General features: G+C 35.6%; 2 protein-coding genes, 1 non-coding gene and 1 pseudogene across 3 annotated transcripts; 1 reads left to right on the top strand and 3 right to left on the bottom strand.

Moving 5' to 3' along the window:
- Positions 1 to 12,182: 12,182 nt before the first annotated feature.
- LOC150032938 (uncharacterized) lies at positions 12,183 to 13,318 on the bottom strand (annotated as a pseudogene).
- Positions 13,319 to 26,831: 13,513 nt separating this feature from the next.
- On the bottom strand, positions 26,832 to 26,938 carry LOC120092293 (small nucleolar RNA R71). The gene has a single exon (XR_005486000.1). It is a non-coding gene; the product is annotated as a small nucleolar RNA R71 (small nucleolar RNA).
- Positions 26,939 to 38,395: 11,457 nt separating this feature from the next.
- On the top strand, positions 38,396 to 42,254 carry LOC120090133 (E3 ubiquitin-protein ligase At4g11680-like). The gene is made up of 4 exons (XM_039047652.2): positions 38,396 to 39,055; positions 40,385 to 40,504; positions 41,227 to 41,524; positions 41,761 to 42,254. Exons 1-4 carry the CDS (start codon positions 38,601 to 38,603, stop codon positions 41,920 to 41,922), a joined length of 1,035 nt encoding a protein of 344 aa, XP_038903580.1. The 5' UTR covers positions 38,396 to 38,600; the 3' UTR covers positions 41,923 to 42,254.
- Positions 42,255 to 43,860: 1,606 nt separating this feature from the next.
- ASD1 (alpha-L-arabinofuranosidase 1) lies at positions 43,861 to 56,083 on the bottom strand. Its single transcript, XM_039048748.2, has 18 exons — positions 55,433 to 56,083; positions 54,768 to 54,955; positions 53,886 to 53,940; positions 53,342 to 53,553; positions 52,345 to 52,466; positions 52,123 to 52,270; positions 50,985 to 51,054; positions 50,097 to 50,242; positions 48,954 to 48,999; positions 48,814 to 48,866; positions 47,705 to 47,849; positions 47,174 to 47,292; positions 46,952 to 47,023; positions 46,747 to 46,850; positions 45,666 to 45,722; positions 45,381 to 45,579; positions 44,576 to 44,722; positions 43,861 to 44,261 (listed from the first exon to the last, which is right to left on the bottom strand). Exons 2-18 carry the CDS (start codon positions 54,945 to 54,947, stop codon positions 44,112 to 44,114), a joined length of 2,025 nt encoding a protein of 674 aa, XP_038904676.1. The 5' UTR covers positions 54,948 to 54,955; positions 55,433 to 56,083; the 3' UTR covers positions 43,861 to 44,111.
- Between the last annotated feature and the right edge of the window lie 14,293 nt (positions 56,084 to 70,376).

Raw genomic sequence — 70,376 nt, 5'->3', positions numbered from 1 at the left:
CCAACCGGGGTGCTGTGGAGTGCGGGGACAGGCTAGTGGTGCAAAGGGCCCCACGCTAACCTTTAAACACCTCACATGCAAGCAACAGACATGCACGACTGAACAGGCGCGTATGGGTCACGCAGGGCCTCGCGCACACGCGGACGACATGGAGGACGTGCGCAGGTGTGCGTGTAGTTAATGCTCACATTGAGTGATGATGGTGCAGGCACGCACACCGACAGCGCCCATGCCCAAGTAGACTTGGCAGGACGACTTCAACACTCAAGTCCACTAGCAGCGACTCATGGGAGGATACGTGACATGATTGAGCTAGTCAACAGAGGGACATGTGGCAACGAAATCCATGAGCAAGGTGGCAAGTTTGAAGGTCAAAAGGGCGTGGAGATCTTTTAGGACATTAAGGGCCATGTTCTAGCAACTCCCCTAAATAATAGGGGAAGTTGTTAGTCGTGGGGGAAGGGAGTGGCTGAGAGTTAAAGTAGTGGCCACTCGACCCCTTTTCCTTGCCTACAATTTCTCATGTCCCACGAATATAAATAGTAGAAGGTTGGGACTTGTCCAACAACTATTAAAACTTACTTGAGACTTCAATCTAGGAAGCAAGTAATCCCTCCATACTCTCTAGAGTTCGGTCTTGTAATTAGAGTGCCCATTGAGTGTTGTATTGTGGTTTTCATAGGCTTTGATAATGAAGTATTATTTCCACAATCAAGTTTGTCTGTCTCTTCTTCCTCTCAAACTAAACAACTCACTCTAGGGTTCGTGAGCATTGGTAGGTGCCTTTGGGAAAAATTGGGTCCGACTTATAGGCTGGTCAAGGAGAGTTACTTGGCGTCGCACGGGAAAACTTTTATCAGGTACGCATACTACACTTCCACCCTATGACAAGTGGTATCAGAGTCTGCTTTTTGCCTTACCCAACCGACCTTTCCAATCCTAGACCATGGGCCACATTCTTGACCTAGCCACAAAAAGGGCATTTAGGGCCAGGATCAATGTGATTGAAGGGAGGATGGGCGCTTAAGGCGCTTAGGGCACTTAGAGCACTTAGGGTTAAGATCAATGTGCTTGAAGGGAGGATGGGCGCCCCCTGAGGGCTCTTTACTGTTGAATCATTTCTGTTTGGGGGCCGTCCACTCGATGACGGTGCTTACATGCACCATGTAATCAAAGGTCTTGATGAAGGGACCTCGAATATGGAGGCTTCTGGTGAGAGAATGAGTAATAGTACCTAGAGGGAACTGAAATGAGGGGAGCTCGCAGAACGTACAAGACATCATTTAGTTAGCCATTGAGTTGTTACATAACCGTTTGCTCCATGGAGAGATGAGCCGGCTGAGGGTTGCATTAGAAGAACATTCCTCGGCGATGGCAGACAAGATCTGGACCAGTCCATCAATGTGTTGGAGGAGTTAATGCATCAGGGAACACAACCACAAGGTATGCCACACGGAGTTGAGGTGATCCAGATGGATAGTGATAATGATGACGACGACCCAAACATGTGCTCAAGTGACGACGATATCATGGAGTGCTCACTATGTCACATCGATCATCTCCTTGAAGATTGCCCAGACACAACAATCCAGGCGCAAATGGACTTGGAAGGTTCACTATTCTAAATTCGACATGGAGATCGAAGGAGCTATGCAATAAGCTCCTGGAATAAGGCATCCAAGGAGTGATGCCCATTGCACCTAACAATTTTGCACCAATAAGGCCATGTCGAGCACGGAGCTGGAGGCCAGATGGATCCAAGAAGAATTATTGTCTCCTTGCTTACCCAGTTTTTATTCCTTCTTTATGACAATGGAATTGGAGAAGGGGAGCAACCTCCAACAAAGACGTTGGAGATCAGCCACGGGAGATTTGTCAGACCTCTAGAACTCAACCTGAGCACCAATAGAGGTCAGTGTGGCTATGAGTGCCATAGGGGTAGACTGACGGTTGATGGCCATTGACACATGCAGACTTGAGTCAAAGGACTTGGCGGAGACCAAGTCAATGCACAAGAGACCCACATGATTGTCGACAGGTTGAGGGTTAGGTGGTGCACACCTCAGCCGAAGGAAACGGTTGAACAGGAAGCGAAAGCCTAGAGGGGTGCTGTAAGGCACGGGATAGGCTTGCAGTGTAAAGGGCCTTGCGCTAACCTCTAAACACTTTGCATGCAGGTGGCAGGCACGAACGACTGGACAAGCACGCGTGGGCCATAGAGGGCCTCGTGTACACGAGCATGACACGGAGGACATGTGTAGGCGTGCGCGCAGGTCGCACGCCAGAGGGGCGAGCGCACGCGACCAACGCTTGTGGTGGGCGATGGCATGGCAGACATGCACACCGACAGCACCCATGCCCAAGCAGACTTGGCAGTCCAGATGGCTTCAACACTTGAGTCCAATAGCGACGACTCATGGGAGGACATGTGGCATGATCGAGTCGGTCTACAGAGGGACGTGACAATGAAATCCATGAGCAAGGTGGCAAGTTTGAAGGTCAAATGGGTGTGGGGATCTTTTAGGACATTAAGGGCCATGTTTTAGCAACTCCCCTAAATAATAGTGGAGGTTGCTAGTCATGGGGGAAGGGAGTGGTCGAGAGCCCCCCCCCCCCCCCCCCCCCCCCCCCCCCCCCCCCCCCTTCTTAACCTATAATTCCTCACGTCTCACTAATATAAATGATAGAAGGTTGGGACTTGTCTAACAACTACTAGAACTTACTTGAGACTTCAATCTAGGAAGCAAGTAATCTCTCCATATGCTCTAGAGTTCGGTCTTGTAATTAGAGTGCCTCTTGAGTGTTGTATTGTGGTTTTCATAAATTTGATAATAAAGTATTATTTTCACAATCAAGTGTGTCATCTTCTCCCTCTTAAACGCGAGTCAAGTAAAACAACCCACCCACTCTAGGGTTCGTGAGCTTTGGTAGGTGCCTTTGGGGAAAATTGAGTCCAACTTATAGGTTGGTCAAGGAGAGTTCTTTGGCGTCACACGATTTTTTTTTTTTTTTTTTTTTTTTTTTTTTTTATCATATATGCATACCGAGCTTCCGTCTCGTGACACCTACCCTAACCAAAAGTTTAGCCGAAAATGGAGTGTTTAAGATCTCGTTGGACAATCATTTGATTTTTTTTTTCTTCATATTTATAATGGTTTTCATATTTTTAACTAAACATTTGGGTTCTTTTGGCCATTTTTTTTCCAAAAAGAAAACAAAACTTAAATCTAGATCATAAAACAAATAATCTTATAAGTAGAAATAATGTTCATAAACTTACTTATAAAAAACTAAGATCACATTTGATAATTATTTGATTTTTTATTTTTGAATTTTAAAAATTAAGTTTCCAAGTATTACTTCTACATTCTACCCATTGATTTCTTTGTTTTGTTATCTATTTTTTTATGAGTGTTTTTAAAAATTGAGTCAAGTTTTGAAAATTAAAATAAGTAATTTCTTGAAACTTGTTCTTTGTTTTTAAATTTGGTTATGAATACAAATGGTTTAGTTAGGGAAATAAATTGAAAAAAAATTAGTAAAGAAGTTAGTAAGAAAACCATCATATTCTTCAAAAACCTAAAATATAAAATATAGCTTGTGTACTATATGATCAAACTTTTAGTCTATTGGCACTAAATTAATAGTAGAGATGTAAACAGAACTTTGAAATAGAATAAGACCAAAATGAGATTATTATTCCCACCATCCCCCCCCCCCCCCCCCCCCCAAAAAAAGTCTCTGTTTGCAACCATTTTTATCATATTCTTAATAGCATGGTAGGAGAAGTATAAAAAGATATTCTCAATGAACTATGAGGACTTGTTTGGATTGATTTTGAGAAAAAAAATATTTTTGAAAATAACTCATTTTTATTTAAATATTTTTTTTATAAAAATGGATTAAAATACACTTGAAAAACAATTTTGAGTGGTAGTCAAACATTCATTTTTTTTAAATGACTTATTTTTTAAATTAAATACTTAAAAATGTATTTCAAACACACTCTAAATTAAAAATTGAAAATTTTGGAATACAACTAATTTTAAAATTTTGTAATTGTCGTTATTGGGTACCACTAATTTAAGTAAGGGTTAAATAAAATAAATGTTAAACCTTGATTTTCTTTTTTCTTTAAGAAAAAGAAAGAATTTGGTTTACGTAATTAAAAATAATTAGTCTTCGAAGTTAATCAACATTTTAGCAACTTCTTTAGACCGCAGGTTTGAGTTTTTAATATAATATTTTCATAGAAAATTCGACTACAAGTTTTAAAAAACAATGTGGAATTTTGATTTAATGTTAGCAAAGGGAGGTGGATTTGAAACATTATTGAGCATATGTTTTAGTAATTTTTTAAAGTTTATTTTAGTTTATTATTATTGATGACTCTTTTTTTTGGGTAATACCTTCACTTCAAGGCCAATGGTTTCTGAGTACTTTGAAAAGTTAAATTACAAACCTATATAGCTCTTAAATAACATTGAAAAACAAGATTGTGTGGATATTCATAACTCATAAGGATGCCCTAAAAATCATGCGAAAATGAGATTTTACATTTTTTTCCCTTCAAAATAAAACCTTTTAGTCTCTCGTTAACGTCAATAAACAATTGCTTATTTTTTTCCTTTTCTTCTTCTTTAGCATTTTTTCTTCTTACAACCCCTATTGCCACTAATGTCCTCTCGCCGGCACATTGTCTAAAATTCGTACAATAGACTTATTTTAAGTCAAGTACAATTCACGCTAGATCACAACGTTATCAAATATTATTATCAAAAAAGTCAAGTATAAATGAAAGTATATCTTTATAATTGTATTTGTAGATATTACAATTCACACTTAATTATTCTATTAAAAATGTTGGAAAATTATTTATTCACGTACTTTTTTAGTATATAAAGACAAAAGATTACAAACAATTAAGAAGTTGGACTTTATTCCAAATTTTTTTAGGGTGTTTTTCCCCTTTCTTTTTTCCCTTTTATGTTTAGCAAGTGAGACGGGATTCAAACATCGTCTTGACTTCTTGATTAAGAACATTTGATTTAACTATTTGAATTACACTCATGTTGGAACTACGATACTTCTTGATATGCATAAAAAAATACAATTTTTTAAAATATGATTGAAGATTCAAATTTGCTTCGCTATGAATACTACACTTTCCTTAAAATCTTCCCCTATATAGAAAATCTAAATTACCTCCTCAATATATAGAATGTTTGAAAAGTTCAACAACTGACAATGTATATAGTACTTATTATTGGAGTGACTTTTGTTTGGTTGTTTAATTATGGCAAGATGAAGACAAAATTCAATAAGGCTAATTAATGCATGAAGAATTCATCCCTCTGGAGTCAAGTATATTGTGTTACATTAATCTTAAGTTAAACAAGAACTAATTGCACTTTAAAATATATAAGACAAATAGAGAGTAAGAGAATATATTAAATGCAAGGCCCAAATTGGGCAAAAAAAAAAAAAAAAACTTTGAATTTACCTACATTTTCAATTGATAAATTTCATCTTATAAGGATCCAACTTTTGAGTACTCTAACATGCGCCGCTACGACTAAATACTCATTTTTATTCGAAACATTTTGACCGTCATAACGTAAATATAGTGAAAACATGAATGACCATTTTAAACTGAAATGTAAATGCAATAACAAATTTAATGATCAACACATTTAGTTGGGATTCCAGAAAAACGTTTACAAACAAAAACAAAATTTCGAAACAAGACAATAAAACCTACCATCTGTCAACAAACTCAAATAAAACTCAAATAAAACCTCTAAATAAGTAAATGAAAACAAAACATGACTTGCGTGGAAGTGATTTCCATTGTCCACGTATGGCTCTATCATGGGTCCCTCTTGTCCCTGTCGGTCTATTCTGTTGTTGCCTGAAAAAACATATAGAAAGAAAGGGTGAGTGTAACAATACTTAGTAAGTGGCCCTCTACTGGGTCCTCTAGGTTATCTGTTAGCTAATTTATCTAGGCACCAGTGTACACTCATATCATTTCAGTCGTAGTGATCCTAAAGGGTCACCTATCGGTCATAACGTAATCTCAAAGGAACACGCATTAGTCATAGTGTAACGACCCGACCCCCTAGGACTTAAGTTAGGTCGTCACTAAATACATGCATGCATGGAACTCAAAACGACACTCGGTTATGGCGAAATAAATGCTAATTAAATAAGGTAAGTTCAAAAGACTTTTATTAAATTCAAATACTAAAACAATAGTAGGGTACCCATAAATCATAAAGGATAGTAAATGAGTCTGAAAAACGATTCTTAAAGTAAGTTTTAAACATCAAAACTAAAAATTAAGAGAAACATGAAAAGAACTCTAAATTTCATGATGCAGAAGCGTAAAAACTAGTCCCAGTGGCTCGATCACGAATTCCGCTCGTCCATCGCCAGTGCATCTCTACCCTTACCTGAAACAATAACATGAGAAAGAATGAGTATAAAATACTTAGTAAGTAACCCCACTACTGGGGTTAGGCTGGGCATTTATGTCCTCTAGATACCCACCTCTGATGAAACATATAAACTGCTCTAGTCCTCATGGGACACATACACATGAAACAAGAGGAGACTGAGTACTACCCTATTGTAGTTAAGTATGCCCACTACCTCTGGTGAATCCCGAAGGAGACACAAACTGGTGAATCCCGAAGGAGACACAAAATCTAATGGGCATCTAACTAATCAGTAAGGATATTTGCACAATCTTAACATCATAATCATCATTGTACGAATCTATGACATACATATAATCTCAACATCATGGCTCTACAACATACACATATACCTCAACATCATGGTTTTACAACATACATGTATACCTCAACATCATCAGATCAAATACAACCATGGAAGCACATACCATTTCATACTAGCATTCAAGTGTTTATGTGCATAAATAAATAATTCGGATCTTGTAACAGAACATACTTTAATCATGTTATACTATCAATCTTTCATACTGTCATTCTGCCATAACCTTCATTTAACATGCTAGCATACATCTATGCCTGGCCCGTGGGCAGTTCCAGTAGTAAGATTACTTACCTTGATATTAGGTCGAACTAAAAAGCAATTGAATCTTTGTGAAATTCTTGAATCCTTAATCAAGCCTAAACATAAACCAAGCTTTAAAATTAATAGTTAAGACCAAAATCCAAACACCCAAATATTACAAAATATTTCCAGATAACCTTACCTAAGGTGTGGTCCAATTCGAATTCACCTTCCAAACCTCCAATTTTAAGCCCAAATAATTAGCAAACCAAACATTTCTTCATCTTGAATGAAATTCTTGAATCAACCCCCTAATCATAATTTGAAATTAGGCTTACATGATTAAAGCTTGAATCAAATACATATTTCACTACCAATGTCTCAAATAAATTATCCATATGTAGCTTCGTCAAAAAATCACTTCCAAATGACTTTACCAAAATTTCTCAACAACCAAAATTAATCCACAAGAGGGTAATCAAAGCATAAAACTTACCAAAACTCGCTAAAACAAACTCTAACTTCACTGAACAACACCTCAATACCTTCACAAACTTGAATCCAAAGTTGTAACACAATGAGTATCAACCAATGGATGCCAAAAGTAAATGAGTATTCAAGAATCAACCGAAAACAAACCCAAACGACGAAAATCTTACCCAAATCGATAGATCCAGTGACGGCAAAAGCGAACAACGCTTGAGTAGTGGTGGACGGAGGTCATGAAGAAGAAACTAACGTGACGACTTTGGGCGGCATCGGACGGGCTCACGAACGTGAGGAAGAAAGGGGGGGGGGGATTTGACTTTTTATAAAAAAAAAAACAATAATAATAATAAAACAAAAAAGGAAATAAATATAATTACATTTAATTCCTTTCCGTTTTATACTAATAAATTCCTTTCCGTTTCAAAAGAAAATTAATTCCTGCCATTAATTTCAAATTTGAATTTCAAATTGAATAATTTCACGTCAACAATTAAATTCCCGCACTTACACTTGAATTCCAAAAATGCCCTCAAACTAATAACAATTACTGAAATTCCAAATAATAAAGTTACTGAAATTACATTATTACTCAAAAAATGTGCGGGGTGTTATATTCTTCCCTCCTCAAAGAATTTTCGTCCTCGAAAGTTCATTCTTGAAAAAAAAACTCTGGGGGTGTTACACATAGTGTGTAACCCGAAGGTTCACATATTAGTTGTAAACATGAACCCTAAGGAACATGCATCAGTCATAGTGTGTAACTAAAGGTTCACAAATCAGTCATAAACATGAACCGTTAGGAGCATGCATCGGTCATAATGTGCACATATACAGTCAAAAGTGTACACCTGCCCAAATAAGAAAAGCTAACAAGAACTCTATAACTTAACATGCATCAGTTTTCATATAACTCTTTTGTTATATTTGCAGTCGTTTATCTTTAGGGATAAAATTATCAGTATATCCTCAATCATTTTTTCGTAACATCATGGCCAAACAATCCATTCAATCAGTATCATTAAATCATGCAATAAGTAACATTCCAAATAGTCTAGAGTAATCAGTCGAATTAGTCTTATCAGTCTCAAGAAAATAGTCTAAGCAGTCTAAAGTATACAATCCAAGTGGCAGGGACGACTGATTCGCCTTCGTTAAACCCAATAATAAGCGAAATAATATTTCTTTTGGCCTAGCTTGAATCCTGGATTAAGTCCCTAGCAAAAGTTATAATCAAATTAAATTCCAAACTTTAGAACCTAGTTCCAAAATATAGATTAACCAAAACTTCATTACCCAAATGCGTGACAACCCCAACAATCTTCTAAATAAAAAGAACTTGCTCCAACAATTACCTTAGCACAAGGACACCCATCTACACAACCTAAAATTAGATTTTACCAACGAAACATATTGGGTATTAATAAGTTGAAACCTAAACTCTCTAGGCATTCAAGAGAATCCTCCCATATTCACCAAATTTTAACAAAAACAATTATGAATCCATTGGACAACAACCCTGATGTCCTTTAGACATTGATTTCAACTTCAAAAAGAAAAATTATGGGTAAAATCAGTCTTGAGACAAAACTTAATTCAATATTAACGAGCATTCCAAAACAACCCAAGACAAGAATTTGATGAAAACAGTAGCGAAGGAAAACTACGAGACAGACCAGTGGCGGCGACTTGACGAAGACAATGAACCACGGTGGTCGGATGGACAAAGCGGTGCTAGGGTTGGCAAAATTCCTCGCGGGGTTGGGTCCTCGTGGGGACCTGCCCCGATTGGAGCGGGGAATCCTCGGTTTAACTGGGAGATGAGGTCAAACCGGGGACCTCTTTAGGATTCCCGAACCGGGGACGGGGCAGGGATGGGGAGGGTGTCCCTGCCCCGACCCCGACCCCGCCCCGATTAGGTTTTTAAATATTTTTTCTATATATATAATTAGATTTTTAAATATTTTCTCTCTCTTTATATATATATATATATTAGGTATTTAACTTTTTACATTTAGCTTGGTTTTTTATTTAGCCCAATCTAAGCTCAACTAAAGTGTCCAAGCCCAAATCAAAGATAATTTTACAAAAAAAAAATAAAAAAAAAAATAAAAAAATTACTAGAGGGAAATAAAAAGGAAAACGGGGAATGGGTCTCCGTTGAGACCCGTTTTCCCGATGAAGAATCCTTGTTCCTAACGGTGGCTTGAACCAAATTTGACGGCTTTCAGATGGGAACTCCGACGAGACCTGGCAGTGCGCAAATGACTGTGCGGCGTGGTGGTCTGGGCGAAGGAGAAAAACAACGACTTCGATTGTTATTGTAGACCTTCGTCGGAGGGATCACTATTTCTAGCTGACATGCTTTTATCTTTTTATTTGCTATCATAATTTCTCTAGACGGAGTAGAAACCGATAAAACATAATTCAAAGGCTCTAGAGCTAACATAACATGCTTTACAAACAATGATGATATGAAAAATGGGATGATCCAAATTCAAATAATACTAAGGCGTAATGTGATGGAAAAATTGACATGCGCAGTGGAAATAAGAATCGATTTTACTCTAATTGCCCAAATTAAACATGCAACCCAAAAGAATTAATTAGGGTTATTTTGAAATAATACCTTTGAAGCTCCCAAAACTCGTCTATCTATGTTCGAACATGAACCAGACAACCACTAGAGCTGACCTACTATCCTTTGGACTCAGAATCGGGTTGTGGGACCCAATGGATGAAGAAGTCGAGAGAGAGAAAAAAGATGGAAATAGTATAGTGAAATTGGGTTGGGTTTGGTTTTTTTTTTTCAGTCCAATTTTAAAAATTAATTTTGCAAAATTTTCAAAAGTCTTTAATCAAAAAACGCAAGCCCATATTTATAGAAAAGGACCATGCAAAATTGCATGAAAAAACTTCACAAAATCTCAACACCTAGAATCTACTATCTAAGTGGGCTTAATGTCTCCACTATAAGCCAACACCTAGCCCACTATTTTGTTAGTGGAATTATCTAATAAAAGTTTGGATTTTCCCACTAACTTTAGTCAAAGGGCAAAATAGTCATTTGGTCAAAGTCAAACTTTGACCAAAAAGTCAACATTTTGACTTTTTATGATTTTTTCGTGTTGACTAATTTTGACCTCCCGAGCATGAATCCGCATTCAAATTCAAATCACATTTGAATATAAGGTCGGTCAAAGTTTGACTTTTCAAAGTCAAAAGTCAACTCTTTGACTTTTTACATCTTTGACCATTTCCATTATTTCCGAGCTTCCGAATATGAACGTATTCATATTCTTGATATTTAAATCACATTTAAATATTAAAGCTGTATCTCTAAACTAAAAAACCGACTACTATATCACATATACTTGTCGGTTTCTCTCTCTTCACCTAATTCGAACAATTCGAATTATTCTATCATACTGTTCTAAGTTTATTCCATATGAGCTAGCAGGGGAATCTAATGGACCTATAGATCATGGGCTCCAACGATCCGAGATTAGCTGGCTAAATTCTTTAGACGGAGCTAATTAACATTCGTTAACTAACGAGTCATTCCACTATAGTCCCGTAGTTGCATTCCCCTCTCTATAGATATATTTGTGTCCATTTGATATAACCATGATTAGTAAGCTAATCCTTCACAAGTTGTTCGTAATCTCGGCTGGGTCATAAAAACCGTTTTACCCCCGAGACTACATCTTATTCCTTAAGTTCCACTGATTCTCTAATGAACGATTAGTTTAAGGTCCAACCTATAAACCGAACTTCTCTCAGGCCAACGAGAGGGTGGGGCCCTTGTTCAAGACCTGAATTCAGTACTAAAGGGAACAATCTATCTACTATCCCTATAACGGGTAGGAGTGGATTTCGTCTTGCACCCTATGTTCCCAGCTATCCACCTGATCTTACCCCTAAAATGGGAGGCTTATTGGGCCAGCGATAATGAGCTGCCCTCACCTATGCAGATCTAAGGATAATTCCAAGTGAACAGGAGTTCATAGTTAGCTCAGGATTAAAATTAAGTTACCTAGGTCATCAATTAACGAAATAGTCAGTTTTATACATTAAACGACATTTAGAACGTAAAAGTGACTATTTCATGGTTCAGTCTTATGTAAACTCTTTACATAGGATGCCCCTATTTTCATGTCTCCACATGAACGGTTTAGTATCATATCGTTAGTACTAACTACAAAATGGGCCGCATCCATAGTGTCCCCAGAATAAGGCGCCAAACCTTATTTATATACTATAGACCATTTTGGCTATATATATTTGAACTTGATCCACATTTATGTCACTACATAAAGTTCAAACTTAAACTTAATAGCCTCGGATCCTTAGTTTATTGGATTTATGAATATAGAATTTAAATTTACTAAAGATTTTTGATAACAACTTTATTGAACAAGAATGTGATATTACAAACTACGAGTTAGTTTTAGGACATAAAATCCAACATAATGTCCCAAGATTGGGAGCGCACCTGTCACTACTATTCTAGACTGCTCAGTCTCTTGACGGTTAGTGACATAGACTTGACTGTGTTGTTGTTGTTATCTGTCCATATTATGCTGGGCATTTTGTGGATGGTTCTGACCACCTTCAACTGGAATACCAGGGCATCTGTCTACCATACACCCTTCCTACTTGCACTTAAAACATACTCTCGTGCTGACCAGACAACGTCCCACATGGGACTTCCTGCACGATCTACATATAGGCTTATGTTTCCAAGCTCCTCTCATCTCAGGATTCCACTGCTGATACGATCGTAATGATCCAAACGTTCCTAAGCGTTTTTGTAGGGGCTTAGGAGCCTTCTGTTTTACTTTTCTCTTATGTCTTGATGAAGGTCCCGATCTTTGGGGTCTTAGGCATTCCCCTTCCTCTAGGGAATCCATCTCTACCGCCAAACAAGGTGCCTCCGCATGAGTAGCCGGCTTGAAGACTCACACAAAACCACGTATCTCACTTTTTAGGCCTTGGAAAAACCTTTCAACCCTCTTAAACTTTGTGGCAACCAATTTCAGAGCAAAATGAGACAACCTGTCAAACTCTTGATCATACTCTTCGACCGACATTTGGCCTTGCTTCAGATCGAAGAACTTCTGCTCTTTAGCATTCCTTAGACTGACGAAGAAGTACTTTAGATAAAACCCTTCTTTGAACTGCTCCCAAGTTATTACTCTAGTTTCGACACCAATCATCCTTTTAGCAGACTACCACCAGATGGCAGCATTATCAGTATGCAAGAAAATCGCATATTGCACCTTCTGGTCGTATGGACACTTCATATACCGAAAGTTTGTCTCTATGGAAGATAGCCACAACTCTGCTTTGGTAGGGTCCTTCAGTGACCCATTAAATGTGCAAGGAATATACTTATGGAAATCTCTCAGATGCTTAGCCTTAACGGAAAGATCCTGCAAATTTTACTGTGGACCAAGGTCTTGAGGAGCAGGAACCTCTTGAGGCGGTTCTCATTAAGCTAACGCCTCCCCTAGTATCTTTTTAAATCTTTCCTCTAGCTGAACTGACATTGCAACAAGGTCAATCTGGGTGATGGGTGCATCAGTAGTGGGTGTACTGATGTCTGTTCCTCATTTTCTGCAACGTTTTCAATGGGTGGGTTATGTCCACCCCTTCTACCACCTGTCCTTCCTCCTCGACCTGTATTTCGACGTGGCGAAATTTCCTATCATTCACAATCAATCTTCAATTATTTTCTTAGACAAAGTAAATAGTCTAAACCAACCTCAGAGAAAACAGGAAAAGTCATGCATATACAAGTTCTAGAGCACCTTAATTAGAAACATACATGGTGAAGACGAAGGATCCATAGTTAGCCATAAGGGACACAGAACCAAGACTAACATTGTAAGTCAGTCTACAGAACCTAAAATAGGCTCTGAAACCAACTGTAACGATTAAACCGTACTCTGACATGGGCCATTATGACTAAATACTCATTTTTATTCAAAATATTTTACCGTCATAACGTAAATACAGTGAGAACATGAATGACCATTTTAAACTGAAATGTAAATTCAATAACGAATTCAATCAACACATTTAGTTGGGATCCTAGAAAAACATTTATAAACAAAAACAAAATTCCAAAACAAGACAATAAAACCTGTCATCTGTCAACAAACTCAAATAAACCGAAAAATAAAACATCTAAATAAATAAATGAAAACAAAACATGACCTGTGCGGAAGCGATTTCCATTGTCCCTGTATGGCTCTATCACAGGTCCCTCATGACCCTCGCTGGTTCATTCATGTTGTTGTCTGAAAAACATAAAGGAAAAATTGGTGAGTATAACAATACTCAGTAAGTGGCCCACTACTGGGCCTTTTAGGTTACCTGTTAGCCAATTTATCTAGGCCCTGGTGTACATTCATATCATTTCAATCGTAGTGATCTCGAAGGGTCACTTATCAGTCATAATCATGATCCTGAAGGAACACGCATAAGTCATAGTGTGTAACTCGAAGGTCCACAAATCATTCGTAAACATGAATCCGAAGGTACATGCATCAGTCATAGTGTGTAACTTAAAGGTTCACAAATCAGTCGTAAACATGAATCTGAAGGAACATGCATCAATCATAGTGTGTAACTTGAAGGTTCACAAATTAGTCTAAACATGAACCCGTAGGAACATGCAGTAGTCATAATGTGCACATTTACAGTCAAAAGTATACACCTGCCCAGATAAGAAAAGCTAACAAGAACCCTAAACTTAGCATGCATCAGTTTTCATATAACTCCGTTGTTATATTTATAGTCGTTTATCTTAAGGGTAAAATTACTAGTATATCCTCAATTATCTTTTCGTAACATCATAGTCAAACAGTTCATTCATTCAATATTATTAAATCATGCAATTCAATCAGTCAGAAATTAAAAGTCCAAATAATCAAGAGTGATCAGTAAAGTCAGCTTATCAGTCTCAAGAAAATAGTCCAAACAGTCTAAAATATACAGTCCAAGTGGTAGGGATGATTGGTTTGAAGGCGAACCAGTAGAAAGTCACTTACCTCAGCTAAGCTCAATAATAAGCAAATTAATATTTCTTTTGGCCTAGCTTGAATCCTGGATTAGGTCCCTAACAAAGTTATAAACAAATTAAATTTCAAACTTTAGGGACCAATTCCAAATATAGATTAACCCAAAGTTCATTGCCTAAATGCGTGAAGACCCCAACAATCTTCTAAGTAAAAAAAAATTTGCTCCAACAATTGCCTTAGCACAAGAACACCAATCTACACAACCTAAAATCAAATCTTACCAACGAACATATTGGGTATCAACAAGTTGAAACAAAAACTCCCTAGGCATTCAAGAGAAACCTCCCATACTCACCAAATTTTAACAAAAACAATTATGAATCTGTTGGACAGCAACCTCAATGTCCTTCAAACCTCGATTTCAACTTCAAAAAAATTATGGGTAAAATCAATCATTAGCCAAAACTTAATCCAATATCAACGAGCATTCCAAAACAACCCAAAACTTACTAAAAACAAGAATCTGGCAAAAACAGTGGCAAAGGAAAACTGTGTCGTCACACCCCCTCCCGGTTTACCCTCTAAATTCGAAAGAGGATATGACGGCAACAGTTACTGACCTAGGTGCTAGCACTTACTGCCTAACTTAAGTGAACCTACTTAAACTTGAATATGCAACGACTTGACATAAAACACATCAATGAAATTAAACAGTGCAAGTCTTAATTATAGTTCCAAAGACAGACATATGTCCAATGAAATAGGATGACCAAAATAATGTATGTCCCAAAAGAAAAAATAAGTTTCACAAGTCTCCGACTCATTTCCAAATGTGTGTACATCAAAACAAGTTTAACCTAAGCTCCTTCCTAAGGTCACCAAACTTTGGGTGGTAAGTTGTTGTGGATTTAACCGCGAGGGAACTGATCGCTATCTGGGAAAAAAGAAAACATTCGAAAACTGTGAGCTGGTTGCCCAGTGAGTGACACATAGAAGTACATTTCTTCTCAAACCTTACATATGCTTAAATGTAAAACAAATAACATGCTGGAAAATAACCTTAAGAAACTTGCATAATATCATACATTAATCATAGCGTCATAATCAATCATGCTATCAAACCTTAGTCGAGAACGAGCATTCATAGCTCAAGCTCCCAACGTCCATCCAAGGCCGTGAGACCCATACTTCGGTCCCCCCATAAAGATTGTAGCCAGGAGACCCATACTTTGACCTTTCATAAAAACTACCCTACGTGCACGTGGAGTATACTAAGTACCGTCAACACCTTAGGTACTTCCTCAGGTACATTCTATACCTTTGGTACCCAGTATATTAGTAACATAACATCCATGGAAAATTCGAGCATCATTATTAGTCAACATGCATGCTTCACCATTACTAACATGTAGTTGTCTTACTTTTCATACATTTTTAACATATGCTAGGATTAACAAAACTCATTTAAAACGCAAGTATAAACTTTAGTTGCTTGGAAAACCCATGAACGTTAGCATGAAATTCATTTGAAATGCATGTCCCTTTTTATGAACATATTTGAAAATATTTAATCACTCACAAATCCTTGGGCTTGGTTCTTCCTAAGCTTTGTAGGCCTCCCAAATGGACGTAGCTCCTACACATACAAGAATAAGAGTTTAGTTGCTACTTGGCCTCCCTTTTGAGACTACTCTTTTAACTAAGTTCATATTTGGCAAGGGGTTGTCCAATCGTCTAACATTTTCCAGATTCAATTTCTAACATAAATAACTTGAAAACTAGAACCTATTTTATAGAAGTTCCTCCTCCAAACATGTTTGGAATTTTGTTACCAATGTTACCTCCAAGTTTCAATGTGAAACTCCTTGTGGTCTAACCTGGGCCCTCGAATCTTTTCCGACAGCCCTAACTGCAACCTCCTGCTTGAGTAAAGATTCTAGGGTTAACTTCCCAAAATATATAACTCAAACCATAGACCTTTTCTTGCCAAGGTTCCTTCTACAAACTTACTTGAAAGGGTGTCTACGAGAATACCTTAAAGTCTCAGCTTGAAAATCCAAGTGGTTCGATCTAGATCTATGTTTATTCTTTGAGTGCCCGGAAACGCCTGAAAATACCTTCTAATCTTCCTTCCTTCTTCGGCCTTCTTTTCGGTGAGAACTCCCTTCAAGGCGCTTGGTTGATCTCTCTGGTTGAGGCAGCATTCATTTAAAAAACTTTACACGTGAGAAGGGCTTACTCTCATCGGCTTGGTCTCGTTCCCCTTCTTCATGAATAGTTCCTTGATCATGTGATCGAATCTAGTCGATCAGATTTGAATCGGAGGTCTTGAACTCGAGTTTGTGAAAGACTCTTGCCGCCCCTTTCATTTAAGCCAACATTGTATTTATTTCCCATTTATAAAAAAAATCCCATTATTTGCTTATTCATCATAAAATGGATCGATCTAGCAATGATGGAATTTATATTATATTTACTGAATCACATAAAATTTTACCTAACTTCATAGGTGTCTCGATCGATTCCATAACATCGTCTTTTGTAACGATCAAGACTGGTAAGCCCATCGGTTCACACAGTTGTCCATGTACCAGTAGAAGATTCAGCTCGGGTACTCAACAGCTTCCTAAAGTACACTGACTTGTCCCTCAGTTGAAACACTAACGCACTCCTCGAGATATGAATGAGGCCCTGGAGAGTAGCCCGCCCAACTCCACTTACTCTCATAACCTCGGTTCCTTTTTCTGAAACCTACATTTCACATTCACTGGGGACCTCCCTCTATTTTTTTTTTTCTTTATTTGAATTTTTCATTTTTAGAACTTATATTGCATTTTAATGTATCTCACGATTCGAAAGAATTAGGGGAGGGTCGTTTCATTTTTGTATCGAGAACGAAGAGGTTCAAGAGATCAAATACCGAATAGAAGCAAACAAATTCCCCCAGTGAGGGCACTCTGGTTCGAAAGGGGCCGCTCTCTAGTTAGGATCTTATTTGCATACAATACAGGCTCTTTGTGGATCGGTTCGGGAGCAAGTAAAATGAACTACATTGGGATTGATTCCGAGGTTGAATCGGTAGGTAAGTCAAACACAAGAAAGAAGTTCGACCCCAGCCCATCGAAGACTGTTGAAGTGACTAATTCCTGGAAATTTAGAGGCGTTGAAGACAAAGAAATTGATAACAATAATATATTTCTATCGATCAGATATCACAAACCCTTTAATATTTAATATATTAATATTAAAATCAAATTTGAAAATTCATTGAATTTGTTCACTACTTATGTAATAAATCGAAAAAAAAGGCTTTCTGCGTTCAGTCAATCTACGCAGAGTGAATCGGTCCCTAAGGAACCCCCGAAAGGGTTGCCGTCCGATGGGTATAACAAGGGATTTGCTTTCTCTAACCCACTTGAGGAGAGTGACAACTATCACTAGATTGTGAACCTGAAGTCTTGAGCGAGGACCTTCTTTCTCTTACGGCAGGGCACGAGCCTTCCAGCAGTTGAACACTTTCTTTGGCAGATGAGTTCCTCTCGATTCCAGCCCATGGGGTAGTCTCTTTTGTTGCCCTTCCAATCAAAATAGTAGGAGGGCCCTCACACCCCGTTCCAACAAGCTAGGGGAAATTCTTCGATCAGTTATTTGAAAAAAAAGAAATCAATTTTTTTGAAGTACTAAGACTATTCAAATTACTATACTCGTGAAAAAAGGACCGTAATAAATGAAAAGAAGAGGCATCTTTCACCCAGACTCGGTTTCAAACACTAGACTTAAAGAGCTTTCCAATAGTACCAAGTTCGCCTGGTTTGCTCAAATAAAACGTCCAAAACGAGCCCTTAAAGTTCTCTTTTTCTTTATACTACTGTGTAGTCCTTCATCTGAAATCTCCTTAAGTCACGTCACCCACTAATGGAGATCAAGAGTCGAGATTAAGCCATCTGTCCAGGTAACTAAAAGAGAAGTCTAAAACTGAGCATTTAAATCTGAGTGTTTCGAGCAACTCATTCCTTGCTAGGGTAACTCGATGGAGAGAGGTCCTTACTCGATAGAAATTTCTAGGTCTCTCTATTAAATACTCGATGGGAGGACTCACTACTCGATGGGGAAACTCGACGTTGGGAGCTCGCTCGACACGCGTTCCTCACTCGACACTCGAACTCGACACGCGAGTCTTCCTCGCTGACCCTCGACACTCGCCTCCTTCCTCGCTGACTTATACTCGGCACTCGACAGCCTTTACTCGGTGCTCAACCCTTCTCGATTACTTATACTCGACACTTGCCTCCTTCCTCGCTCACTTATACTCGACGCTCGAAAACATTTACTCGATGTTCAAGCATACTTCAGTACGATCAACACTTAGGTAAATTTCTCTTGTAAAGCCAGAATGATATGTAATGAGAGCTAAGCTTCCTTACCTAATCATTTTTCCTGCTTTAAACTCAACTTTTACTTCAGGATGCACAAATCCAACCAACGTAGATATTTAACCCAACATTTTGCTTAAGTTAAAAAATAAACATAATTAAAAGGGAAAAGTAAGGTGCGAGTCTTACAAGCAGACCAATGGCAGCCGGATGGACAGAGTGGTGTGAGAGAGAGAGAGTCGGCAGCTTGAACCAGATTTGACAGTGCACAACTGGGAACTCCGACGAGACCTGGTGATGCGTGAGCAACTAGAGGAGATAGCTACGAGGTGCAGCAGTTTGGGCGAAAGAGAAGAATGACGGCTTCAGTTTGTTGACGCAGACCTTCGTTGGAGGGACTGAAGGTGGCGGCGACGATTTTTTCTTTTTTCTTTCATTTGGGTTTACTGGGGGAGAGAGAAAGAATCTAAGATTCCCCCCCCCCCCCCTTTTTTTTTTCCTTTTACTCTCCCTCGATAAAAATCCTACTCCCTTTATATAGCTTTTCCTTATCCCTTTTTTCTCACTTAATTCCCAATTCCTAAACTAAAAACCCAAATAAAATAAAATTTAATAAGATCCTATTCTTAATCTCAATATCCCAAATCCTTTCCGAAAATTTCTCCTAAATTAATTTAAATCTTCCATCCTCACAAACAAATTGAATTATCTTAATAAAATAATTCAAATCTCCATTTGCAGGCCAAACTAAATCCCAATTAATCCAAAATAATTAAATTGAATTTAACTTAGCCAAATACATAAATCTCGAATTTCAATTTATCCAAATAGTTCGACATAAATAAATGCTTAATTACAAGATAAATCAAGGTGTTACAGATCTAGAGCGAATATACACTTTGTTGGATCAGTTCTATCTTACTCAATTAGGATGAAGTTTGGTGGCTTAGTTTCATAATGTAGATAGGCACTTGAAAATACTTTTTAAATGTCTTATCTATTATTTGAGATCTATTAGTTGCTGTTAAAGATTAATGAGGCTAATAGAGAGAGTTTATGACACTCATCCATAATTATAATACTTTTGTTTCTAAACATAACTTAGTGAATAAAATATAAAATACTATTTCAAAGGTCGATAGTTCAATCTTCCAACTTGCGTCTTCAGGAAAAAAAAAAAAAAAAACCTCCCAACTTGCGATTATTAAACTAAAGCAAACCTATAACGACCAACTCATACATAATTACCTAAGAAATGTTTTCAAATAGTAGCTAAAAGACCTCAATATTATTGCACTCTTGATCTAACTTTACCCAATATTCACCTAACTGTTTAACTTTACAATATTTAATTTGACATTTTATTTATTTTATTTTATTATTATTTAATTTTGTAAAGGTGGCACCACAAAATTGCTACCTAACTCTTAAAATCTTCTGTGACATAAATCAAAATCAACAATAGGGACTTTCAACCTCTACAATCATAACTTTTGTTTCTCATTTATATATATATATAAATATCTTCCAGAAAGAGGAAAAAAAAGTGAAGGTATTATAATAATAATTGCATGGGCTATAATATTATTATTGTTATTTTACAAAATAGCATGGGCTCTATTATGAATTTGTACCTTCCAACACATTGACATGCCTCATTAATTTGTTGTCACAAACACAATAATAAATTATTGATTTAAATCTTATTTTGATCCAAAAATTTTGAATTTCGTTTCATATCGATTCTTAAATTTTTAAAAACATTCATTTTAGTCTCTAAATTTTTAAAAAGTGTTTATTTTGGTCATGCTATCAAGATTATGTTAACTATTTAAGGATAAAATTACATCTAGTAGCTCAGCTAGAGCAAGATGAAAGTGAAGTAAATATCAACTAACGCCCCAAAATAGTGAATGATCAAAATCTTGGATGCAAAATGAATTTTGAAAGCTCCCATAAAAAATCGCTTTACCACATAATTTAAAATTGAAACCCTAAAATTTTTAGTTTGACTAACTTATTTGACAGCTTAGTTATTAAAAAATACAAATTATCTCATCATTATGTTTAAAGAGTTAACAAAATCTAAATTATTTAACTGGAATCAGGGTGATTGGTTTTTCTTTTTTTATCACTTATTTTTGGCCAAGTTATTATGATCACTAGAAAGTCACAATCATAACAATAAAAGATATATATTCCTAAATTAGGAATATCCAAAAACAGATCAACACACTTTCCCTTTTGTTTTCTTCTTAATTAGCTAAATGTTAAATTTTAAATTTAGTCCCCAACTCTTTTTTCTTTAGCCTTTTATTTTTTTTATTAATTTTAAATTTAGTCCCCAACTCTTTTTTCTTTAGCCTTTTATTTTTTATTTTATGTATAGGTAAGTTATACACTATATATACACAACAACAATAATAATAATAATAATAAATAAATAAATAAATAAATAAATAAATAAAAATTAATTATGTTTATTTAGGTCCCGTTTGGTAATCATTTGATTTTTTGTTTTTGTTTTTGAAAATTAAGTCTATATCATCCACATTTCCTACAATGACTTGCATCTTTATTAAAAAAAATCGTCGAATTTTTAGTCAAATTTAAAAAACAAAAACAACTTTTTTTATATCTCAAAATCTGACTTAGTTTTTTAAACAAAAAAGTAGATAACAAAGAAAGGGGATGAAAATAGTATCGATAAACTTAATTTTTAAAAACAAAACAGAAAACAAAATGATTACCAAATGAGACCTTAGTTTTATGCTTCTAATTTTTTTGTCCATTAGGCCATCCTTGATAACACATGTTATTTGTCACACAAATATTATAATAACATGATTTTGAGGTAAAATATTAAGTTAAACTTTATCATATTATAATTTTATATTAATACATTAAGATTAAAAGTCTATGTTTGTGATTTTTTTTTTCTTTTTAGTTCAATGTGTGTGGAGAAGATCTGATCTCGTGATTATTCGAAGATATATACCTTAACTAATAAACTAAGATCCCGTTGACTACTGTTTATTTTCTTTTCATTGTTCTATTCAACATCTAAAAATAATTAATTGCTTTCTTAAATCCCTCTCATTCTAAGCACAAATGGAGGGTTACAAGTTTAAATACCTCTGCAAAACTAAGTACAACCTTAAAGGATCATCCTTATAATTTAATCTTTTATAAATTCAAAATTTTTAATGAAGTAAATAAATCTAAAATGTCCAAAGCTTTAGTTAAATCATTAGTAGTCATAACTTTTTAAGGTTGTATCTATTTGGTTATTGAACTTTAAAAAATATATAATATATTAATGAACTTTCAATTTTGTGTTCAATACGTTTATGAATTTTTTAAAAAATATCAAATAAGTAAAGAATTTATTATACATAAAATTGAGAATTTATAAACCTGACTCATTTGACTTAGACACTTTTTAAAATTCGAAAACTTATTGGACATTAAATTGAAAGTTCAAGAACCTATGAGACACTCTTAAAATTCAAGACCCAAATAAATACAAAGTTTAAAATTAGGTCATCTTTGACAATGATTTCATTTTTTTAAAAAAAATTGTGCTCGTTTCTCTTTGTGAAATAATCACTTGAATTCTTAATTAAATTCTAAAAACAAAATAGTTTTCAAAACTTGGCTTAGAAAGTGGCTAAAAAGACATAAAAACTTATATGTAAAATTAGTGTTTATAAGGTTAATTTTAAAAAATTGAAAACTTAAAACCAAAAGTTGATTTGGTAATGTTTAAAAAGAAAAGAAAAAGAAAAAGATCTCGCCTAATGACCATGTTTGGTTTTTGATTATTGAGAATTATGTATTTTTCCTCATAATTTCTTAATAATGGTGTATACATTTGAATTCCTAATTAAATTTCAAATAAAACAAGTTTTTAAAAACTATTTTTTCCCCAAACTTTGGCTTGAGCTTTGAAAATATTTCTAAAATATAGATAAAAAAAACATAGAATTCAATAGATAAAAGTGATATTTATAAATTAGTACAAGTTTATGTTAGTTGAGTTATTGTCATGTTAACGTTATTAAAGACCAAATAAATTAAAGGGTAATTATTTTAAATTGTGAACTGCTGAAAATATTTTTAGGTATGATAAATATCGATTTTTATTAGTGATAGACCATGATAAACGACGATAGACCACGATAAACATCTATCAGACTCGGATAGATTTCTATTGCAATCTATCGGTGATAGATAATGATATTTTGCTATATTTGTAAATAGTTTACCCATATTTCTAAATTTTAAAACACCCTTATATTATTTTTTTTAAAAAAAAAGAAGTCAAATAAATTAGATTTATATTTGTTGGAACTATTACCCAACGAAAAGTGTCAGGAACAAAAGCTCAGTAATCAGCAACAATGAACAAAACCTGCAAAACAGAAACTTGTGAAAGACTGAGTCACAGATCATGCTCACTTTAAGATGTTTTGCGACCCTGCCCTTGTGCAAGCAGTTCGGAGAAAATGTTATGTCGTCCCCAGGATAAAACAACTTAGATTAAATTTGTCTCGATCAGAACTATACTGAAAACCGATCGAAAATGCTCACACCCTTCTAGATTGTGCTTGGATAACGTAGGAAAAAAACATGTGGTTGAGAAAGAAAACACAAAAGAAATGGGATTATTTTCCAATGCCCATTTTGAATAACCGAAACACAATTTATTTATAGGCTTTGAAGGTCAGCAGTGTAGGTGAACGCACAAAGCGGAGTAACGTGCACGTGTTAACGGGTAAAAACATGAATGATTATTGAACGGACAAAAATGGATGATTAATTAGATGAATTCAAAAACTTAATTAGGAAAGTTTTTTTATTTAAAAAATAAAAAATTATTATACCACTCTCCTCGCTCTCCCAGACAACAACGACACATGTGGAAAGACCATCAAACTCTTATTTTCCTACCTCCTTGCCTTTTCTAAAACTTAAGTATCCTTTGGGGCCCAAACTCATAAGGAAAGGTAGGGGTAAATAAGGAGGCATCTTCTTGTTGTCCCAACCAATGTGGGATTCTCTACTTTCTTTCTTTTTTTTCTTTTTTTTTTTCATTTGAAAAGTAAGAAATTTTCACCAAGAATCCTCTACTTGAAAATTTTAAAAACACAAGAAAACATTTTCATCGAGCAATATTAGTCTGTATAATACTATGCATAAGTAAAGGTGTCTTACAACTTGAACATTTACTTAGTGAAAATGATTTAGAATATGCTAGAGTAACTCTTGGTTTTTAATTTTATCTCTAACAACATCTCACACACAACATTATTAGGGTATAGTTCAAAAGCCCGTGTTTTAAGGCCTAATACGTGTATCTTAGTTTAGTGAACGCTATAGAGAATTTGCCTAAAATTCAATAGGAAGCAGCCCCCACTTCCACATTCATATAGGTGAATCTATCCAGAGTACTCCTATAGCTAGGTACTCCACTTAACGTCAAGTATAAATCTCATTACGAACTAAGTTTAACCTTTCATACGTTTAGGATATCATGCTAAGACTTTGGGTTATAAGAAAGGAACTCTGTTTCTTTTTTTTTTTTAAATAAAAAAAATGATTCACTCCTGATAACGGGCAGAAATGCACGTTATCATGTTGCTAAGTTCTTAAACAATGTTGGATTACATTGATAAAACATGTTAAATTGCGCCCATCAAGCATCAATTTCATAATATTGCGATCGCATGCGTTCATCGCATAGGAACAGTTGAATTTAGTATTTTTATGCAGAATATGCATTGATGCAATGCAAGAATTGCGATTATAGGAAATCATTGGTCGAGCGCAACTTCACCACAAGGCTTTGCGATGATTGTGTTCGCAAACATTTGCTCGAGAAGGATTGCCGCAACTTGGTCAGCGCAACATGGTGGGCACATCTGGGTGAAAGGCTAATTAATCACGATAGGACAGAAAGCTGATGACAGTTGAATCCGAATTAAGTTGATAGCCGATAACGATCACAAGTACATTCAGCTTTTCGGTGACAAATATTTGACGTATCAGTCAGGAATTAAAGCCATCCCATCTGTACAATCATGAGAGAGAAGCTGCCGTTTGCCTTGGATGTTCTATAAATACCAGAGGCATTCTTCAGAAAAGGGGTTAACGAGTTCAACAGTTAGAGATTTCATACTTCAGTTCGCACGTCTTTGTTAATAGTTTTCTTTCGTTTTAAGAAGGACGCGGGAGAGAAGGTTGTGCTGATCGATGATTCCGATAAGCTTGGGAGAGCGCCGGAAGCTTCAAGGACAGAAGGAGGGCCAACGCCTGCAGAAGCGGGAACATATTTAGAATTGAATAGAGATTACAGTGTAAAAGCCTCGGTCAGCAAGGAATTGCTACCAGGCTCTCTACCTTTAACTTCCATTGTTTTTTTGTACTCCACTCATTTATCGAAATGGAATCTATTTCTCTATATCTGTTCACTCTCTTTTATTTACGCATGAGTAGCTAAATTAGTTGAATGGGTTGAGAAGCATTTAGCTAGCACGATTAAGGAATCTTCACTCTATGCGATTATCTTGTATTATGAGTGCTTTATTCATCCATTAGAGATACTCGGGAGGGTAGTCTAAGGACAGGATCTAGGCTTGGGAAGGTCAGGTTAGAATCTAGGCTTGGGAGAGTCAGATTAGAACGCATAAACAAGAGATAGGAGCTTAGAAATAAGCACTATTTGTTATCAACACATCGCATGCATCCTAGAGATAGGATATGATTGTATGCGGTCACCTTGCTTTTATGCATTTTGCATCATCGCATAGGATAAGAGTAGAGACTTAGGGATAAGCTCTATGGACACTTTTGCATTCAACACATGCGTCCTAGATTTAGGAGCATCGCATTTGCATTGGAAAATGACTTATTGTGCATGGTGGTAGCATGATCGCATAGTCTGACGCATTCCCAATTAACGCTAGCTAAAGATCTTCTCAACCCGTTCACGCATACTCAGTGCATGTATCACACAACTGACTTTTTTCAAATCTGCCGCATTTATTTACTTTCTCATTAACGCAATCAACAACAAATCAACAATTTATTTATTTGGCCACCGCAAAATTTTCATAAAAATTACCTACGCAACCTGTTTTCACAAGTCCCCGTGTTCGACCCTGGACTTACCAGGAAACTCAGTGGAATTTACACTTGGATTCCGTTGAGGAAACTTGAGTACATAACGCAATTTCACCATCACATATCATCCACATTTCTACTTCATAAAATCGAGCATCAAGTTTTTGGTGCCGTTGCCAGGGACTTCGGTAAAATAGTGTGCTAACGGTAGTTTTTTTTAAAAAATTTCTTTGCAGACTCTCAATCTCTGGCAAATTACGATCCGAAGATCGAGAGGACATTCGGGAGAAGATTAAAAGATCGTCAACACTAACAAGAGAGAACACCAAGAATGGCGGAACAACCGGACACAAGGGCCGCTAACGCGAATAATATAATGGCCAACACCATCGTTCTGGCGAATGATCACAATAGACCCATCCGGGACTATGCGCCACCTAACGTCTATGATTTCTCTCTAGGAATCATGAGGGCAGCGTTAGATGGATCGAGGTTTGAAATGAAGCCGGTAATGTTGCAGATGATCTAGGCTGCTGGGCAGTTTGAAGAAAGGCATGGTGAAGACCCGCACGTCCACCTCCGGAGCTTCATAGAAATCTGCAACACTTTTGTGTTCCCGAATATCTCAACCGAGGAAGTTCGACTAACTCTGTTTCCATTTTCTTTGTGTGATTAGGTGAGGAAATGTGCATATTCTCTCGAACTGGGAGAGATAACTTCGTGGGAACAGGTGGTGGAAAAGTTTATGAAGAAGTATTTTCCACCAACCGAGAATGCTAGGAGAAGGAAATTAATAACAAATTTTGAACAGAAAGATGACGAATTTCTCAGTGATGCCTGGGCGAGGTTCAAGCGGTTGGTAAGAGACTGTCCACATAATCTCTTACCAGACTGCCTACAAATGGAAATTTTCTACTAAGGACTGAATCCCTCTTCGCAGACCTCTGCCAATGCGATAGCCGCTGGTGGTCTGCTCGACAAAACATATTAAGAGGCAAAGAATATACTTGATCGCATTTCCAAAAATCACGAGGATTAGAGGAAAAATGATCAGAGATTAAGAATTAAAGATAATGACACAAAAAACGGGGCCATTGCATCCCTGCAAAATCAAATGACTACAATGATGGGTTTGATACAAGGCATCGTAATTAATAATACGGAAGCGAAGAAATGGCAGGTCAACGTAATTGCTCAAACGAACGCAAGTTGTGTCATTTGTGGAGATGCTCACCCGATGGAAGAATGCCCAACAAACCCACAATCGGTATGCTTTATGAGAGATAATCCCTATTCCAATACATATAACCCCGGGTGGCGAAACCACCCAAATTTTGCGTGAAAAATCAACAACAAGGCTGTCAACCTGTGGCACAAAAAAGAGGGCTACCCGGATTTTTCACGCAAACAAACAGTCCAGTGCATATCCAAGCTAGCAGCTCACAAGTAAAGCAAACTTCGTCCTTAGAAAGCTTGCTGAAGCAATACATTGAGAAAAACAATCAGTACTTCAGAATCAACCTACTTCCATTAGAAATCTCAAAATTCAAATGGGAAAAATTGCGGGCAAGCTAAAAAATAGACCGCAAGGAGCGTTACCGAGCTCAACTGAGTTCCCTCGCAATATTGGGGGTAATGGGAAGGAAAAATGCTTAGCAGTCTCCTTGCGAAGCGACAACATGACCGCGGAAGTAAGGGAGAAGCCCATTGCGACCAACTTGAATGTGGTGACAACCGAAGACCCATTGACCTATAGTTGTGAAAAGCCCGAGAAAATAGACACTAAAGTTGCGTCCACCCTTAAGCCTCTAGATCTTGAGACAGAAAAAGTTTAACCACCAGTAACTTTGCAAAGATTGAATGAGGAACAAAATGAGGAAAAAAATGTCGCAATAGTGGCTGCAGCGCAAAATTCTATGATCCCACCTAAAATGGGTTACCCAGGAATCTTCACGATACCATGTTCTATTAGAGGAACCTACAGTGGCCAAGCACTATGCGATCTTAGGGCAAGTATAAACATAATGCCGCTATCAATCTTCAAACAATTGAATGCCGACACACTTATGCCCATAAAGGAAACTCTTATGCTCGCAGACACATCTTGAATACATTTTGAAGGAGGTTGAAAAATGTCGCAATTTCAATCAATAAATTCATCCTGCTGGCAGACTTCCTCATTTTGGATTATAAAGCGGATGAAGATGCGCCCATCATATTGGACGACCTTTCCTTTCAACCGGTCGCACTCAAATTGGTGTGCGCAAAGGAGAAATTGTGATGAGCATTCATGGGAAAAAAACTCCAGATTAAGGCAATAAATATCTCAGAGGACAAAGAAAAGAGAGAGAAGCCACCATGGACGTAAACAAACCAGCCTGGAATAAGTGGTCCCTGAGTATTATATGATTCAACCTCATTAGAGACGCAATCCTTTTGAATATCCTTTTCCTACATCATTACTTCATGAACTTTTATCTTACTCGTTATTATCTATTATCGTAATCACTTTGTTATATTGACTATCTATCTACACTGTTCTTATTTTTTTAAAAAAAAACTTGTTGTTTTGTTTAAAATCATTTGACCATCTCTTTGTTTGTTTACAACAATTAAGGCACAGGATTGCTGAGATGTTACATAAAGCAGCAAATTATCTCACTCGATCACCGCAATCCAAAGAAGAGAGATCGCCGTACAGAAGGATGCGTTAATACACAATGCGGGCGATAACGCAAATTTGGGGGTGTATTCTTCCTTATCCTTTTTTTCAAATTTTGCGCTATCGCATCGCATTTTAGTTTTAAAAGTCTTATCACCGCATCCTCTTTGATTACCGCAATCATTTGACATAGATAAATTTAGTAAGTTACCGCATGCTGTTTCTTTGCCAAGTATGATTTCAATGATGCAAAACATGCTTCTATTTCTTTCGTATATACTAGAGTCATCTTAACTTTAAGATAGTCATCTCATAAAATATTTCTAGAAGTTAGGCGTTTGCTAGCTTTCTTTCAAACTCTCTTTACAACACATTCTAAGAACATCGCATGACTCATTTCAATCTTTTGACAATGAGGACATTGCCACATTTTAAATTTGGGGGTGAGGTATTTATTTTCGACCTTGCTATTTTGAAGAAAAAAAATTTGAGAATAACAACTCCACTGTCAACGCAATGGGAAACCCATGTTGATAAGAGTTAAGTTGTGAAAGGCACTTACTCGTAGTTGGATGTCCGCATGACACACGTGAGGGCAAGCCAAAACGAAGGTAAGTCACCAGGATCAACGCATAAATAAATGACCGCAACTCCGCTGCCAAGTAGCTATGAGTTTAGTCTGAGAAAGAGTGCATTGCTCGTAGTTGGATGTCCGCATGACACACGTGGGGTCAAGCCAAAACGAAGGTAAAGCACTCGAATCAGTGCAAGGTCAGAGAAAAAAAATAGGACAAGAAATATGGTGCAAAAAAAATTTTCTTTTTGAAATAAATCATGCGATGTTCCGGAAATTAGTAAAGTTCTTTTGAAGGTTAAGCTTGCAGTCCCTAGGTTTTAGAAATATTTTAAGAGGAGACTTGAATAAGACTTAAGAAAACTTTGTTATATAGGATTTGAATGAAGTATCCTTGAGAAATCTAGGAAAAAAACATTGCGATTGACTTGCTAAATGAAGTCTTTAGCTTATGCTTGAGGACAAGCATTGTTTAAATTTGGGGGGTGTGATAACGGGCAGAAATGCACGTTATCATGGTGCTAAGTTCTTAAACAATGTTGGATTGTGTTGACAAAACATGTTAAATTGCGTCCATCAAGCATCAATTTCATACATTGCAATTGCATACGTTCATCGCATAGGAACAGTTGATTTTAGTGTTTTTATGCAGAATATGCGTTGACGCAATGCAAGAATTGCGATCATAGGAAATCATTGATTAAGCGCAACTTCACTGCTAGGCTTTGCGATGATTGTGTTGACAAACATTCGCCCGAGAAGGATTGCCACAACATGGTGGGCGCATCTGGGTGAAAGACTAATTAATCGCGATGGGACAGAAAGCTGATGACAGTCGAATCCAAATTAAGTTGACAGCTGATAACGATCACAAGTATATTCAGCTTTTCGATGACAAATATTCGGCGCATCAGTCAGGAATTATAGTCATCCCATCTGAACAATCATGAGAGAGAAGCCGCCGTTCTCCTTGGATGTTCTATAAATACCAAAGGCATTCTTCATAAAAGGGGTTAACGAGTTTAGCAATTAGAGATTTTATACTTCAGTTCGCACGTCTTTGTTAATAGTTTTCTTTCGTTTTAAGAAGGACGCGGGAGAGAAGGTTGTGCTGATCGATGATATCGATAAGCTTGGGAGAGCGTCGGAAGCTTCAAGGACAGATAGAAGGCCGATGCTTGCGGAAGCAGGAACATCTTTAGAACCGAATAGAGATTACAGTGTAAAAGCCTCGGTCAGCAAGGAATTGCTACCAGGCTCTCTACCTTTAACTTCCATTGTTATTTTGTACTCCACTTATTTATCGAAATGGAATCTATTTCTCTATATCTGTTCACTCTCTGTTATTTACGTATGAGTAGCTAAATTAGTTGAATGGGTTGAGAAGCATTTAGCTAGCACGATTAAGGAATCTTCACTCTATGTGATTATCTTGTATTATGAGTGCTTCATCCGTCCATTAGAGATACTCGGGAGGGTAGTCTAAGGACAGGATCTAGGCTTGGGAAGGTTAGGTTAGAATCTAGGCTCGGGATAGTCAAATTAGAACGCATAAACAAGAGATAGAAGCTTAGGAATAAGCACTATTTGTTATTAACACATCGCATGCATCCTAGAGATAGGATATGATTGTATGTGGTCACCTTGCTTTTATGCATTTTGCATCATCGCATAGGACAAGAGTAGAGACTTAGGGATAAGCTCTATGGACATTTTTGTATTCAACACATGCGTCCTAGATTTAGGAGCATCGCATTTGCATTGGAAAATGACTTGCTGTGCATGGTGGTAGCATGATCACATAATCTGACCCATTCCTAAGTAACGCTAGCTAAAGATCTTCTCAACCCGTTCATCGCATACTCAGTGCATCTATCACACAACTGACTTTTCTCAAATCCACCGCATTTGTTTACTTTCTCATTAACGTAATCAACAACAAACCAACAATTTATTTATTTGGCCACCGCAAAATTTTCATAAAAATTACCAACGCAACCTGTTTTCACAAGTTCCTGTGTTCGACCCTGGATTTACCAGAAACTCAGTGGAATTTACACTTGGATTCCGCTGAGGAAACTTGAGTGCATAACGCAATTTCACTATCGCATATCATCCACATTTCCACTTCATAAAATCGGGCATCAACTTCATATCACTAGTGATAAGTTATTACTTTTTGAATTTGTTTCTTGGGATCTCTAATCTACAGGTTAGATTTTTCTCATCAGTGATTTATCTTTCTATAGTCCCATTCTTTCTGAGGTTTTGAACACCTACTCTCTGGCTAGTCTTTTCATCAAAGTATTTGCCAAGTTTTCATTAGTTTGTATGTGATCTATTGGGTTTTATGCATTAAAACTCGCAGATAGTAAATGTTATTAATTGAGCATCATCGATAACAAGTTATCGATGTTAATTCAATAAATTTTATTGATTGCGTTGTATTCTATTTTGTCTTAATAACCCTAAATCCAATAAACTAATATCTAAGGCTACTTTATGAGTCTTGAACTGTATGTTGAGACATATAGGGATCAATGTTCAAGATACAACCTAAAGGGTCAATAGTATAGGGATAAGGCTAGGTATCTAATCCTGATGATACTATGGACAGAACCCAATTTGTATTTGATACAAACATGATAATCCAACGTGTTCGTGTAGGTGACACGTGAGTGGGGTATCCTATGCAATGAGTTTGTATAAGACCAGATCACGAAATAGTAACCATTAGATGTAACGTCGTTAATAAGTTAGGTTCTTTTCAATTGGATGACCTAGACAACTTAGTCTTAATCCTGAGTGTATTATGAACTCTTATTCATGAGGGAATGTCTTTTGATTTGTATGGGTAAGAGTGGCTAGTTTTTCGACTCAATAAGCCTACTATTTTGGGACAAGACCAAGTGAAGAGCTGGGAACATAATAATACAAGATGATATTCACTCATTCCTGACTTCTAGATGAGTGTTCCCTTAAGTGGTGTCTCTAGGACTTGAACAAAGGGTTTTACCCTTTCATTGGTCCAAGAAAGGTTTCTATTTATTGGTTGGACCATAAATAAGTTGTTCATTAGAGGAACATTGGTACTTAAAGAGTCAGAGGTAACCCAAGGATAAAATGATAATTTACCAGTTGGCGTTATGAACACTCGTGAAGGACTAGCTTGCTGTTATTAGTCTATATATGTGGACACAGAAATATATTTGCACTGAGAAAAGTGTAGTTGTGGGTCTTTAGTGGAGTGTACCCGCAGTTAACAAATACTGATTAATTTGGTTAATGAGTTTAGCCAATTAATCTCATATCGTTGGAGTTTATGATCTGCAAGTCCACGAAGTCCCCCTGTTAGCTCACTAAAGGATATTAAAGAGGAATGATTTGAATTGTTCAAATTAAATTGAGGAAATTGTATACTAATGTATTAATATGTAATTGATTATGGATGTGATCTATAATTTAAATTAAGTTGGAGACAAATATTTGAATGAGATTCAAATATTTAATTCAAGCGAATTAGATTCATAAAGAATTTATCAATTAAATTAATAGAGACGTGGTGCATATAAACATAATATGTTTATTTATGTTAATTAAATATATACGTTAAATTAGATTTAATGTATAGATGGTTATTTAATTAATGTATTAATTAATTAAATAAACGTTATTTAATTAATTAAGCACAAGGATAAATAAGGAAAGATTTGGAGAAGGGGTTAACCCTTCTCCATATAAATTCTACCTTATGTCCCTTTTGGGGGCAATAATTTTTTTTTGGTGAATTTTAACCTAGTCATCAAAAGAAAATCCTCTCTACTCTCTCCAAAGAAATCTCTCTACCTTTTCCTCTTCTAATAGTTGGATACCACATATTCTTCTATTGGAATCCTAGAGAATAACAAAGTGATTCTTGTTGTAGTGTTCAAGATCAATTGAGAATATATTAGTGTTTAAGATCGATTGAAGAGACGTTCGTTGGAAAACCAAGAGGATCTTTCTAGAAGATTGGAAATCTTCAAAGGTAAGAAATAGTTTTCCATCTTAGTTTCCCTTTATTAAAGTATGCTTTTAACAAGTTTATCATTCATGAGTTCTGTTTTAGAACACTATTTTTGTTTATTCAAAAATCGGCTTTCGAGATGCAAGGCATTCACACACTTTCACTCGGGATTCGATCCCTACATGATCCACTCTAACTGCACTAGTAGTGAGAAGCTCTCTAATGGTACTATACTTACGACATATTTGTCATCTCTTTCCGTTGTAATAACGATTCTGAACTTTTGTGATCGTCGTAGTAATATCGCAATGGATCAAAATGGTTAGTATCAATTTTTCCATAAGGAGATCTTTAATAGCAGACTTCTAAGCCAGTTTGCTTCTTCACTAGCTGTTGCTAGTTCTATCATTTTTGAATCCATCGTTGATTAGGGTAAAATAGTCTGTTTCTTAGATTTCCAAGAAATAGCTCCACCTGCTATATTAAAAATATAGCCACTGGTAGCCTTTGAGTCATCTGAGAGGGAGTTCTAATCAACATCGTTGTACCCTTCCAGGGCAGTGAGAAACTTTTGATAATGTAATCCTAAGTTCTGGGTTTTCTTCAAGTACCTCATAACCCTTTCTTCAGCCTTCCAATGCTCTATACTAGGTCTGCTTGTAAACCTACAACATAAGCTATATCAGGCCTAATGCAGTTAGCAACATATCTGAGACTGCCTATGATGCTCGCATACTCAGATTGATTAACATCATCACATCCTTCTTGAGCAACTTAACACGAGGATGACAAGGAGTACATGTTGGTTTACATTCAAAGTAATTATATTTCTTTAGAATATTTTCTATATAATGAGATTGATCCAAAGAAATTTCGTTTCAGACCTAGTCACTTTTATACCTAAGCTTACATATCAAAGTCTTTCATATCGAAGTTTGCACTCAACATGGATTTCACATCATTTATAACGTGCAAGTTCGATCCAAAAATTAACAAATCATTTATATACAAACATTGATAGTGCATAAATTGTTTCAAAACTTATAGTAGATGCATTTATCACTTTTATTAACTTTGAATCCTTTAGATATGATTAGATTATCAAATTTTTTCATGACATTGCTTAGGAGCTTGTTTCAAGCCATAAAGAGATTTATCTAACTTGTATACTTTATTCTCTTGACCATAGACTATGAAGCCTTTAAGTTGTTCTATGTAAATCCTTTCTTTAAGTTCACCGTTCAGGAATGTAGTCCTAACATCCATTTGATGTACTACAAGGTTGTTTGGGCAGTGAGTGAAAACAACACACGGATTGAGGTGATTCTAGTCACAAGAGAGAAAGTGTCAAAGAAGTCTATGTTTTCTTTTTGTCTGAAACACTTAGCTACAAGTCTGACTTTGTACTTGTCAATTGTTCCATAAGGTTTCTTAGGATCCATTTGCATCCTATTGCCTTGCAATCAGGAGGTAGGTTTACCAAATGTCAAGTCTTATTTGACTCAAGAGAGTCAATTTCATCATTTATTGCGTCTTTCCATATATTGGCATCTACTAAGGACAATACATCTTTTAGACTCTTAGGATATTCTTCTACATTGAAGGCTTGGAAGTCATCTCCAAAGTTTTTTACAGTAAGAGTTCTTTTGCTTCTCTTGGGCTTTGGGCCTGTTTTCTCATTTAAAATTTTATTTCTAAATAATGGTAGACTACTAGATCTTGAGTCCTCATTATTTCTTGATTTAAATGGAAATCTGTCTTCAAAGAAGTCAACATCATTTGATTCTATAATTACTTGATTTATTAGGTCATAGAACCTACAGGCTTTACTATTTAAAGCATATCCTATAAAGATACATTTATAAGCTCTACTAACAAGCTTCCTTCTTTTAGGATTTGGTGACTATATAGGCTAGACACCCCCAAGTTCTGAAATATGATAAGTTCGGTTTCTTATTCTTCTTCATAGGGTGGAGTTATGTTTTTAGACTTTGGTATTTTATTAAGTACATAACACATAGTTAGGATAATTTCACTCCACCAATAAGATACAACTCTTGAATTAAGTAAAATAGCAACTATTAGTTCAGATAGAGTTTTATTTTTCCTTTCAGCTTTTCCATTCATTTCATGAGAATAAGATGCAATCTTTTCATGAATTATTCCATGTGAGTTATAAAATTTTTTAAATTCATCTGAGTCGTATTCAATTCCTCTATCATTAAGAAGTCCCTTAACTTTTTTGTTAAATTGGTTTTCTATTTCAGCCAGAAACAATTTGAACATGACAAAAGCATCACTTTTATTTTTCAACAGATATACAAGTGTGAAATCAGAGTAGTCATCAATAAAAGCAATAAAGTATATTTTACTATTCTCAGTCAAGACATCATCAAATTGACATAAGTCTGAATGAATCAAATCTAGAGGCTCGGATTCTCTAAGTACAGATTTGTGCGAGCTGTTAGTTATTTTAGTCTGACTACAATACCCGCATTTATCAAAGTCATTTATGGATAATTTAGGAATCATTTCCAACCCACTCATGTTACTAATTATTCGTTTATTAACATGACAAAACCTAGCATGCCAAACATTAAAAGAACACAACATATAAGTAGAAAATTGAGTTTTATTCATATCAAGGTTTAGTTTGAATATCTCATCAATTGCATATCCTTTCCCTACGAAGAAATTGTTTTAGTGAGGGTATATAAGGTAGCCTCTATGGTATGAGTAAAGCCAACCTTGTTGAGGAGATAGCCCGAGACCAGATTCTTCCTTATTTTCGGAGTGTATAGAACTTCCTTCAGAGTGACAGTCTTTCCAGAGGTAAACTTCAGCTCTATCTCGTCGATTCCAACAATTATTGTTGAGTGGTGATCCTCCAACAATATATTTCTATCATTAGTTTCATAATATGATTTAAATAAACCACGACCACGATAAACATGGTGCATAGCGCCAGTGTCTAGCCAGTCACATTTACTTCTATGATCATGACAACTAATTCTTCTTCAATTAGGTTCGTTTGCGTAGTAGGACAACACTTGTTCCTACAGTTCTTGGCCATATGCCCAGACTTGTTACAGTTAAAGCAAAGAAATTGTACCGTTTTTCTTGGGAGGGGGGGGGGGGGTTCTGATTTTTTTTACTCTTCTAGTTGTTAAATCCACGATTATGAACTTTCATCTTGTTTTCCTTTGGCTTTATTCCAGGTTTTAGAACAACAGAGACAGACTTTCTTGGTACGATATTTATCTTCTCCCTCTGATCCTACTTTCGAGCTTCTTCTTCAATCCTCATGTGTGTTATCAGACTTTCCAAGGGAAAATTCCTTGGTTTTATGTCTCGGTGTATTTTTAAAATCCTTCTACATAAGGGACAACCTATCAATAATAACAACAATTTAAAATTGTTCATTTAGAGACATATCTTCGCCAATGATTTCATGAGCAATCTTCTACAATTCATGGGATTGTGCCTCCACATATTTTTTTGGCTGTCATCTGGAACTTCAAATATGGCTGATAACATACTTTTTCGAACCAGCCTCTTCGGTATCATATATATATTTTTTTTCTACAGGGCATCCTAGACTTCTTTTGCCGTGGTCATCGTGATGTAATAGTCATATAGATCATCGGTCAAACCATTTAAAATAATTTTTTTTTGCAGAGAATATCATTTCTTCTCAAACAGTAGCATCTTTGATCTTTTGTTCGGTCGGATCTATTTGTGGGACAATTGGCTTCTCCGTAGTGCAAGCGACAACTTTCTTCACAGTGAGGAAGAAGAACATCTTCTGCTTCCAGCATTTGAAGTGTGCCCCTTCGAATCAGAAAAGGCGATTGAGATCGGTGGACAGAATGTCGTTATGTGTTTATACAACCATCATGAACAACAACAGATTGAAATGTCTTAAAATTGTTGGAACGACTGCCCGACAAAAAGTGATAGGAACGGAAGCTGAGAAATTAGCAACAACAAACAAAACCTGCAAAACAAAAACTTGTGAAAGGCTGAGTCACGAATCACGCTCTCTTTAAGACGTTTCGCGGATCTGCCCTTTGTGCAAGCAGTTCAGAAAGAATGTCATGTCATCTTCAAGATAAAACAACCTAGATTAAATTTGTCTCTGAAATTGCACCAAAAATCAATTGAAAATGCTCACATCCTTCTAGATTATGCTCGAAAAATGCAGGAAAAAACATGCAGTTAAGAAAGAAAACACAAAAGAACTATAATTATTTTCCAATGCCCATTCTGAAAAACTGAAACACAATTTATTTATAGGCCTTGAAGGCCAATGGTGAACATGCAAGAAGGCCAATGGTGAATGCGTAAAATGGAGTAACGTGCACGAAGGCCAACAATAAACGTTCAAAATAGAGTAACGTGCGCATATTAACGGGCAAAAAACAAATGATTATTAAATGGGCCAAAAGAGAAATTTAAACACTTAATTAGAAAAGTTTTTTATTTAAATAAAAAAATTATTATTCTACTTGTCTCACCCGATTGGCAACACATGTGGAAAGAACATCAAAACCTTATTTTCCAATGCCCATTCTGAAAAACTGAAACACAATTTATTTATAGGCCTTGAAGGCCAATGGTGAACATGCAAGAAGGCCAATGGTGAATGCGTAAAATGGAGTAACGTGCACGAAGGCCAACAATAAACGTTCAAAATAGAGTAACGTGCGCATATTAACGGGCAAAAAACAAATGAATATTAAATGGGCCAAAAGAGAAATTTAAACACTTAATTAGAAAAGTTTTTTATTTAAATAAAAAAATTATTATTCTACTTGTCTCACCCGATTGGCAACACATGTGGAAAGAACATCAAAACCTTATTTGCCTACCTTCCCACCCCTTCTAAAACTTGAGGCCCAAACCCATAAATAATTGTAGGGGTAAATAAGAAGGCATCTCTTGTTGTACCAACCAATATGGGATTCTCCATTATTTTTTTCTTTCATTTAAAAAAAAAATAAAAAAATTCACCAATAGTATTTATTTATTATGGTTGGACATAAATTTTCTTAATTTTCTTAAGGTCAATATTACATCGTTATGCTTGAAATGGACATTATCCATCATCATCGTACAAAATACACTCACTTCTCTAATAAAACGATTGATATGATTTATACGACGTCATTTTACCTTGAATCTCTCCCACTCCACGACGGAGCTCCACCAAAAAGTACCCGCCTCAGTTCCGCCTCCACATTCTCAAACTACTTCACCATCCCCAATTTCTCTCTCAACTCCGACAATCCATTCATACCCATTAATGGAAGAAGAACGAGCTCTGAGACGCACTTCCAATGGCGGCACTCTCCTCAATCGTTCTCTTCTTCCTTACCCCACTGTCAGCACTACTTTTACAATCCCTTTAACTCGATACACTACCCGTTTGATTACCTCCGACCGCCACCGCCCTCTATTGGCCGATTGTGCCGAAGAAGATCACTCCGATTCCGAAGATTTCAGTCGTCGTTCCTTCATTAGGGAGAATTGCTCCTACTCTATGCCCATTCTGGTTCTCGACGTCGTCTGGAATTTGGCCTTTGTTCTTGTCTCTATTGTTGTTCTTCTGTCCACATTTAAAGAACGACCCTCAACTCCTTTGCGCCTTTGGATTTCTGGGTATGGCTTACAATGTCTTCTGCATGTCGCTTTTGTCTTCTTTGAGTACCAGAGAAGTATGGCGCACCATGGATTTGAGGACCGTGCGGCTCATCGCAGGTAGGGAAAATGGTTTATCTGATTTCGTTTCATGGTGTTATGGGAAGTTTCTTGTCTTGTGATATCTGTGGTTGTCTACATTGTTGACCTTTCTCTAATCCCCTGAATTTTTAGCTGGAGCTACTAATTTTTGCCGTTGTGCTTTTTCTGGAAACCCCTTCATGTTTGATGGGAGAAACAGTGAACTGTGGTGTTGAGGGAATGGATAATTGAATATGCAATTTCTTAGAAATTGATAGGTATTGGCAATGTATTTTCTTTGTTAGGTATCCATTAACGGTTGGTATGTGGAAGAAGTAAAAGCGAAGATAGTTGAAGTGATTGCATCATATGTACAATTTTGAGATTTTCCTTTCCAATGCAGTAATCTAAGCAGCATGTGTACCAATCTCACTCAATTTTCTGTCCTTATGAAGTTTAATTTTGGGATTTTTGCTTTGAATTCAGTGGTGTAGACATTGCATCTAGTTGTTCATTTTTTGCTTGATTTCAACCACAGAAATGTACTGTGTATAAAGTGCTGAGGATAGTTTCGACCTGTAGGGTTCTCTTGGTGTTTGATTTATGAAAATATACTTAACAGGGATGGGGGAACTAAGTACTAAAGGGAATGCCTGGTTCTGTAGAGTTGAGTGATTTGAACAGTTTTAGGGACTTGTCGTATGAGGAATGGATGAATATTTGAAGAAAATGGTTTGATTTGGCATAAGTGCAGAGTATAATTCATTCCTATATATAAACTGATGCCTCCTATTTAATGCTACTATCAGATGGAATTGTAATTTTTCCATATTTTGGGTTTTTCTGTTTTGTCTGTTGGTGTCTGTAAATTGGGAAATGTTTGAATATATAATCGGAGGTGACCTCTTGGAGAGAGAACATCTATAATCTTCTATTTGGCTTTTTTAATGACTTTAAATTTTATTCCTCTTATATTTATTCTTATATCCTTTTGGATCTCCAGTTTCCTCATTACCATTAAATTAATAATAATTATGGAGTTCATTTCACTTTCTTACCCCCTTGGTGAATTCACAATCGATATGTTTCTTCTATATGTCAGAAAAGCAAGTTTGCTTAACGTTTGACAAATTCAAAACTGCCAAACATATTGGCCACCGTGAATTATATCTTTTCAAGATTAAATATGCATCCACGGGGTTTGAAGTTTATTTTATTTTCTTGATTTTATGTTTCATGCAACAAACCTGCAATTAACTTTGCATTGTTTTCTCACATTGAGTCTTGAACTTGACAACATAAAAATATACAGATTTATAAGCTGCAACAGCAAGCTCTGGACTAATTTGTTTTTATCTGTCCTTCTAGCATAATGAAAAGGTTGGAGTCAATGAATACAATGACTTCCTCGGTCTGGTGGGTCTTTGGATTCTATTGGATTGTCATGGGTGGCCAAGCACTTCTACAAGATTCTCCCCGGCTTTACTGGTAATAACTTTTCCTTTCCGACATATTTCCTTTTGGAGCAATAGCTTTATAAACCAAATTGCAACTTCCAGTGTATTTTTCTATGTTCCTTCTATATTTCGCTTCTTTTTGAAGCTTGTATCCCTTGAACATTAAGTCTCTTCCATTTTATTCAATAAAAAAAATGTAAAGTTTCATTCTTGTTTTTCAAAAAAATGCAACTTCATTGAAAGTTGTTGCAAATGCAATCTCTAGGTGGGCTTTGAATAAATCTAAGATTTTTTTCGCTGTTCAATATGGACTTGACTTTTTATCTTTTTCATAGCCTTTCAGCAGATGTCATACTAGAAAACTGGTGGTTTAAGTTATCAACTTTTTCAGATTAGGTTTTTAGTAGTATTTGCGTATCATAATAAGCTGATGAGAGTTAGATCTCAAGCAATTATAAAGAATAACAAAAAAAGGCCCCTCAATTACAATTAACATAAATGTTTCACAAAGAATAACCACTGATAACAAGATTAAGGAAAGCTAAGAAGATGATTTGAAATTTTCTAAATCCATTTTCTCGATCCAATCTGAAGCTTGTCATCAAATGTCTTTTAATTTCTTTGAAATTGTTCTCTCGAAATTGTAGCTTTAATTTCATTCACCCAAAGCAATCTAGTTTTGATTTGTTGTTGTATGGAACGTTTAATCTAATTTGGAGCTTCGGTGCTGAATATTTGTTGGGTTAACTGCAGGTTAACCGTGGTCTTTCTTGCGTTTGACTTGTTCTTCATTCTCTTTTGTATTGGGATGGCATGTGTTATTTTCTTCTCTCTTTGTTGCTGCATTCCAATTGTGGCATTTGCATATGCCATGACTACCAGAGAAGGTGCCTCGGAAGAGGATATTAGGACTCTTCCCAGGTACACGTTTCGTCAGGCTGCGGAACTTGGGACAGTTAGCCGTGGAAAAGAACGAGAACCAATCGGGGCAACAGTGGAGTTAGATAATGGTCATTGTATTAAAGAACTTGCTCTTCATCCAGAGGATTCGGTCAGCTACTTATCTTTTGATGTCAAATTATGAATGTTTATAAGATATCTAGTGGATTGTTATAATTCTATTGCATCATTATAGAAACATTATCACAATAGTTAGTGGATTCTATGACCAGATGTAATCTTACTTTCTATTTGGTATCCAACAACATCCTGTAATTGTTTTCGCTTCTCTCGTTGAGGTTTCTGCCTGATTTGAAGCTGAGTACGCAAATTTTTACCTTTTTATAGGAATGTTGCATTTGCCTTTCGCGATATGAAGATGGGACGGAGCTCTATACTCTTCCCTGCAACCACCATTTTCATTGTGGGTGCATCAGCAAATGGCTTCGGATAAATGCAACCTGCCCGCTCTGCAAGTCTAATATCTGTCGGGGCGATACATTGGTTTGATCGTCGTAAGGAGCAGACGAACCCCAGCTGAGAATCTGAAAGTTGGCATTTTCAATTTCAGGTTAGTTGCTTGTTGATCTCTGCCAACTAATGCTTATAGAAACAGGGGAGGGTAGAGAATAGGATTTTAGCTGATTTCAACCTTTGGTAGATGTTCAGTTTTCTCAAGGCTTTAGTTTATATGTATGTAAATTGATAGGAAAAGGTCTTGTACCTCTAATTTGATTTGCTATATGTAAAATTTTCCTGTATAACTACTGGCTACTCTGTTTTGATTTTGAAGCCTTCTTGTCATTAGCAGTCATGAGAAAAGTAACCGTTTAAACTCAAAATACTTTCGTACCTAATGCATGAACTTCTAAAAAGTTTCTAATAGGTTTTGAACCTTTAATCTTATATATAATAGGACTAGTACTATAAAAAGTATCTAATAATTCTTTTAAATTTTTCATTTGTATCAACTAAGTCTTTTAATTTTTTATTTTGTGCCGAATAGGTCATTGGCATTTTTGACATGACATGAAATTGAAAGTTCATTGATATGTTAAACACAAAATTCAATTTTACGTATAATACACCCATTAATTTTTTTGTTCTTTAAATGTTGAATATGCTAATTACCTATTCGACATAAATGTGAAAGTTTAGGATTTATTAATCTTTTCAAAGTTTAAGGACCTATTAAATCTATTCATAAAGGTTAAAAACTTTTACCAAAATGCGCATAGGTCAAATGAGATAAAACTATATTCTTGAAAAAAAAATTCTTTTAGTTTGTTATTTATTTTATTATTATTATTTTTTACAAAAGGACTCATTTGATCCACTTTTACCAAAAGGTTGGGTTTGTTTTAATCCCTCCTTAAAAAGAACATTATTTTTTCGTACCTAATAAGACTATCCAACAGGTGTCAATCAACTTATGTTTTCTTAATAATCCAAATTCATGTTATCCACTTATTAAACAAATAATGGCCAAATAATGATTTGAAGAATCATTCGAAATAACATAAATTTGATAGAATTTGAACTTTAAAGATCAATCAATAGAATAACTCAATAATTCACTATAGTATAGTAGGTGGTCATAAAAAAAAAGGATGAGATGAGATATAATTAAGACTAAGGGATGGTTGAGTAGTTGTTGCAACATCAAATCGAAACAGCAAGTGAAAGATCGTATTAATAACAATGCCACTACTCAATATCAAGATCCACCATTATTTTTTTAGTGTCACTTCTAGATGTTCTCTTGTTTGTATGTAGCTCATTTTTTTCAACCACCACCCTGTCATTCATGTCGTGATATGAAAAAATCGTCTCAGCTTAAATTGACTGGATTTCTTTTTTAAATCTTCTATCGATCTACTAAAATATTTGACAGGTTAACTGTCATAAACCAATTTGAACATTCACTAACAAGCGACTAAATTGAAACTTTTAAAATAAAAAGGGATTACATTAACAAAACCACCCAAACATTCGGGACTAAAACATATATTTAGACTACTTCCAAACTCCTGTTTTCAACTTCTTTTTTTTTTTTAACAACAAAATGGTGGAATTCTTCTGTTAACATCCTATTGCTAAGCATTATACAATGAGAAAGTTTGTGGACGGACTTGAATAATGGCAACTTAATTGGAACAATATAAGTGAGCATTACCTAAAAAGGGTATGAAATTTTTATTGTCGAGTTGCCCATCACAATTGAAGAAGTGTTAGAATCATTCATTCAAAGTTTACTAGAAAAATAATTAATAATGGATTGGATTATGTCGTTGATTAGTTCTCCTTAATCATTAATATAATGGAAGTAAAGTTGATGACAATGTACAGTTGAGTTCTTGTACTTTTGTACAATCCATTAATCAATAGCGAGATTATTTGTAACTCACAATCACCGCAACAACGTTATAAAAGAAGAAAACAAAATCATTATCAAACGATGTAAATCATTTCATCCTTTAATTAGTATGTTTATTTACAAGGGCGTCATTGATATCAAATCATACGTCAACACGACCCCTCCCCCAGAAACTGTACAATGGGAGGAGCATACTATATGCTTATTTCACTTAGAAGCAAACGCTAAGGTGAATAACATAGATCTCTCAACCTATCCAAAGTTGAAAGATTACCAGACATGCATGCTTTCACTGTGTTGCTTATTAGCTTCATATCCCACTTCAGATAGCAGATGCTGAGGAATGATGGCTTCCAGGCATCTTAATACTGCTAGATTCCATTAACAAGTCAAATGAAGTTACAGAATGTGGGAGGATTACTGCGTCCATGTTTTCGCCAGCGGAGTTAAGAGGAACTTCGACGGGGAACACCTGCAATCACGAAACGTCAGGGTTAAAGCCTAAGGCAACGAGGGTTTCACCTAAGAATTTAGTTAACTAGCTATCTGGGTATAATAATAAGCATCCATTTTAAACTTCAGATTTGCAACTTCAGAGTAAATCAGTTTCTTATCATGGAACCAAAGCTCTCTTGCATTTTGCAGCTCTGCTTGGCAAACTCTGACATATCAAATTGTTCTCTAAATGTTCTCTTTCTTTTCATCATGCAAATATGCAAGTTTAGTACTGTTTCTCCTTTACATGTCTAGGAATGAATTTCAAGATCAAGGGGGTACTTGAATTACCTTCTTTGGGTTATTCAAGGAATTCTCATCCATCAAATTACTAGATGTAAGTACAGTCTGAGATGACCCAGATTTCCGAATTGAGTATGCATTCAAATTATTTACAGATATCTTGAGACTCACTTTGATGCTTCCAAAGTTAACAATCTGCAAAAGATTGATATTTCAGAGTCCTAACTTATTAGTGTGCCATGAAAGTAGAGGGACTTGCAGAAAATGAAACATACAATGAAGTAATGCAGAAGATATGTTTTTACAGAACTGATATAACTAAAAGATTGGAACTTTTGGTCATGCTATGGAAGATATACAAGAAAAAGAAAAACTGAAAGGCTCAACAGTGATTTATTTCATACAAAGTCACGTGCTAGTTTAAGTGAGCCTCACAAACTAACTTCCACGAAATGGAGAAAATTTCTGGAGATAATTTATAAAGTAGAACCTATCATTTGTAACATCAACATCAAGCTTTAAACATGCATGTAAAATTGTAAGGAATATACTTAGGCTAAATGGTCAAACTTGCATAAGTCCATCAACAGCTAGTAAATGGATTTCAAAAGGGTGGTGTATGAATAGTAATTTCAGAATTTCACAAGAGAGGTAAAATGTTAGAAAATTGGGGTTCTACTAATTGAAAATTTGGACACTTTTTTTTTTGTTGGCCCCCATGGAAACTACCAAAGAAGGAAGCAATGACATTAAGTGAAGAACTAAGAAAATATCCCCAGATTCAAGGAGAATTCAGCATCCTTTTTTTAATGGCAATGTATAAGTGAAAACATATATGGATATACATAGATACCTTTAGTCTAAGATAGTAATTGTCATCTTCCGCATTTTTCCAGATAATGGAAGATGCAATTAGGGAAGAAGCAGAATTAGCATCCAGTGTTGTATCAAGAAGAGTTGCTCCACTTGACACATTGAAGAAACGTTGCACCCAGTAGCTAGGCGTTCCGTAAAGGTGCGATGAGTTGAAGACAATAGCATCTGGATTCCACCTTTATGAAAGAAGGTTTTACATTTTAGTGTATCAATCAATCATTCTAATACTTGACATCGATGATAAGCCAAGAGAAAGTGATACCTTCTGTCATTAGTATTCACGAAAAGTGGTGCATAGCTTGCCATTTCAACAATGTCACTGCAAAAAAAATATTAGAGAAAAAGAAAAAATCTCAAACAGTTCTCAGTGCCTTGTCCTCTCTTTACTTAGCCATTCACTTTTTGCATGAGTAGGAACCAACAAGAGGTCCCATTCTCAGAATTTCCTTATCTGAGAATCAAACAGTAATGGTTCTTGGTACATGTACAAAACGATTAGAAAATTTCTAAGTTACCGACCAAGCATTAATTCTCAGGTCAGATGAAAAAACATAAACTGTAATTCACTTATGGATGGGTTGCTAGGGTATGGTGGTTGTCCCCCAACCCAATGAAGAGGATGATTCTGGAAACTTGAAAGTAAATAACTACCAATCGAATACAACAATAAACTTTCTACTTATCAATATTTTGTATGCTTCACCAAAATGTGAAGAGAATTTAAGTTATGCTCTATTCCTTTCAGGAGTAAATAAACTTATTAAAATCAGAAGTAATGAACAGAACCTTTTGTTCTGATGCACTGAAAGAAAGCTAGTTATTTAGATTAACTGGGCATTCATTAATCCCTTCAGAGATACAATCGAAATAAGAATCAGTCTCATCTACAAAACAAGGAGAATGACTTTCAAATCAACACAATGCCCTTTGTTTGCAGAATCCAAGGCAGGAATTGGAAAATGTTTATTTTCTTCGAAAACATTAATGTTAGAGCATCAGATAGGAAAATTTGTAAGCTTTTGAAGCATAAGGATACTTCCTTTCTAGTCTTCCCAATAATCCATGGAAAGATTTCAAGATCTACCAATTTGTTAAATATTTCTCTCAAGTTACTGGTTTTACTTGTTAAAACATAAATTTTATGTCAGTCCCATTTCCAACTTCCTTTCAAATGAATAAATACAATTTGAGTTGACAAAACCTAGATGGATTATTGTGATAAGGCAAAAGACTTTTTAAACCCAATCATTGACACCATTATACCAGCCTAAGAATATCATCAGTGACGTCCATTAAATTAGGAAAAATTTCTCAATGTTATCATTGTTTCGAATATTAAAAACCTGTTCTTCTCAAGGCCAATGAGAAATGCAGCTTCAGCGGTGGCTGCGAGAAGACTGCCTGTGCCAGCATCTGATCCTGTCACAGCATACTCACTCACAAAAGCCTGCAGAGTAATCATAAAAGTTGGTTTGTATTTGATTTTACATTTAGAGACAATAGAAAGAGAGGAATAAAGTGGAGGAAGTAGAGAAGCATGAACAATACCTTGGGACCACTACGAGATGTTTTATCAAACTTATGAGCCATTGAAAACATTTGGTTGGCGGAGGTATATATCTAATCAAGAGATAAATTAGTATGAAATCAATTTTTAAATGTAGTAGGAAATAATAAAATAAAAAAAAAAAAACCTTATTCCAACAATCTGAAATCATAAACAATATTCCATTTGCAAAAGAAGAAAAGGCGACGCTTAAGAAAACTTACATGAAAGTCATAGTAATCAGCTGGGTGATCCAACTTCCGAGAAGACCCATCACAGTTAGAAATTATTTTTATGTCAGGATAGGCACGTTTTATAGCATTGTAGATCTTGACATAATTTCCTGCCCAAATAAAAGTTTTTTTTAAAAAAATAATATATATAGAGAGAAAGAGTAGAGAAAATGTACAACCTTTGAATAAACATCACTTGATCCATATCATAGTCCTCACCCCACAAGAATATAAGCATAGTGCGCAAGGTTTCGATTCTTTTGCTTGTTAAAATTATAACGACAGGAAAAAAGATAAAATGTATACTTATTTGCTAAAAGAACAGATTAACTCAGAGAGTAACTGAATTTTACGAAACAGTTTTTCCACTAAAGAATCTGAATCAAGCCTGTTAACCAATAAAGGTCTATGCATTGACAATTTTGCTCTATACTCTGCATAGTTAAACAATGCTAGAAGTTCAGAACCATATGGAAACATGAAGAAAATAACAGGAAAACACTCTTTAAAAGATTGAGAAACCTCTGTAGTTCTTTTTGCCACAGTCCTCATTTCCAAGGGCAACATACTTTAAGTCAAAAGGTTCTGGATGCCCCATTGAAGCCCGAATGGAACCCCACATAGAACTAGGATCTCCTCTTGCAAACTCAATGCTGTCAAGGGCTTCCTAAAATCATTACATTGTGATTAGATGAATACGACTTGATAAAATCAAAATACTAGGCTTTTGTTAGTATGGCTATGTTTTAAAGATTTCACAAGATACACGCTGCCAATTATTTTAATATTGCAAATTTATCAACGTGGAATACAATAAAAATCTCACAAAGCATATTTTCTAGTCAAATTATTAGCCTGATATCAATCAGGGACAGAGCTCTATTCCATTTTAGAAGTAGGGGAAAACACAAGATCAATCATATGCACATCAAAAAAAGGTGACAGCGTGACACAACTTCGTATCTCAAGTCACTAAGTATTGATGAGCTTACCAATATGTTTATCAGGACCCCTTTTCAAGATCTCTATTGGTTGAAACTTGCAACTATTGTGTCTTGATCTCAATGAAATCTACAATTAATTCTTCTTTATCTAAACCGGAGGTGGGACTAAGGGCAAGAAAGAACACTCATACAATAGTTATAACTTAAGATCCCTAACCCCTGTAAGGCATTGCTCAACCAAAATGTCACCATTTGGTCCACAGCTAGATTCGATACTTTCCTTTGGTTGTCAGAGTAAAAGGGTTTTTTGTTCTTAACACTTGAAGCCCTTTCTTTTGGCTGTCAAGCGTTTTATGTTGTTTTTTGGTTTGGCCTGACTCCTATTTGGCTGTTCTTTTTTTTTTTTTAATGGCCATTGTAGATCTTCTATTTGCACCGTGAAATTATGGTTTTTCATTTTTTTTAATCAAAACAACATCCTTTAAAAGCTATAGGTACAAATCCCCACTCCCATGTCTATATGGTAAATGAATAAATAAATAAAAATGGATGTCTTAAAATCTTTATTTCGTTTTAACAGTGGTTTGGACATAGGACCACTCCCTTGAGGGACTAGAACGGCAAGTCAGAAAATCATTAAAATAGCTGGTCATAATTTAGCAGAAAATGAAATGATTGTAAGCATACCTGCACAAACGGTGAGATATCGGATGTATCTACCTGATCTTGGTGGCTGATTCCTAAGAAAATTCAATTAGATAATGAGAAGAAAAAAATAAATACATAAAAGGAGACAGAAGGAAGGTAAGATAACCATCATGGATTACCATTATTCAACACCCAAACTGGCGCAGCACCAAGATCTTCTGCCAGCTGCAAAGGCAAGTGTTAGGATACTTCCTAACTAGAATAAGGTCTAAGTATATTGAAATATAAAGATGCAGAAATACAAGATAAACCAAGTTCAAGTACTTGGAATCTCTCTCTTGAGTATACTAACTCAAGCCCTAAACCTCCCCACTCTTGCCTACCCTAACTCACTCACCCTCCTATTTATAACAAGATTCACTAACTAACTTCCTATCTAATCACTCTTATGCCCCTTATTAATACTATACTAATATTCTTATCTAGGTACCTTACAGTAAGCTCAAGAAATAATTAAGTATACAACCAATCTTGAACAAGAGTATCAATAATAAAATGCAAATAATAGACGTTTTGTCCACAATTTTATAGTCTAATACAAATTATGAGATAAAATTAAAAGGCAACTTCTTCTCTGGAGGCTAACTTAATGATTCATCACCAGTATGAGATAAATTTTTTTATTTTTACTGCTCGTCTCATCTTTTCTTTATTTCCAAATTTTAAGGGAAAATTTCTTGACAAACTTGATTATGCGTCCCATCCCTTCACTAACTCCATTTCACCCTTTCAACCTTTTAATTCAAATGTTTCTAAGTCCTTTATAACATGGTAATGACATTGATAATACCACCGAGGGATTCACGATCAGTTAAATCTGGAATGTCTTTCTTCAATCCCTGAACATACCTAGCAACCTGACGATATTTGACTTTGACGAGGTTCACTAGTGCATTGATCTTGTACAAATTCTCAATAGATAAGACACACTACTAGGAATCGAATCAACCACAACATTAGATGATTCCCATCAATCCCTAAAGCAAACCATCTCTATCTATTGGACTAACATAAATCCTACAGATTTTGGTTTTCATTATTTTCTCTCTTTTCTTGTGTTCTCCCTGTTTCCTTATTTTGTTTCAATTGGAGGATATCTTACGGCAATTTCTTTTTGTTGCACTAATCTTTCATACTATGATATACCCAAGTGTTTCTTGTATTAAAGAAAGTATATTGACAGGATCCTTGTTGAGTGTGTTAAGGTCTGAAAAAATAAAATATAAAATTATCGCTCCAAGAAAATTAAGTACGACACTCACTTGGAGAAATTCAAAATAGCCAAGCCCATCATCAGTCCAGTACATCCAAACATCACCAAAGTGTCCAGGTCTCTGTTCCCATGGTCCAACGGTTTCTTTCCAACGAAATGCATTTCTTAACCATTCACCTTCCACAAAGCATCCACCTACATTTATACGATTAAGATTTCTTATCAGTTACCATGACCTTTGAGAACATCGTAAATAATCACTGTTTAATCCCGGCAAGTCTCAATGTGTTATAAACAAGCGTGAGTGGTCATAGACTCATAATTGATGCATGATCTCTAAAGTGTACAATAGAACAAGTCCAACACTTAAGCCAGAAAAAATAATGGATCTTACATATGGACTAAATTTGAAATTTGTAGCATAAATTCCTATAATTCAAACATTAATGACAGCCTGATAAGATTTGAGCGAAAGAAGAAAAAATGAAGCAGAGCAACCATTCACAATAGAGATTGAACTTCATGAAAAATTAGTATATCCCAAAAAATGTATTTAGCTCGATCAACTTTTGATGAGAATGAAAGTGTGAACAAGGGGGAGGAACCACTCATTAATTGTTCACAGGACTATAGACTAAAAATGAGGGGGGGGTTTGGGCATAAGTAACCAATCTGTAGGTGCTGGAGCTATACATGAATGGGAGCAGCAGAGTAAGTTAAGCTCTGTGGCCAATTTTTTTCCCCTATCCTTAGACTAAATTCAAGGAGATTACATAGATTTCCAAGAGGACGTTTTGCACGTGATTCAATTCTTATTAACAAGAAGAAAGTACAAAAGAGAGGAAAGATAAGATATCCACCTCCCAAGCCAGAATATACCCATTTGTACACTTCTCTCCCAACTTATCAAAAGATGATTAACGAAATCAATAATTACCTGGAAATCTAATGAATCGTGGTTCCAAATCAGCCATCATTTGGACTAGATCGCTTCGGAAACCATGACCCTGCAGAATGACAATGGTTATAATGGTATAGAAAGTGAATTACATGATTTCTGTTTAATAAGAAAGTATAACCACTCATCTGACATTGTTTAACATCTTATAAATGTTAAGTGTCTTTTTGATGCCCAAACCCACCACTTGAAATAAGGACACATTGATTCTAAGTTTCACATCAATGCAAGATTTTATTCCTTTCACATCCTCAAAAAATCGAGTAAATAGTTGTTTCATTTTTATTCTTTGGACATAGCTCCTATATATTTGTTCAATGATTCTATACCATGTATCAAAATTCTAGAACTATCATGATCCAGCGGAAGATAAAGAATATTAACTATCATTTGCTATAAAAAAAATGGAGGATAAAAGAATGAAATGCAGCTCAATTGCAACTAAAAGTCAATTTATCTTCTATTCCCTGAAAATCACCCAACTATGTAACTATAACTGGATAAGATTTTGAAAATAAAAACTACCATAAGGGTTAAAGAAAAAAGTATTTGAATTAACTAAAAAAGAAACACTTAAGACGTCAACTTAAAAATGAAAAAGACAAAATGAGGTTTGATTTAAACTCCTGAAGCAGTAAAATTATTTCTCACCACTAATGTCAAAGAATAATGCACATGAACCATTTTAAATCTTTTGTAAGAACATGAACCATTTTGAATCATACATAACGATTCGCTTGAGTTCCCCAAAGGCGTAGTACAGTAGTCACGTTCATCTCATCCTCAAAAGATACATATATTTATGCATTGCCTAGCACCATAAGCAGAAAACTGTGGACAAGGTCCAAAACCCCAAACTCATGAAATCCCATCAACTGGGTAGTATGATGACATAGGGTTGGATCAAACATTGTAATTCTAAATTCCCATCTTTGAGTAACATCTTTTAATAGAAAAACAATTATGAATAACATCTCCTAAACAAGAAGATAATTCTTATGTCCCCTATTTAACTTTATAAATTCTAATTGACCCGATGTTTACATTTACTTGTTAAAAGCGCATTATAGATTTAGACGATTGATACCTGATTTAGACAAAATATAGACAGATTTACCTTATATGTTTCCACAGGCATGGCGGAGACTTGGTCAAACCATATTACCCCTTTATTTGATGTTGTCAACTGAAGACGTGAGTTGTGATTAGTTTCTGTGGCATTCAATAGAACCTCCATCTTTGTCCAGTTTGACACATCATCAGATCTACAAAGACAAGTAATTTATATTGAATTGCCACTCCACCAAGGAATTCTTTTGAAAAATTCAGATAACCTCACATGATGGATGCTGTTGCCAACTTTTTCAACCCACTTGAATCTGTGAGCGAAACAGACACGTCAATTTTTCCAGAGGATCGAACAAAAAGAGTCACTTTGTATGCCTTCCCTTGTTCAATATTCTGAAGAGAGAGAGGGACAATGAAAAAAAATCAGGAAACCAAATTTAGAATTTTAGGGGTCATTTCGGGCACCAACTAGAAGTTGGTGGAGTGGGTTATTATAGTCCACTCCATGTTTGGGACACCAAATATAATAGTGGTGTGTACACCTATTTATAACCTACAACAAGTATAGCAAATACTATTTCAAAACCCTCTTTGCTACAATATTTACTATTTGTTACAATATTTACTACTTGCCACTCATCCTCTATTTTCTTCTTTGCAATAGTGTTTGCTATTTCCTACCCAAACAAAAATAGTTTACACCCCAAACACAAATTATTATAACCCAAACTAAAATAGTCTATACCCCAAACACTAACTATTATAACCCACCAACTATAATAACCATTGACTATAATAACCAACTCCATACCCCAAATGCTCCCTTAAGGAGCGTTTGGGGTAATGAGTTAGTTATTATAGTCCTAGGTTATTAAAGCTGGGTTACAATAGTTTGTGTTTGGAGTGTAAATTATCTTAGTTTGGGTTATAATAGTATGTGTTTGAGGTGTAAACTATTTTAGTTTGAGAAGGAAATAGTAAACACTGTAGCAAATAATAAAAAAATGATGAATGTAAAATAATAAAAACTATAATAAATAGTAAATACTGTAGTAAATGAGGGTTTTGAAATAGTGTTGACTATAGCTAATTTGAGGTTTTGAAATAGTTTTTATTGTAGCAAGAGGTGGTTATTATATTTTGATGATAACCCTTGCCCCAAACGCCCCTTTAGAGTTTATAAAGGGGACCTCCCTAAGACGAAAGGGTCCAACAAATTCCAAAGCATAAAAGTATGGCTAAGAAAATCCTTCTCAAAGAGGATTTACCATGCCCCAGAATCCAGGGTTGTAGACACCAACCCCTCCGGTCGGACAGGTGTTGATACCTCCATTGTCACACAACACATCCATACGGAGGGCCACCTTATTCCGATCAAAGCAAGATGAACGATCTGTTGATACAGTTATAGTTGACTCATCTCCTATGATTGTCCAAGGACTAATATTCGATGGAGTATTTGGACCCCCAGCTTCAAATCCTGTGGAAAAAAGATCATGAAGATTATATCGTCAGCATGTTCTTGCTTTTATTTTAATTGAAAACACAAATAAATCCTCCATGGTTCCACCTAAGTAAACACGAGGTGCTTCCAAAACAAAAAATTGATGAATGGATTGGCTCATTTAGTAAACAAATTTCTGTTGAAAACAAACTATGGATGCAAGAACTCAATAAATACTCCAAGCCCTTCATTTGTCAGGACCATAACATATACAAATGGGATTCCACTGTTATGAATTCATCACCCATCATCTTCTTTATGCTATTTTCATAAATAAGGAAAATGAGGACTGGAATATCATAGCTGACCTCTGTTGCTCACAAGCTCCGCCCATATTCCACCGGCCCCTGCATGATTAATTTCCTGCAAAGAAAACATCCAAAGAAGCTCAGCCTGCTTTCTTTTTAAATAATAACAAGACTTTTCATTTAATAAATCGAAAGGAATTACATCCAGAAGGGGGAAAACAAACCCCTTGATATTTTTTTCAAAAGTAATAAAACAATCCCCAAGATCACAAAAACAAGCTCCAAATTGTAAAATGCTGTAAAGTAGATTAGTGACAAAAGAACTTAGAATGATGTCATTATACATTAAAAATGGTATTAGAATGTCCACGATAACATCAATAGCAACAATAATCAAATTGTTCCAATTTAACAATCAAATTGAGCTAATATAACATCACATCGGAGAACAGGAATGTAAACACAAATTCTTAATCTTTAGTATTTCGCCCGTTAGGACATTAAATGCTTCAACAAAATAGTATTAACCTCATATACAAAATTTAGGAAACAAAAATTAGTAAAATAACTACCGTAAGCTACATCAAAGAAATGTCAAATCATTAACAAACTAAACCAAGAGTTTAGCTGTTTTTGGAGTAAGCTGAGAACTATTTCTCATAGCGAGCTAGAAAATTTTTATAATTTCAATGATATATGACCTTTCAAAGCACTCAAAAACTTTTGGCATCTGAATAACTATTTTCAATAGCAAGTCGATGATATCAATAAGCATATACATGTATTTCTAAAGATAAACCTTGGACTCTCAATAAAAAGCATTCACAAACATGAAAGATAATCATGAATCATATTGGAATAATTTCAGAAAAAAACAAGTTGAAATTCAGAAGAAAAAAAATGTAACTGAAAGAAACAGAAAAAACAATTTAAGTAACCAACCTCAAAAAATATTCCAAAAAGTGTCTCGGGAATTTGCCGTGTCGATGCATCTGAAGCATTAACAGTGAGCCGAACAGGCTGGACAGTATCATCTCCAATGGCAAAGAATGTACTAACAGAGACAACCACAATACCAAAGCATAGCAGAAGAACATAGTATGAAACTTTACGAGAAGCCATTACAAACACTGCATCCAACGTTATCAAACCCAAAAAGGTAAATGAAAACCCTTATATATAGAACAATTAAACAGTAAAGAGTCAACAAAAGGACAAAATCAATGCAGAAACAGCAAAATAAACAGTTTGGTAGTTCATCCATAATTATACAAACACGTTGCCATTACAACAATATATAGCAGCAAAGGTAACGACAGTAAGCAACAACATGGTGCAAAAACTGATAAATTACAACATCGAATTTGGTAAACAAAAAAACACTAACAAACCGGAACAATAGAGATATAACAGCCAATATCACAACAACGATCAAGCGATTAACTAGTGACACTTGATATAAATGAAATCAGAGAATATTCATTTCAGGAAAAACGTAAAACCCAATTCACAAGCAAAACAGATTCTCAACAAGATCAGACTTATTGACACACAAGCACTTCAAAATCAACAGGAAACATAAACGAGGATTGTATTGATCCGTGAACCTGCTAAAATTTATCAATCCCCACGAGTTCAAACTCGTAAACTCGAGTTGGAGTTGTCCTATATTTGCTCAGTCAAGCTCCTTATAAAGGGCGAAGATGACCCCAAGTGAGAGACTACCCTGTTTTCCTTGCTTTCACGTAAAAATTCCAAGAGATAAAGGGAAAAATCTATCTGGGTGTTGAGTACAAGTAGAACCCATCACTGGATTCAAGATTTGCTTCAATGGGTCCCGCTCCATTACGTCCCGAACTCCGCCCATTGACCTTGTAAAACACAGGACGCGACTGTAATTCGTGGGAAGGAAGAAATGTTCGTGTAGCCAGAGGATATGGCATTTTACCCCAACTTTTGCTTAAAGAAACGACGATAAAAATGATGAACGTTTGTCGCAGATCATTGATATTGATGATGATGGTGTCAAAAATCCTATCCAAATATTCCCTTTTCCTTTCGTTTTTGCTTCAAAGCCACGTCCACTTCTTCATTGGTAATGGCGAAAAACTGCGACCCCACTTCGATCAAATTGGATTAAGAGCTCCTCGTTTGGAATTGAGTGTCCATGGAAGATAAGGAAAGTTTTCCTTTTTTTCTTCTTCATCCCAACTGCACTTCATTTCCTCTCATAGTACTCATACAATAATCCATTGTTCAATCATTTTTAGAATTTTTTTCATTTTTACACCTATCTCTCTTATTTTCTTACTTTTAAATTATATTAGTTAAATTATAAATTTGATTCCTATTAATTCTTGAATTTAGTTTCTATAATTATAATTTAATGAAAAATTATCGAAAATAGTCTTAAAAGTTTTCGTCTTTCACAACTAGCACGTTAAAAAACTTGTTAAAATAACTTTTCTCTAATACTATTAACTACTGATATTTGAATAAAAAACCAACTTTTTCATCTTATATCCAAACTATCAATTCTTTTATCTTTCTCGGTGAAACTCGCTAAGATAAACATTGAGATTCTATCCATAAGGATCAAATTTGAAATTTAACCAATAAAAAAGGTGAGAATTCAACCATCAACCTTTGAAAGATTAATCGATATTTTATTTACCAAATTAGGTTAAGATCAATCTTTGTCTTATTTTTATTAAATATTAAATATGGATTAGGGGTTATGTCATCACTTATAACAAATGTTTTTTAAACTTGTAGGGTATGTTTCAATTATGTCTCTAGGGTAGATTTTGAAAACTTTTATTTTTACTTTTAAATTTTTTTAATTTGTTCGAGAAAATAAGATTTGGAAATTTTTTTTGTTGTTAATGTTAGGTGGAATTTGAAACAATGACTAATGTTTAAACATTAGAAGGCATCATATGTGATATTATTTATATCATAACATCATCCACATAAATCGATGGAGTAGTTGTGTCATGGGTATACAAATAATTTTGAATATATTTTAAATTGAAACAAAGATGTTAATCTTCTATTATGTTGTAAATAGCAGTTATTGTCATTCTTTATTTAACAAATAAAATATATTATTTAAAATAATTTCGGAGTTTCAAGGTATTTTTTAGAACAAAATTCAAATTCTAGGAATTTAATTGAGATTTTTCGCTATGATATTATAACTTTGTCCTGTTTTAATACCTTTCAATTTAATCTTTTCATCCTTAATTAATAAATGTTAAATAATTTATAGTAAATTGGGTTGCAAAAAACTAACCCCAAATTATGTTTTTTTAAATAAAGTCCCCTTAAAAAAAATAAAATAAAATAAAAAATAGTTTTCTTGTGGACCCTTTGACTGTTAGATAATGTTAAGTTACAATTTTCTCTCTACTATATCAAAAGTTTTTCATCTTTATTTTCTCACCTAATTCAATGAGAAATATGAATGTATTGTGGTTATAATTTAAATTTGGTCTTTATAGTAAAAAAAGGAAAGAAAGAAAATTAATTTCTATGGTTCATAATTAGAATTTCGTCTCTATAATTTGATAAAATTAATCTTTCTTTATTATTGAGACTAAATTCTAATTTTTGACAAGAATTAAATTATAATTTAACCCATAGTTGTTAATAATAAAAGGAAAAAACTCTTGAATCTTAGTTAGTTAGATGAACTCCGACCAAAATTCAAGAATTTCTTTTCTTTACCGAAAAAATTTATAAATTTCGTGAAAATTGATCGAAAATTAATAAATAATTAATTAATTATTAAGGGTCTTTTTAAATATAAAAAATATTTAAAAATATTTACACTTTATAGCAAAATGTTCCAAAAGTACTTTACTTTTTAGTTTGGAGAAATAGTTTTTACTTGTATGTATTATGTATGTAATTGCACTGTCTACCAGACATAGATCTTCTTTGCTTATTTTTTAATCACCCAATATATGAAAAGGATTCATGTTTCATCATTAAAAGAAAACATTTACAATAAGAAAAACAATACTTGGAATATACAAAGGTTAACATTAATTAAGGGAAAAAAAAACCTGAAGATAGATTAAAAATAAATAAATAACAATATTAAGTCTAGATATTCTCAAAGTCAAAAGAAACATTTGATGTTCCATCAACTGTACCGATTTTCTCTTCAGGAGATTCAAAGAAGTTTGTTATATCCAAATTTCTCAAATTAGATAGGTCAAATATATCATTATCTTGGTAGGCACATTTAACTTCTACGTTTTTTCCTTTTTTCTTCAAAGAAGCTTGATACAGACCAACTAAGTGTTTCGATGTACAACAAATATGTGATCAATGCCCAGTCATGCTACATCGGAAGAACCTTTTTTCATCACCCTTTGAATTCCCATCTCGTGGAGTCTTAACTTCATAATCATCATTTCGAGTGGTTCTTTTGAAATTTGGATGATTAGAACGACCACTAAAAAAATAATAATTATTTCTTCCTCTATCACAGTTACGACCTCGACCATGATTATTAAAATTCACAGCAGAAACTTCAGAGAATAGCGTGGTTTTAGATTGTCAAGTTTCGTGATTCTTCATCGATAACTCATTATTTTATTTGGCCACAAGAAGACATGAGATAAGGTCAGAATATTTTTTAAAACCTTTCTTTCGATATTGCTACTATAGGAGCATATTCGAGACATAAAAAATAGAAAATGTTTTCTCTAACATATCCGCATCAATAATTTTTTATCCACATAACAACTATTTTGAACTAATTTTAAATAATGCAGAATTGTAATCACTTACTGTTTTAAAATATTCTAGCCTTAAATGCAGCCACTTGTAACGAGCTTTAGGAAGAATAACTGTTTTTTTAATTATCATACATCTCTTTCAAATTATTTCACAAGATATATGGATCTTTTATTGTAAGATACTTCATTTTCAATCCCTCATGGGAATGATGATGTAGGAAAATCATAGATTTTGCTTTGTCTTGGTTGGATGTCGTATTCTCTTCTTTAACAGTCTTTCCAAGTTTCATAGCATCTAGGTGGGTATCAGTATCGAGCACCCATGACAAATAATTATTTTTATTAATGTCAAGGGTTGTTAATTCTAATTCTGTAAGGTTTGTCATGATAATCACAAAACATTATAATTATATTAGAAATTTAATATGTACCACATATGTAAGATAACATTTGATTTATTAATATAATAAAAACAAAAAATGACCTACCTTTAAGACCTATCTTCAACGAGGGAACTAACAAAATCCCATGCTGATAATGTCTTGTAAAATTGAGAGAAAAAGGAGGTACAACGAGAACACGAATACCAAGATATTATGATATTAAAATAAATAAAGTAATATAAGTAAAATTATAAAATTACAAAAATATGAATAATGAAAATAGGAAAAAATAGGAAATTATCGAGTAATGGAATTTTTCTTTAACTTTCTCACAAATTGGTGTGTTTCTTCTGAAAGAACGGTGAAGTTCCATAGCGGAAGCGGGGATCGACCCAATTTTTAATTTTCACATAACAATAAAATTATAGAGAATGTTATGCATTACCACAGAAAATCACATCATGCATAAAAGAGGAGGAAAAGAGAAATAAGGGTTTGGAAAATCTTACCCTTGAAGAATTCACTTCCTTCACAAACTTCCTCCTCTTCGGTCACGAACAATCTCAAACCCTTGAACAAAGAACTAACAAAAAGGATATCACCCCAATTGTTTCCTATATATTCTCCTTAGGGTAGGGTGAGAATAACAGGAGTGTGTGGGCTCTCATAATTTTGGGAGGAGGGATTGAAGATTTTTTAGAGAGAATTTTCTCAAGAAAAAATAGAATCACACATCCTTACTTCTATGTGAAGAAGAAGATGACAAAGATGATTCTGCCCTAAAACTGTTAATCAACACATGTATGTCAAACAAGAGAAAAAAGGGGAGGAAGTTATAACTCCCCCCTCCAAAATTAAATTCAAAATTAAAATTTTAATTTTTAACAAATATAATAAAAATTAATATATATTTATATGATAACTAATTCATCATATAATATATATATTAAACCATATGTTATATCGTATATAAAACATGATCTATAGTTTTTATATTGTATCAAATACAATATAACCTATAATTTTCATTTCTCTCATATGTGCATAGTATTTAATATAAATCACATTTATACTAAATTTAATTATATGAATCTCATCCATATAATTGATATTCGAATCACATTCAAATATTTATTTCCTCTCAAATAAACTTTATACTATAATGTATCAAATACATTATATTAATTATATTATAGATAATTAGATTGAATTAATTATATCATATAATTAATTCCCTCAATTAATTTGAACAATTCACATTAATCCAAAATTGATTATCAATAATCCCTGTTGAGCTACAAAAGGGACCTTATGAACCTGTAGATTGAAACTTCGATGGTACTTGAATAATTAATTAAACTCCTTTAATTAAATTATTCAACATCCATTAACTGTTGGTCACTCCACTAAAGACTGACAACTGGTTGGGATTGGTGTCATAATTCTCTCGGAGTCTCGTTGTTTTGTAAATATACACATTGTTTAATGAATAAAATAAGTGTTATTTAATTCTGACATTTACTCATATCCAATAAACAAAGCTCCTTGGTTATCTTATGTGAACTTAAGCATGTATATATGATATACAAGTGGATCGTGCCTTAAGTGATAACCTAAATAGATTTGTAGTATAAGGATTAAGGTGAGATACCTGATCCTGGTGACACTACGGATACGGCCCGCTTAGTAGAGGTTTTCAAGTGTTGTAAACTACTACAGATGGTAGATCCTAACCATTCATGTAGAGACGTGCAAGCAGGGTATCATATACAAAGAGTTTGTATAAGACCTGGACCACGAGATGACTAGACTCTGTATATAACGTCGTTGATACTAGAGACTTACATCTCACATAAACGACCATAGGTGACACGACCTTAATCCTGAGTATTTTGGGAACTACTGCCTTTAAGGTTCTTTGATTAGTATGGGTGAGAGTGGCTAGATTGCCAACTCAACATGGCTACCTTTTTGGGGACTTGTCTGATCTAGAAGCTGGGAACTCAATCCACAAGATGGAATTTACTTCTTTCCCAAAGCAGGGATAAGTAGAGAGATTGCTCCCTTAAGGGCTGATTCCAGGGCTTGAACATAGTGGCCACATCTTCTCTTTGGAAGAGAAGACTCAGTCATAGTAGGACTATGACTTATGTTCATTAGAGGGATCATTGGTACTTAAGGAGACAGATGTAACTACAGGGGCATAACGGTTATTGGTCCAGCTGTACTTACAAGCGATCTATGAAGGGTTGTCGCACTGCTGATTGGTTAAGATGGACACATAATATATCTGTGGTAAGGAGAGTTCAACTAGCGGTTTTTAGTGGAGTGCCTGGCAGTTAACGGATAATGGATCCCGTGGCTAAAGAGTTTAGTCAGTTATTCATGTACCGTTGGAGCTTCGAGCTATAGGTCCATAAGGTCCCCTTAGTAGCTCAATAGATTCTGTTGAGGATCAGTTCTTGGTGTTGATTTGAAATGTTCAAATTGACAAAAGGTATTTTGATTACATATGATATAATCGGTATGATGTATGAGATACATCTAGTGGAGGATTGATGTAAATGAGATTTACATCAAGTACCATGGAATAGAAAAGAACTATGGTTTATATGTTTCATGAGATGAAATATTAAAACTATAGGTTATAAATATAGTATGATAAGTTGGTTATCATTTATATTTATAATAATATTAATTATTGGATAATTAATTCTTTTTCTTTAATAACCAATTGAGCGGGTGGTTATTGGATTCGTGGTAATCATGAGATAAAAGGAAAATGGTTTTCTTAATTTCAGTAAGATTTAAAAACTGTTGAAAATTTTTCATAAAAATTTTTTAGATTTCTTTCGGCAAAAAAAAAAAAGTCTTAAGGTAGTCGTCACGTAAATATAGATTTACCAAACGACGGCTAGGTCGAGCTAAACAATCATGCAGTGGTGAGCTAAACGATCGCATAACTTTGCTAGGCGATCGCTTGCCCAAAGTAAACGATCATGTAGTGTTTGTAGGCAACAGACTGAGCTAAACAATCACATAGATTTTGCTAGACAATCGCTTAGCTTTATCTAAACGATTGGGCGTCGACCTATACGATAGGTCTCTGCCATCTCCCACTTGCCTAGTCGTGTACACAATTGGTATTTCCTTCTTCATCTGCCTCATTCCAAGTACGAACACAGCCCACCCTCTGGATTCTCACACCGAGAATACCAAGATAGCCTTGTTGGTGGTGTCATACTCAACTCGACACCATCGAGGTTCTGTGGAGATTGTTCATGTTATTGCTTAGGAGTTCGTGACTGAGGCGATCGTTAAGGACGAGCGTGAAGTGTTCGTGCTGTGTTGCGGTCGTGTAGATCGAGCATTCGAGATTGCTATTGTTCGAGCAGTTGTGCGCAAAGAAGCGTGGAGAGTATCTTCAAATGTTCGTAGAGTTTGCTCTTTGTTCAGTTGAGTTATTCATGCCGTAATTTCTATAAGAATTATATAACCGCTTGTTTGGAAGTCGAATATAATATTTATGGTTCATTCATGATTGTGATTTGGAATAATCTTATTTCCGCTGCTCATGGAAATCTTGAATCTGATTTCCTTCAATTGGTATCAGAGCCAGGTTCTCTGATATTCCAAATTACAACTCTGAATTGAACGTATTTTATAGCCGCAGTGGGTCTCTGCATTTGTGGTTAATCGTTTTCTGCATCTGTGGTTGCGTTGATGAATGTTTCAGGTTTAAATTGTCTTTTTGTTAAAGCTTTCAGTATTACAAAGTGTTAATTGTAAGGGTCCCTGTGTTTTTGGGCGAAATTAACATCACAATCGAGTCTGTAATTCAAAAGGTTTGAGTGCGTCAAGTCGTTCGTGATGAAGCTTCGACGCATGGCGATGTGGTTCTCAACGAAGAAGAACACCAAGCGTTGATCAAATCGTGTAGCCTTAAGTAAACGTTCGTTGAGATTTAACTAAGCGATTGTTTAGATTTTCTAAACGATCGTATAGTATTTTCTAAACGATCGTTTAGCTAATGCTAAGCGATGGGGTAAATCTTTTACCATATCGCGTAGCGTTGGTTATCCGATCGCGTAGGCATTAAAGGTAGACGATCATCGTGGGAGCATGTGATGCGATCGCGTAGGCGTTAAAGGTAGACAATCATAGTGGGAGCATGTGATGCTCGTCATTTAGTAAAAGGCGCGTGCTAGACGATTGTGTAGTTAACAAGCTTCATTGTTTAGTTACTACCTATGTGATTGCGCGTATGCGATACAAAGGCACTAACTAAGTGATTTATTAGGCAATGGTGCTTCGCGGCATTGTAGTCATTTAGACGATTGTGGAAGGCGGCCATTATGTAGAGCGCGCTAAGCGATCGTGTAGTAATAGCTAAATGATCGTTTAAATTTTTCTAAACGATCGTGTAGTGAATGTTAAATGATCGTTTAGCTCTGGGAGCGCTGGTAAGCGACAGAACGAAGTGTTTGTTTTATCATGTAGACGATCGCGGGGTGCAACGCATGAACCCCTTTCTACCTATGCCCATACCGCACCATCTCCAGCGATGCGTCCACCTCCCCCTCTGTCCATTGAACCCCTAGCCACAATTTACCTGGTGAAATCAGACACGTCTAACCAGCCATCACCTTCACCCATCCTAATATCCTCTCCATGGACGCCTCACACCCCTGTGGGCACCCCGCCATTCACTCCACCTATCCCAGCCTCTGACAATCCTACGTTAGAGCATAACCTTGAACACTTGGCAGAGTTAGCAAGACATGATGAAGAGAAAGTATTTGAAGCTATTCTAGCATCGCTCAACCAAGAGCAAGAAGCAACTCAAGTGATGCGTTCAGATCCACCAAACGCATCACTCGAGTTGGATGAAATAGAAAGATATGTAGCGATGTTAGAAGAAGAGATGGAAAATGAAGAAAAGGAAGAGAATGAAGGAAGAGAAGAAAAAAGGAGAGTTGACCCCTACGCGTCGCAGCCACACCCATCTGACGCGGATGAAGGGCCTATAAAATCAAAGAGAGTATCAAGGAAGAGAAGGTTGATACTGGAGGAAGAAGAAGAAGAAGAAGAAGTTGCTCCCGAACCTGAGGGTGCAATGCGTGAAAAAAGACATAACGCACTGGAAAATGAATTGGAAGAATATGCACCAGCGAGACAAGGGCGAAGGAAAACTAATCTCCAAAAGAAGTTGGAGAATGAGTTAAGAGAGTTGGCTAAAGAGGCAAGAGAACACGCGGTAGGGAAATGCGAGATAACAGAGGCATTACCTAAGAGAACCACGGGAAGGAAGCGTCAGTTTAGTGACATATTAGTAGAGAAAGGCTTCTTCCTTGAACGCCACCCATTGCCAGTCTATATAACGGAAACCACCAATGCACTAGGGTGGAATCAATTCTGCGTTGGGCACAATCGCATCTGGCCCAACCTTGTCCGTGCGTTCTACAACAGCGAATTTGACATGGAAAAGAACACCACCTTCGTGGAAGAGGTGTTAATGCGCTTCTCGGCAGACAAGATAAATGAAGTGTTCAACTTGAATAGTAATCCTAACGCAGAAGGAAACCGCATCTTAGAGCAACTAACGCCTGGTCAATTGGAAGATGCGTTGAAGACAGTGGCCAAACCTGGAAGTAAGTGGCAAACATCAAGGAATGGATCAAAGATACTTGCTTCCAGGAATTTGAACCCAGATGCTAACATGTAGTATTATTTAATCAAACGCGGCATCATGCCTACAACGCATAATGAAACGTTATCCAGATAACGCGTCCTAGCTACTTACTACATAATGCAATGCATCCCATTAGATATTGGGAGGATTATATGGGACCAGATCAAGGCCATCAAGAACAAGCCTCGAGGGCAACTATATTTTTCGTGGCTGATCTGCGCATTATGCGAACGTGGGGGCATCCCTCTGGGGGATGAATATGAAGAAGTCAATGGTCTGATAGACATAAAGGCAGTAAGGCGTCTCCTTCGAGGATCACAACATCAACCAGCCTTACCTGCCAAAGAAGTGGCATGTAGACCTCGACCAACAAAATGCACCCCCAAGAAAAGATGCATCATGGTAGTTGAATACAACGATGAAGTTTCAGAGAATGAAGAATGTGAAGTTGAGCCAGAAGCTTTGGCTGAAGAAGTGCAACCTGCACTTGAATTTTTCCATGACTCACCAATAGCCCAACCAGAAGGGATTCCTGAGTAAACGCATCAAGAACCCATATTCATAGATCAGGACCTCCCTCACTCCATTCCTTCGCCCCAACAAAGTTCAATCCAAAATTTTGTGCCACCTCTAGTGATCTTTGAGCCAATTGGGTTAGAGCCCAGTAACGCAGTAGCATTTGAAGACCCAGTTGGACGAGAAGAACCAATACCCCAATGCAGCATAGACTTGGAGGAGTTGAAAACATTCATCAGTAATCAACTCCGACCGTTGGCCACATCAATTGAAAATCTTCAACAACAAAATCGGGTATTAAGGGATTACTTGAGGCAACAGACAAGATGCATGCAAGACCAATTTGTCTACACAACGCAATATATCAATCAGGTCTTGGTAGGTATGTTTACCTTGCCTACCAGCCCATCTCATAAATCCCTTGCGCTTCATGGACGAGAACCCCGGAAAAGAACGCAGAGATGATGCGCCAGCACAGTAGAACCTTGGGGTGTTGGGTTAAAATTATTTTGTAATTTTGGTTAATTGTCCTTTTGCATCTTTTTGCTGTGTTTATGCAATCTATGTTAAAATATGAAAAATGAATGAGAAGTTATTATCACTTTGATCCTTGCATTTGTCCTTAGCATACCATTTTTTTTTATTCTTTGATTGTTTTCTAAGTCTTGTGCTTAACTTAACCTCAATGATATCAACTATATGAACTCATAAGCATAAGATAAGCGTTAGAAAAATAGACAAAGCTTGAACTTCTCTTAAAAAGATTAAGTTTAATTTCTAACGCATGCAAGCTTGAAGTCTTAAACTCCTTTCGATTTCTCAAATCCTTTTAAAACTTTGTTTCTCTTTTAGCAATGAAGATATAGCTCATCTCCAAATTTGGCGATGAAGGAAATCCGAGCATAGATGCGTCAATGTATACATCATAAAGAAAAAGGGAAACAAAATAAGAAGAATTTTGAACGTAGCTCCTCTGTCATTACTTTAAAAGAAAGAAATTTCAAATGACATGAGCTTAATTGGAACAGGCACTTAGCCATAATTGGATGCCTGCATAACACCCGTAGGGGTAAGCCAAAACGAAGTTAAGTATCCTAGACCAATGCGTCCCATAAAACTCCTCTATCTAATCTGAAGAAAAAAAAACTATACTTTGAAAAAGGAATGAATATTAGATATGAGTTTAGTTGTAAAAGGTTCTCACCCGTAGTTGGATGCTCGCATGACACCCGTGGGGGCAAGCCAAAACGAAAGTGGGATACCTGGAGCAACGCATGGGTAAACAAGTACACAATCGTTTTATTTTTATCCAGCATTTTTTTTTTCAAAAGAAATAGCATCTAACGCATTGCTGGTTTAGAAAAGATCGAAATGTTTTGAGAAATGAAAAGAGTTATGATGAGAAGCCTACCACATCGGAAACTAAATATTAGTCCTTTTAAGAAAAGCATCAATCTAAGTTATATTTTCCCAACTCTTATTTTAGCTTTGAGACTAATATAATGAGAGGTGAAATTTGCACATCTAAGGCAGAGGAGATAGCAAAGAATTATTTTAGAATGCTTGAAGACAAGCATTGTTCAAATTTGGGGGTTGCTCTTAAGTTAGAACAATTAGGGTTTTTAATGATAAACTCTCCTCATTTTTAATAGAAACGCATGGATTTACTTAAACAATAGCAATTTCATGTAAAAAAAAGTTTATCGCTAAAAATTGCGGCGCTAACGCACTACTTTGCAGGATTTCAACGCAAGAACTGACAATAACGCATTAGACAAGTGTCGCAGGAAACGCGCTAACACATGAGCCATGCGTCGGAGGAAATTCAACGCATAGAAGATTCATTGCTCCGGGCTGATTGTGTCACATCACCACTTGCAAGCATGGACACCTGCAGCAGGTGGCGTCTGAAAAGCTTCCAGCAGCAGGCGGCGTCTGACAGGCTTCCAGGGGTCAGGCGGCCAACTAGGACATGGAGTTTAATGCTGACCAGGGCATGGACTTAAATGCAGCCCATCCTCCAAGTGGACGAGACCAACGCCTATAAATACTTGAAGACCCTCCAGAATTAAGAGTTCAGACAATTAGAAGCTCCATACTCTCTGTAAATTTGTAGACTTAGTTTTAGTTTGTACAAGTTGTGCCGAAGTGTAAGACTATCGAAGGAGCTGAGAACCACCACCACCACTAGCCAAGAAGTGGAGAAAGTTATTCTTGAGAAAGATACTCTGTCCTTGGCTCTTTAAAGTGATTGTATACAACAAGATTGAGCCAAAGAACCACATGAGATTGTATTCTTTAGCTTGACTCAGTCTCTCTCTTAATATCATTTTCATTTCATTTCGATCGAATATAGTTCTTTGTAAAGACTCATTGATCCTTTATAAAATTCATATATTTGATCATCACTTTTGCTATTGTTTATCTTCTGTTTATGTTGAAAGTATTAGTACTTCATGCATAATTTTGTTCCAACGCCTAAACCAACTTGACAACTTGGTGAAAGCTTCTTTACTTAGTTGTTCGAAAGAATAGTTAAGCCCATTAAGTAGAATGCCTAGTACAGCTAGAGATAGACTTACTGGTGTTTCTTGCATTCTAGATTAGATACATGCACCCTAAAGATAGGCTTGTATGTTATTCGCATTGAGAAGTGTTAAATGATGTCTAACGCATGAACAGAAAGATAAGCAACCCATCCTATTTCATCCACAATACATCAGTTGTGTACAATTATATTTAATCGGCGTGTCCACCTACTTAAATTCCATTTTCACATGATCCTTCATTTTTCACTCAACTCTTTTGTATTGTCTTGCACAGGCATAGCACGTTAGTGTAAATAATACATCTTTTACATTTATTTAGGAAAAACCTCCTACTGCAAGTACAATGTATAATCTGTGTTAGTGACCGAGACCCTGGACTTGCCAGGAACATAGATTAGATTTATACTTGGGTTTAATCTAGGAAAACTTGAACGTTATTATAAGGAGTTGTGTGCCTTTTGTGCATAATACTAACGCCCCAACGCGTTGCATTCATTTAAACGCATCAAGGCAGAACGTAGCACTTAGACTTTATTCTTCCAATCTGTTTTACTTTATACACTCCTAAAGCATCTCATGATAGCAAGCGAACACCCCTACCTGGGAATCTACCTGGAAAGGTGAATTAGATAGATTTTCAATAAGCATGCAACGATTTGGTCCAAGATTCCATTAAAGAGTTTAATGGATGATGATCAAAAGTTTTTCAACTATCCAAGATAAATGTTACTATTGGGAAAACCTAAAAGTCACTCAGTTAAAATCCTTAGCCGTGTTTTTTCTAAGTTAAACCCTAGGTTATAAAATACTCAGTGGAAGGAAGAGGCGTATTAGATTTGTCTATGATCCACTCACATTTCTCCTTGTATGTTCACACCGTGAGATTCATGCTTGGCCTCGTGGTGCCCAGGATGCATCCCCCTTTAGATGGTGTTTGCATGAGTCAATATCAAGGTGAATGGAGAGAGTGTTTATATTAAGTGGGTGAAGAGTGTGTGTCAACACATCCTATGTTCTCTGTCATTGGTTCACACCGTGAGATCATTTTGTACTCCCTCATGTCACCTTTGGTGCGTCCCCCTTCAGATTGGTTTTGTGCAGTTGGTCAATATCAAGGTGAACTCTAGAAATGGATAGGGTCGCTTTAGGTTTTTTCCCAATTGGATTTTTTCCCTTCGAATTGGCCTTTTGGGACGGACCTCTAGGGCTTAAAATGACAGGTCACACTTAGAGAGATTGTAAAGTAAGTTAATGATCTCTTGGCCAAATCAATGATAGCTTGTTGTTATAGGAACAAAAGTCATTCTGGTATTAATAACTGGTTAAGAACTTCTCAATTCAGAGGAGGGATAACTGACCTCCCTTCGGCGGCTTTTGTCCTAAACCTTTGAAGCGTCATTGCGAAACTAGATGTCACACAGGGTTTATGTTAGTTTTGCTAAAACCTTATTGGATGTGTTTTGTTTTACAACGGGTATTTGCTTAAAACCTAACGTAGGTCAATGTGTTTTTCTTTTAGCAACTCATTAGTATTTCCAAGCTTTTAAAATGACCGATTACTTATAGTGGAAAGAATCGTGTGAAATGAATTTCGTGGCAAACAACCTCGATCCCATTACTCTCCAAAAGAGGAGACAAGATAGTAAATATGATTTATTAATCTTGGAGACGTGTCTGGTAGAGAATGATGATTCTGCCTGGATCCTCGATTCAGGTGCTACCAATCATATCATTTCCTCTTACCAAGGATTCAGTTCTTAGCAAACGTTGCCACGGGGAGAGATGACTCTCGAGTCAGTAATGGTGAGGTTGTTTCAACTGTTGCTGTAGGCAGACTGAAGTTATTTGTTGACAAGAAACGTTATCTATTACTAAATAATGTTTTTGTAGTTTCTCATATTAAGAGGAATTTAATCTCAGTTTTTTGTCTCATTGAACAATGCTACACCGTCTCCTTTTCTGAAAATGAAGTGTTTATTTTCAAGCATGGAATGGAGATTGGTTATGGTTCAATGGAAAATAACTTATATGTACTAAGGCCGTTAGTCATAAAATCCTTGTTTAACACTGAAATGTTCAGTATGGCAACAACAGCTAAAAGACCAAATGTTTCTCCAAAGGAAAACCCCCATCTTTGAAATTTGAGGTTAGGTCACATCAACCTCAATAGGATTGAGAAGTTGGTGCAAAGTGGACTTCTAAAGAGTTTAGAAGAAAACACCTTACCGGTATATGAATCATGCTTCGAAGGCAAGATGACCAAATGGCCTTTTACTAGAAAAGATTACAGAGCCAAGGAAGCCTTGGATCTTGTACATTCAAACCTTAATGTTAGAGCTCGAGGTGGATATGAATATTTCATCTCTTTCATAGATGATTATTCAAGGTTTGGGTATCTTTTCCTAATGCAATGTAAGTCTGATTCCCTTGACAAGTTCAAAGAGTACAAGGTTGAAGTTGAAAACTTGTTAGGTAAGAAGATAAAAACACTACGATCTGATCGTGGTGTAGAGTATATGGACCTCTAATTCCAGAACTATATGATAGAACATGGGATTGCGTTCCAACTCTCGACTCCTGGTACACCTCAGCAGAATGGTATATCATAAAGAAGAAACAGGACCTTGTTGGACATGGTTCGGTCCATGATGAGTTATGTT

Source organism: Benincasa hispida, chromosome 11 (genome assembly GCF_027475165.1).
Source record: "Benincasa hispida cultivar pf3 chromosome 11, pf3_genome.v1.1, whole genome shotgun sequence".
Taxonomy (NCBI): Eukaryota; Viridiplantae; Streptophyta; class Magnoliopsida; order Cucurbitales; family Cucurbitaceae; genus Benincasa; species Benincasa hispida.
This window is presented reverse-complemented; position numbering and strand designations above follow the sequence as displayed.

Coding starts and splice junctions, on each gene's coding strand:
- LOC120090133 (XM_039047652.2), top strand. CDS start 38,601: ATGGAAGAAGAACGAGCTCTGAGACGCACTTCCAATGGCGGCACTCTC. Junction 39,056..40,384: donor GACCGTGCGGCTCATCGCAG/GTAGGGAAAATG, acceptor CTGTCCTTCTAG/CATAATGAAAAGGTTGGAGT. Junction 40,505..41,226: donor GATTCTCCCCGGCTTTACTG/GTAATAACTTTT, acceptor GGTTAACTGCAG/GTTAACCGTGGTCTTTCTTG.
- ASD1 (XM_039048748.2), bottom strand. CDS start 54,947: ATGGCTTCTCGTAAAGTTTCATACTATGTTCTTCTGCTATGCTTTGGT. Junction 52,467..53,341: donor ACCCTGGATTCTGGGGCATG/GTAAATCCTCTT, acceptor CTCTCTCTTCAG/AATATTGAACAAGGGAAGGC. Junction 47,850..48,813: donor ATATCTCACCGTTTGTGCAG/GTATGCTTACAA, acceptor TAATGATTTTAG/GAAGCCCTTGACAGCATTGA.